This window comes from Euphorbia lathyris, chromosome 7 (genome assembly GCF_963576675.1).
Source record: "Euphorbia lathyris chromosome 7, ddEupLath1.1, whole genome shotgun sequence".
NCBI classification, from domain to species: domain Eukaryota; kingdom Viridiplantae; phylum Streptophyta; class Magnoliopsida; order Malpighiales; family Euphorbiaceae; genus Euphorbia; species Euphorbia lathyris.
In genome coordinates this window covers 31,804,516-31,876,604 of record NC_088916.1, presented here as the reverse complement: position 1 = coordinate 31,876,604, position 72,089 = coordinate 31,804,516, and the positions used below count along the sequence as shown (strand labels likewise).

Sequence of the window (72,089 nt, the reverse complement as noted above, 5' to 3'; positions counted from 1 at the left end):
CAATACTGTCATCCCTCGGCCCCCACTTTGCAAAACTTTTTGGCCACAAGGTAGACCTAGGAAGTAATTCAGGCGTCAGAAAATATGGTAACGATTTTGCTTCGTTGCTAACTCTAGAGCATGCTAGGTTCGATAGATGAGCAACGAGTCCAAGCATTCCATCAATGTGTTCGTCTGGAATGCTCAAGAGACCCCTGTTAAAAAAAAAAAAAACAACTCTCATAATATATCAGATGATAAAGAAAAAAAAATGCAGAGGACAGAAAATTAAAAAGTTTACGTCCAAATTGGTTGCTCTATCGGCTGTGCAGGAGCATAATTCTGTTCTACAACATCTGGGCTCTGAGTTATAACCATCTGATGGTTTTGGGTTTTCAAGAGTCTTGCCTCTGCATTCAAGCTTACTTCATCCAAATTGTTACATCTGTTATGATTCTGATGACACTTTCCAAGATCCAGCTGAGCGTTTTTACCCTCAAGAGATCCAACATCTTCATCAGTGCTGCATTTGTTATCCATTCTGATATGTCTTTCATACTCCTGATCTTTCTTAATATTCTCCGTATCAAGTTGAATTGAGGAGCTTTTTTCAAGGTCCGTAACCTTTGGTCTATTCAATGACCCACTACTGTCTTTTCTGTCGGATATCTTTTTCAATTTCCTGCCAGAATTCTTCTTCTTCACTTCGACACTCCCAGGGCTACACTTGTCAAGGAAGGACAATTTTCTGGCCTCAGGTTCACAATCCTCGCATAACCAGACTACATCATCAAAGTCTGTTGGTACTTCTGGCATGCAATATCTGGATACCACAGAAAACAATTTAAGTAAAAAAAAAAGGCACTAAGTTGTAATCAATATCAATGCTTAAATTCGTATTGTTAACATTAATGAGCAAGGCTATTATTTGTTGATTCACACCAATGTTAATCCTATATGGCTAACATCATGAACTTGTTAATGGCGTGGTATAAAAAATAGACTGGCCGAAGATACTACTTACAGATGCACAGAATAAACCTTGCATTTATTACAAAAGATTAAAGCATTGGAGAAGCCTTCATCACCACAAGTTAGGCAAATATTGACCTGATACATAAAGTAAATAGAGTTATTACAGTATGTTAATACAGGTTATGGAATATCCATCATCAATGTAATCAACAACCATGCAACACTGAGCCACTCACCACCTAAAGCACAATCTAAATTATTTCATTACACGACAATTAAGTAAATGATCTAATCGACAAATATCAGGTAAATCCATCAGACAATTATAATACTTGTAATGTTTACAACTAGGTGATCAAACAATAAATGTCACTGACCTGCTTTTTTATTGCTTGGATGGAAAATATAAATTGAGTGCATCCATCCATAACAGATTAAAAATATAGTAATAACCAATGGGTGAAGCACATGTGATGAGTAAACTCATAGAAATTTGAATAAAAGTAATTCTAGTGCAGGATTAGATTAAGCCTGCAGTTCCTAAATACCAATCAACAACTTGTCCATTCGAAAGGATATCATAAGAGGACCTACACTTTTAAGGGAACCAAATAATTGAAATTGGGAAAAAAAAGAAAAGGGAGAAATCAGATGCTGATTTGAACTCTTCTCAACTCAGCCAACTCATTATGAATTGGTAAAGAATACAACTCTAGCAATAGGCCTAGCTTCATAAATCTACATTAGTATTGGTCATTTTGTTCAATGGCTTGTCTCCCAACTCCAGAGTACAAAACTTAATAACTACGGACAAGAGCTTTATCACTGCTTAATGTAATCATAATAACATTAAACTTTCTTCATACTTCCAAATAAAGTCTCTGGTTCTTTCCCTTCAATTAACACATGTCAGAAATATTTATTTAACAGGGTATTCCAGCCATCGTCCAACAAACTGCAAGTGCATATAATGCAATTTCATTGGTACCATTGGACATAAATCACTAAGTCATATAATTGTCCATAGTTGTTAAAGGCGAGTCTCACTCAAGGCTCAAGGTCTTGGGCCTTGAGTGCAGAAAGTGAGGCGCTGTACAGAAGGCTATCGCCTTGTGCCCCTCAGAGCCTGGATCAAGGCGCTTCTTAGGGTTTTCACTAGGGTTTTGTGTTTTTTACTGTTTTTTGTAAAATAAGTGTTTGATTAATCTCAACTATTAATCTAATTTAAATAAGATCAATCTTAACCTTGATCTAAATGATGATTATTAGTTTTTTTTTTTTTTTGGTGTTATTTTTGATTGACAATTAGTAGCATTAGTTATAGTTAAGTACTTAGGTCAAAACCTCAATTGTATGTTAACGTTTCTAAAGTAAAGTATGAACTTAATTTGGTATTTTTGATGTTTATGATTTAGTACTATGTTTCATGTGGTCTTGTTTTGTTTGTCTGTGGTCACTTAAAATAACATTTTTTGCTGAAAACTTATATATTTTTCAAATCAAGTAGAGGCAGTAAACTGAAATTCACACTCCCAAGGTAAGATAATTTCATGTCAACACACTACAGAGTTGGTAAATGCAATTCATTCAATTATTTGCCCCAAATTTGGTCATGAGAAAAAGGTAGTCCTTAAAGAAAAAAGGAAAAAAACAATCATATAAAAACGATTTACTGAGAACCAGAATCATGTTATTATGTAGTAGGTATCAATGTCCTTTCTATTGAACAGATATCGATGTCCTCTCCACGAACCAATTAAAAAATATCGACAGTTTAACCTAAACATGAAATTGAATAAAACGTAGACATGCAGCGACTGGTCCCAGAAAGGCCCCAAAAATTTTGGGGGGGGGGGGGGGGGGGGGGGGGGGGGGGAAAGCAAGGGAAAAGTGAAAAGGGGACTCACCATAGTTAATGGGAAGTAAAGTGGGAAGCGAGATTCAAAGGAATGCAGAACCAGTCCAAGAAAAGAAGAACATCCCAAGGGGTTCCGTTTCAAAGAAGGAGAACGGAAACAAATTCATTCACATACAACGGCCGGGACTTTCCGAATTCACAGTTTACACATCATGTCTGCCGCAATCACACACCCGACCTTTTTTAACCGTTTTCCCCTTTCAAACGATGTCGTTTCCATCTATCACACGCCTTGTTTTTTTTGGAGTAATGACCTTAATGGAATATTGACCAAACTGTTTGGGGTAAAATCCAAACTATTTTTTATTTTAGTATTTTTTTATAACTGTTTTGGAAACAATATTTTATGGGGCCATTAGTTCTGCATATAAGCAGGGGCGGAGCCAGCCCAAAGTCCGGGGGGCCGAACACCGGCTCCGCTCTTGAGTATAATTAGTTTTATCACGTGTAGCTCCTCCTAATATTCGCATATATTTAATATATGTAGTATTATTTCAATAGTTTAAAGTGGTTATGTTGATTAAGAGTCTTGTTTTAAGATGAGAGGTTATGGGTTCAAACCACACGAAGCTCATTTTTTGTTTTATTTGAACTTTGTTTTTTCAATTGGACTCTTTATTGTTTTATTTGAACTTATTTTTAGTATATCTATTTTTTTTAAGAATTTATTATCTATAAAAAAATCAACTTCTTACTTTTAAGACTCAATTAACTTAATTTCTAAATTAAATTTTATGAAAAAATTAAACAATTTATAGATAAAAATAAAATAAAAAGTGTGAAAATATTATAATTTATAGCCAACATACCAAAAATAATAAAAGTTTTAGTGTACTCAAAGCTTAAAAATTTTTGCCCAGCTCTAACGGGCTGGATTTCGAAAAATTACTTTCATTAGTCAGACTAAAATTAGCCCCCCAACTGTCAATTTCTGGCTTCACTACTGCATATAAGCCTATGTAAAAATATTCTCCTCCATTCATTTTTTTTATAAGTCATTCTAATAGTAATTGAGTTTTTTTTTCCGAAATAGAAGTGTTTCTAATTTTCCAAGAATTTTTAATTTAGTTTTCCAATCCAATCATTAAATTATTGTGTGTTGTTATATTTAGCCACAAATTCCCACCCCTAGCCCCGTGAAAGGACGAAAATGCCCTTTCATTGATTTTGGGTGGAAAAAGCCTCTCTTTTTTGCCTTCCCGACACACGGGCATGTGGCTATCACGCCTCACCGTGTGGTCGGGCGTGATAGCCACACGCCTCACCTTGTGGTCGGGCGTGTAGCTATCACGCCTGACCACACGGTGTGGCGTGTGGCCATCACGTCCGACCACACGGTGAGGCGTGATAGCCACACGCCCGACCTCACGGTGGGGCGTAATAGCCACACGCCCGCGTGTCGGGAGGGCAAAAAAATTTAGTCCGCTATTCAATTAAACCCGTAAATACCTGTTACGTGTTCAAACTACACAATTTTAATTACAACTTGTAAATAACATACAATTTTAATTAAAACCCGTAACAATAATATAAGTTCATGAATAAATATTAACTAAAATTAACAAAATAAATTAGAAAAATAAAAAGTTCGTTAAAAAATTTAAAATTTACAACAACTAAACTTAAACAAATTAAATTTACAATATAAAAATTTAGTTAAACAATTAAAAATAACAAAAATTTATTTAAATTCAACTAAATTAAAAAAGAAAATTGCCCATACGCCACACGGGCGTATGGGCATCACGCTGTCACCAATGTGAGGGCATATGAACATCACGCCTCACCACAGGTGACGGCGTATGAATATCACGCCTTCACCTGTGGTGCGGCGTGATGTTCATACGCCGCACTAGAGGTGACGGCGTGATCTCCACACGCCCCATGTCCTGATTTCGATTTTGAATAACAGCAAAATCCGATGCAAAAACGTCCAAAAAACATCAAAATCAAACGGAAATACGTATCATAGGTCCCTTTCCTTTACTGATCCATGTTTTTATTGATAAATTAGTCCCGATTAGATTAAAGAGAGTTTAGGTTGTTTGAGAGGATTTGAGAATTCTAAAAATTGTCCAAAGGGTATTTCGGTCTTTTCACGGGACTAGGGGTAGGAATTTGAGGCTGGGTATAGTAATTCACTAAATTTTTTGTCTTGGTCCACGGGTTTTTCAAAATTACAAAACTTATTCACTAATCATTACATGAAAGAGAATTTTTTTTAGTTAACCAATATAAATTTATTAATTTCACTATATATTAATTGTATTTCTTAATTTGTCAAACCATCTAAAATGACTTATATTTTGGAATGGAGGGAGTATTTTTTATATTTTTAATATCTATATATTAAATATGAATTGAGTTTTTACATCAAAACTTATTAAAGTCAATGTATTAAGTACTCCTTTAAAATCAAGAAAATTTAACTCCTTTCATTTTAAGGATATTAAATACTTAATACATTTTTTTTTGGTAGGAAAGGAAAGGAAAACAAACAACCAAAACAAAAACCTAACCCGGGATCAGTCTAGGAAGGCTGACCCCAACCCTATCCTCTAGGAGAGTAGACAACAGAAAAGAAGGAGGAACAGAAAGGGTAGAAACACCTAACATCCCCCCATGCACAGCAGCTGCCAAGTGATCCGCCACGCGGTTTTGTTCCCTATAAATATGGGAGAAACTAAGAGTCTCAAAGGCAGGACGAAGCCTCAAAATAGTTTTGATGAGATTCTGGCTCTTAAGACAAACAGCCTGGCTATCCGAAATCCTGTTGATTGCCTCCAAATTATCAGACTCCACCGAAAGCCTTTTAACACCCATGCGAATGGCAAGTTTAATACCCGACAGAATACCCCAGAGCTCCGCAGAAAAGGAGGAGCCCATCCCCAAGTTATGAGTAAACCCAGCCAGCCAAGCGCCACCAGCATCCCGAAGAACTCCTCCAGCAGCAATTCTGCCATTGCTAAGGTAGGAGCCATCCGTATTCAACTTGACAACTCCTTCTCTAGGCTTACTCCAACCAACTAAATGGACCACTTTATCCGGGGAAGGGCGAACAAGGGGCTCTCCTTCAAAGCTTTTTGTAATAACATAGAGCTTTTTCGAGAAGTAAAACAGTAAGTTAGGAATAAGGACAACCTTCTCAGCAAATAACTCTTCATTCCTCCATTTCCAAATTTGGTGACATATAATAGCGAAGAAAATGTCACCGTGCTCCATATTGGCCAACAAATTCCCATTGGCTCCTTCAGAGAACCAGTCAACTTCAAAATGAGCCATGAAAGAAGGAAGGGTGTGGTGAGGGAGGATCCCCTCCCAAATCTTTTTACTATTCGGGCAATCCCTCAAAGCATGGCACAAGGTTTCCACATGGCCGCTGCATCTACTACAGGCACCAGACTCAGCCAAGTGTCTTCTGTGCCTATCCGCATTCGTGAGGAGCCTGTCTTTGACTCCCAGCCACATGAAACTTCTAATGCGATAAGGGATTTTGAGGGCCTAAATGGACTTCCAAATCTCCAAAGGAGGATCAGCCCTATTAGGGGTAAAAGCTTCATAGGCCGATTTACAAGAATAAGTACCATTATTAGTCAAGGCCCAGCAGTGTCTGCCCTTATCCTCCTCTTGATTGCTAATCTTCACTCCTCTAATGTTAAGGAGGGTCTCCAGGCTAAAGAAAAAGTCGAACTTAGACCAGATCCAATCTCCCTCCGAGTCCACCACATCAGCAACCTTCCAGGAAAGGAAATCACACGGCGGAGGGGCGCTACAAACGTCAATCAGCGGTTTATCACCAATCCAGGTGTCATACCAGAAACTGATGGATTTACCATTACCCACCTCCAGGCCAATCCCCGTACAGAACTCAGCAAACACAGCACTAAGCCCTTTCCAGAGGAAGGAACAGCTGACAACCCTCTCCTTCGGGCCACCAAAAATTTTGTCTTTCCGATACTTGCCGCACAAAAGACGAACCCAAAGAGAGGAGGGGCATTGCCACATTCTCCAAAGAAGCTTCATTAACAGGACTTTATTGTTGTCCTTAGCTTGCCTTATACCAAGACCCCCCCCTGCCTTTAGGCTGGCAGGCTTCCTTCCAAGGGACCAGGTGAACCTTTCTCCCATCTCCAGACTCTCCCCACAGGAAACGCCGATTAATCTTATCAAGGTCATTAAGAACAGGCTCAGGGAGCCTACAGGCTTGCATGATGTGGTTCGGAGCAGCGCAGTTGACAGACTGGATTAAAGTAAGGCGACCTGCAAGGGAAAGAGAATTAGCTTTCCAGCTAGCACACAAACCGTTAGTTTTGTCCAAAATGTCTTTAAAGGAGGCTTTGGAAACCCTGTCACTGTGAAGAGGGACCCTAAGATACTTCCCCAACGAGTGAGTCAGGGGGATGCCAGAGAGCTCACTCAGTCTTCTGCACAAGCTGTTGTCCATGTTCTTAGAACAAAGCATACGGGACTTTTGGATGTTAATCTTCTGGCCAGAAGCCTCACAAAAGCAGTTAAGGATATCCATCACCGCCTTAATTTGCTCCTCATTACCCTCCACGAATAGCATGACATCATCAGCAAAGAGTAAATGGGTAATAGGGGGCAATGTCTGTTGATGGAAACAGGGTGGAGAGTCCCCTTGCACACCGCCTCTTGGATCAGGTGAGACAGTCTTTCCATGGCAATAACAAAAAGGAAGGGGCTCATAGGATCCCCTTGACGAATTCCCCTGGAGGGAGAGAACTCATCAGACATGTCCCCATTGATCATAACCTGGAATACAGGAGAGGAGATGCACTTCTCAATCAAATTCCTCCAGTTTTCCGGGATACCAGCTTTGGCTAAACTATCCAGAAGAAAGCACCAGTTCAATCTATCATAGGCTTTCTCCAGATCCAGTTTGAGAGCCACGGTCCCTTTCTTGCCTTTCTTAATCTTCATAGAATGGACAACCTCCTGGGCAATAACAACGTTATCCATCAATTGTCTACCAGGAACAAAGCTCCATTGATTCTGGCTGATTATATCCGGAAGGATCTTTCGGATTCTATTAGCCACAATCTTAGTAATAGCTTTATACAAAACATTACAAAGACTGATGGGTCTCATCTGGAGAAAGGAAGAAGGCTTAACAACCTTAGGAATCAGGACGATGAGGGTTTTATTAACCAACCTGATATCGTTAGAACCACCAAAAACACCTAACACAAAGCTGTATATGCCATCTTTCACAGTGTCCCAGTGTTTATGATAGAAACTAGCGGGGATACCATCAATCCCAGGAGCCTCAGTGGAACCGATGCTGGAGAAGGCCAGATCAATTTCTTTAAGGTCAATAGGATGGAAAGCATCCTTAATAGCATCCTCCCCCAACCGAGGAAAGGAAATACCAGAGTGGGCACTCTCCAAGTCCACCGCTTCCTCTCTAAACAGGTCCTTGTAGAACTCAAGGGCAAGGCGTCGAATGTCTTCCTCCTCAAAAATCCACTCACCATTGGCGTCTTTGATAGCATCGATCCTATTCCTCTGTCTCCTAATGATCATTGAGAGGTGGAAAAACCTGGTATTCCGGTCCCCGTCTTGTATCCAAGCCTTCCTAGATTTCTGGAACCACAGAAGCTCTTCCTGTCTAAGCACTGCTTCCAACTCGTTCTGGAGAGCTCTTAGGTGACCATTCAGGCTATGGTCGAAGCGAACCTCCAAGCAACGTTGAACACCTTCCATCCTCCTCAAAAGTTTGTTTTTCCTCCTGATAATATGGCCAAAGATGTTTTTATTCCATCCAGCCACATTCCTCCTGAATTCCTCAGCAGCGAGGAGGACATCAGAGTGAGGATGGCAATTGTTTTTAACGAAATTCTTAAACTCGGGGTGAGAATCCCAAGCCACAAGATACCTAAAAGGTCTGTTACCTTTCAACCGGTTACCTTTGACCAACTTAATGAGGATAGGGCAATGGTCAGAGTGACGGAAAGGGAGATTAAGCACATTGACCTCAGGAAACCTACAGATCGCAGCAACATTAGCGTACACCTTATCCAACCTAACAAACACACTATTCCTTTTCCAGGTAAACTTGTGACCGGCAGCTCCCAGGTCCGAAAGCCCGCAAAGATCCATACTTTGCTTGTGATTTAGACACCGGTTCACATAATGATTACCCCCTCCTCTCTGATCACTCAAAAGGGCTATATCATTAAAATCCCCGGCCACCAACCAAGCATCCACCATGTTAGAGCTAATAGAATGAAGGATCTCCCACAACCTTCTTCGGTTAGTCAAAACAGGATCGGCATAAACAAAGGTAACAAAGAAAGGTTTATTACCAGGATAACACACCTTACTATGGATGAATTGACTGTCCATACTAATAATATCAATATTGACTTGACCTGGCTTCCAAAAGAGCCAAATCCCCCCTGCCCGGCCAGTAGCCTCCGATCTGACACAATTCCAATTCTTAAACTTTCTAACCACCTCATCTGCTTTGGCTCCACTGACCTTGGTCTCTAGAAGAACAAAGCAGGAAGGGTTAAACTGTTTAATAAGATCATTAACATGAATGCGGGTTGCCTTGCTCGCCGCACCTCTAACATTCCAAACAAAGAAGTCCATCAGAAAGGAAGACTACTGACACAAGCCCATACCCTAGATCAGGTATTTATTCGGGGCTCCGGAGAGCCTAGAGGAGGTCCCAGAAGGTCCCCTTTTATCCCAAGAGTCCAACCCATTAAGGTTCTTTTTAGGTTTCACTTTGGGTTTCTTCATGTTTAACTTACTCACTCATATAGCTTTTCCAATAGGAGCATCAACAGGAGGATTCAGAATACTAACCTCACTACTCAACCCTTTCCCTGCTGAGAGGAGAGACTGGGAGTTCCCTTTGGCTTTGGCATTAGTATTAGAAACAAAGAGAGGATTAATAGAGTTGCCCAGACTGGAGGCATGAGCCGATTCCAGACCAGGCATGCTTAAATCAATCTTCTTATAGGAAGGATCCGAGTCCTGATCTTCCTCCATAGACAAAACACCGAACCTTGACCCTGAACCAGAAGCTGAGTCCACTCCAGTCTCACCCCCCTTCTTAATATCCGGGGGTCTGACCTTGATCTCAGGAGCAATCTGGAGAGTAGTCATCTTTCTACTGATATCCGGTGAATGACTAGAATTAACATTAGCACGTGGCTTCCTTCTCACTGACCTCTTGGCAAGCATCCATGGGCCAAAACTCCTTTCTTCCCCCTGACTCTTCTCAGCTCCGCCTATGATAGGTTGCACCATCTCCTCCACCTCCTTCCTCTTCTTAGGACATCCCTCAAAGGTATGGCCAAACATACCACATTCATAGCATATATTGTGTATACCTTCATATTCAATATGAAAGACCTTATTCTGAATATAGAATTGAGAAAGAAGAGGCTTAGCGAGATCAATATCAATACAGACCCTGGCAAACTTGCCTCTTACTGCCCCAACGGTAGTCTTATCAACATGGTGGACTTTCCCAACAAGGCTACCAATCTTGTTCAGGAATCTATCACTGTAGTATTCAAGAGGTAGGCCTAGGAACCTAACCCAAGTAAGGATCCTGTTAACAGAGCAATCATGGGGATCGAAATTTGGGACCCAAGGTCTCAAAGCCAAAACATGATTGGAAATAATATACGGTCCACCATTAACAACAGCATTGAAATCCTCAGCCCTTGTGAATTTGATGACATAATAGTCATTTTCAAGGTCTGTGATGGTAACCTTTCCTTTCTTTGCCCATTGAGCCTGGATCCTCTGGGCAAAGTAATTGAAACTAATCCTTTTCCCCAGCACAGTGACAATTAACGCCAATTTCCACTTAGATCTCAGGACCAGCTTGTCTTCCGAGGAAAGACGAATCCTAGGACACAGCGGGTTCTCAGGCTCTCCATCCTCAGTATCGGAGTCGGATAGAAAATCCCCAGATCCGTTCTCGATAGTATCCTCCTCCATCATGGGTTCCTCCCCAACCACCCCTAACACCTTATCCCTCCAGGAGGAAACTCCCCCATCCTTCTGATAACCTTGGTCATGCTGGCCCTGGATAGCATTAGTGCCTGGGGATAAAGCCCCTTCCCTAATATGTCCTGTGTGCAACATACTCAATTCCCCGGACACAGCGGCCTGCGCGGCCGGCGCGGCTTGCGCGGCCTGCGAAAGCCGTAAAGCTTGCCCAGCTTGCGGGGGAGAGGCGGCAGGCATTCCCTGTGGCCCAAGCGCAGGACGCGGCCCCACCATACCGGAACCCTGCTTGCCCCCACACCCAGCAGCCGAATCCAGGGTCGCGGGATCTCTCCTTCCCCGCCCCCGATTGGCCGCCACAACCCCTGAACCAACCAGCGAAACCGCCGGATCTGCCTCCCCACCATCAACCCACTCCGATCTACTCCGATCCCTGGATCTATCCCTCGATCTCTCATTACTCCACCGCCTACCCCGAGGAGATCCTTCCGATCTCCCATCATCCGCCGCCCACGCCTCCTCCTGCACTAAATCGTTAACCAGCCCGCGCCCCGCCACCGGACTCGCCAGATCCATCACAGGCCGACCGCCCGCCTTCACCGACCAGTCCACCCTCTCCTTCGCGTTAACCTTCGCCTTTGTCATCGCCGCAAGAGAGTTAGGGCTTAAATATATAAGTTTTGATGTATTAAATACTTAATACATTAATATTAATAAGTTTTGATGTATTTAAAAGCTTGTAGATATTGGAAATATAAAAAAATATACTCTTACATTAAATGTCTATATACTGCTTTAAAGGTTGCATATATCAAGGTCCTGTTTGGTAAAGAGTTTTTTCGGATAAAATTAGAGGTTTGAGCCACTTTATGGGTTTTGACTAGTCAAATCTGTAATAATGGTGTTTGATGAAGCGATGTGGATACATGTACGCATTGATGTAGCTCAATCCAGGACTGGACCGATCCGTTCTAAAAAGATTCATGGTGGACTTATCATTGATCTTTCTAAATGTAGAACTCTATTATCTCTAGACATGATTTCGTTATAGTAAACGACGTGGAATCTCGTTCACTTTTATATACACCTAACATGTCCATAACAGGATGCCAAATATGGGTATATTGGGTGAATCGTTGTACATGTCGTTACGGATAAGTGAAGTGAAGGAATTACCACTCACCTAACAGTGAGTTGATATCACCGGCCACTTGGTAAGTAAAACTGAAGAAGTGTATGATCATACCCAGATAAGTAGTTTACTTATCCGAGTAATCAGTTCACTTTCGATCAAGAAATATACTCACTCTGTTTTCTATTATATGGTGTTTTGGCTTTTCAATTTGTTCCTTTTTATATGTCGTTTTGTATTATCAATGCATTTTTAAAAATATTTTCTCAATTGTACCCTTATTTATAATAAGAGAGAGAAGTTTAGCATTGATGCAAATAATCCTATTTAGGCCAAAACAATTAAGAAGAGAGAATTTTTTCATAGAAAATATAAATTTAGGAGAGAGGTATTAAAGGTAAATTATTCATTTTAATAGTATAATTAATGTTACATTGGTCTTGATGAAAAATCTTAAACGACTTATACAAAAGAACAGAGGGAGTAATAAATTGCACAGAAAATGACAACCACCATATCTCTGGTTTATAATATAGAGATGCAATTGGTAAGAGATTTTGAGAGATCATCTACTGGATTTCATGTATCTTCTTAAGACAGCTGAAATAATCCATATCAGTCGGGGGCTGTAATGGTTTGCTAGCACTTATGGACATTGGGCTTTAGGTCTATAACTGGCTGAGGACGGACCCTTAGGATCATGCACACACAATTGGTGGAACAGAATATAATCATAAATACATGTATTGTATTTAATTGGAATAGAACGGGTTAATTAGTTGTCAATTAAGTAACAGAAGGGACTAATTGGTTCTATGTTAAATAACAAGTTAATCAATTTAGTATTTAATTTGGTTATAGTTAATTAATTAAATTTCCTAATGTAATTAATTAATCAATTGATTAATTAGATTGCATATGATAAATTATCAATGGAACTATAATGCAATTTATTTTTTGGGGGGCTTAATAATAATTGTGGGATATTTAAATTAAATCTATTCTATAGGGTTATATTTATGATTAGGGATCACTATGGGGTTATTTTGATATTAATCATACTTAACCTAAACTGAGTTAATAAATGTATTTAAGGAGCCTATTAAAAGAATTAAGCAACCCTAGCCCCCTACACTTGAGAATTCGGTCACCACCCCTTGCTCCCATTCCCGAGTTTCGTTCTTCGTTCCTATTTTCGGCTAGCATCGATTATGTTCCTATACGGTTTGTGCACGAGATCTTCAGAGATTCTATCGACGTGTGAATTTCTTTATCTGTCTCTAGAAGAGACATTACCCGTAAGTCTCTAATCTTTGTTTCAAAATGTTTTTGAGATTTGATATGTGGCAGTCTAACACGGTCTACGATTATAGAAAATTTTAACGATAGCTTTTCCGTGGCGCTTCGTTAGTTTTCCGTGATTAATCCCCAATAAAAGTAGAGATGATAGACAAAAATGGAAAGATTGAGCATGCGCCTAATGGATGTAGTTACAACCAATGTTATGAAAACCGAACCGGACCGATCGGTTCAACCGGTTCAACCATGAACTGGTCACGTTTTCGGTCCGGTTGATGCTAGTTCTTAATATGTTCAATGAACCGGACTGAACCGCTTGAACCAGCTGGGTCAACTGTGAACCGGCCGGTTTAGTCCGGTTAGCTAGTCACACATGTTTAACTTATAAAAAATATGTTGTAGGTAGGATTTGAACCTAGGCTCTTAAGAACCACTAAATACATCTTATCACTAAGCTAACTTTCAACTTGTGATTAAAAACAACACTATATACTTGTATATTATACGGATACTTAAAATTTAAAATTTTATTTAGTATTAATTTTTTTATATATTTTGATAAATATTATTAAAAACTTAATTAATCTTTGAAATATAAACAAAGTTAATTTAGCATTTAAATTTTAAATATACATAAAATAAAATTTTAAACTCTTAATATATTTTATAATTTAAATGAAATTAAAAAATCTATATATTATTCATGATGTCATATGGTTTAACCAATCCGAGTCCATCGGTTGAACCAATTGACCATTGACCCAGTTGTCAATCTGGTTCGATGTCCGGTCCGATTTTTTAAATATTGGTTACAACTTATCAATATGGCACACTCCATAATAATATCTATATGAAAATCCCTGAAAGATTTAAACTGTGAGAAAATGTGGAAAACGAGAACTTTATTTGATAAAGTTACAGAGGTCTTTGTATGGACTTGAAACAATTTGGGCGCATGTGGTATAATCATCTTAATGAATATTTGCTGAAAAAAATGGTTATAAGAATGATTAAAATTGTCCATTTGTTTTCATAAAGAGATTTCTATTTATGTAGATGATTTGAATATTATTGGAACTCCTGAAGAGATTCCAAAAGGAGTTGATTATTTGAAAAAGGAATTTGAGATGAAAGATCGTAGAAAGACAAAATTTTATCTTGCGTTACAAATTGATCACCTAGAAGAGAGAGTTTTTATCCACCAATCGACTTACACAGAAAAGATCATTAAAAGATTTTACATGGACAAAGCACAACCATTGAGTAGCCTAATGGTTGTTCGATCACTTGATGTAAATAAAGATCATTTCTGACCTCAGGAACATAGGGAAGAGATTGTTGGTCCTGAAGTATCATATCTTAGTGCAATAGGTGCACTAATATATCTTGTTAACAATACGAGGGTCGATATTGCTTTTTCTGTCAATTTGTTATCCACATATAGCTATGCACCTACACGAAAACATTGGAATGGAATTAAGCATATATTTCGCTATCTTCAAGGAACTATTGATTTGGGTTTATTTGATACATATGAATCTAAACCTAAATTAATTAGCTATGCAGATGCGGGTTACTTATCTGATCCCACGAAACTCGATCACAAACAAGTTATTTATTCACATATGGAAGCACAGCTATATTTTGGCGCTCTATAAAGCAAACTATTATAGCTATCTTCAAATCATATTGAGTTAATAGATATTCATGAAGCAAGCCGAGAATGTGTTTGGCTAAGATCATTAATCAAGTATATACGAGAATCAAGTGGTAGATCATCAGATAAAGGAACCCCGACTACAATATATGAAGATAATGCAACTTGCATTGCTCAACTGAAGGAAGACTATATTAAAGGAGACACAATAAAACACATTTCACCAAAAGATTTCTTTACTCACGATTTTCAAAAGAACGGTGAAATCAATATTCAGCAAATTTGATCAAGTGATAATCTGGCAGGTTTGTTCACAAAGGCATTACTTTCTACAACTTTTAAAAAGTTCGTTTATAGTATTGGAATGCGTCTCAGAGATCTTGAGTAATATTGTGAAAAGACAAGTAAACACTGTACTCTTTTTCCCTTAACGAATGATTTTGTTCCACTGGGTTTTACTTGGTAAGGCTTTTAATGAGGCAATGCGCTATTCGCATTGATGGACATCCAATAGGGAGTGTTATGAAATAATTAAGTCAATAATTATTTAGTGGATGTCCATCATATTAAATTGATGTCCACCAACATATAAACATGTATTAATTATGTACATGTGATGGTTAAACATAAGTACAATTAGAACCAGTTATCATGTAAGTCTACTACTGTACATATGTTTATCTCCCCTTTATAATACACACCAAGATTAAAGTTTTTATACACTTTATTATTTTCTCCTAGTCTAAGTTCTTCATTATAATTTATTAATCTCCATATATATATTTATTTACACATATAGTAAAACCTCTATAAATTAATAATGTTGGGACCAGAGAATTTTATTAATTTAGAGAGTTATTAATTAATCGATAAATTATTAATTATTAATTTATAGAGTAATTTTAATTTTTTTTTTAAATAAAGTTTAAATTACTAATTTAAATAAAGTTTTTGTCTAAAATCAATAAACAAATAAGATTAAATGTGCATTATATAAGTTAATTGAACTTGGAAGTTCATTGTATCTATGTTAAAAATATTCAATGTATCATAGTTAATGAATTACTATATAAATTTATATGGAATGTTGTTTCAAATTATACCAAAAATAGACTTCTTATGAATCTGCCACAACGAATTTAGAGGAAGCAACCACTAAAGACATTCATGAACTTGAGGGAATGATTGGTCAGCTTGGTTACCGCAATCCAATGGATGTCAGTCAAATATTGGATTATCCAGGTGAAAATAATGAATGTTCAAGTTTAGAAGAAATTGTGTCGAGCGTTAAGCAAAATTCAATTGAGGATGAAGCTGAGGATGATTCGGTACATTTGAAACCAGTTACAAGAAAGGAAGTAATTATAGCATCATCAACTCTTTATAAAAAATTTCTACAATTTGACAAGGATATGCCGGCACTTTTGAATGCACTGAGAATAATTAGAGATGAAATTCAACTAGATTTAAATTTCAAGAAAAAACAAAATACTATAGATTCATATTTTTGCTAAATTATCCTAGGTATGTATATCTATATATATTTCGCATATGTATTTGAGAAATTATTAATTTATATAGGTAATAATATAATGTATTTATAAAAGGTTGTTCCAGAAAATTATTATCTTATTAATTTATTAAAATTGATCATTTTTTAAACTGGTCCAAGTCAGGACCAGAAGAAATTATTATTTTAAAAAGTATATTAATTTATCGAGTATTTTTTTTTGTAGAAACGGGAAAGGAAAGAACAAACAAAGAACAAACTAACCTGGGATCAGCCTAGGAAAGCTAACCCCAATCCTATCCTCTAAAAGAAGAGAAGAAAGAAAGGTAGGAGGATCATAAAGGGTAGTAACACCTAACATCCCCTCATGACCAGCCGCCGCCAAGCGATCCGCAACCCGGTTCTGCTCTCTAAAGATGTGGCTGAACTTTAAGAACTCAAAGGAAGAGCCAAGCCTTTTAATAGCTTTGATAAGGTTTCGGCTATTAAGACAAATATCATGATTATCAGAAATCATATTGATGGCCTCCATATTATCAGACTCCACAGATAGCCTCTTAACACCCAGACTTCTGGCAAGCTTGACACTAGAGAGAATACCCCAAAGCTCCGTAGAAAAGGACGAGCCCAACCCTAGGTTCTGGGTGAACCCAGACATCCAGGCGCCCCCCGCATCTCTAAGAACACCTCCGGCCGCAATCCTACCATTGTTGAGACAGGAGCCATCCGTATTCAACTTCACCACCCCATCTTTCGGCCTGCTCCAACCAACGAGTTGAACCTCTTTATTCTGGGTAGACCTGGCAAGGGAATCCCCTTTGAAGCTCTCAGTAATAATAAAGAGCTTTTTCGAGAAGAACTCAGGTAAGTTCTGAATAAAAACAGTTTTATCACCAAAAATCTCCTCGTTCCTCCACTTCCAGATTTGGTGACAGATAATAGCAAAGAAAATGTCACCATGCTCCATGTTAGCCATTAACTTCCCACTAACCCCATTAGAGAACCAGTCATACTCAGAGTGGGCTAGGAAGGAAGGAAGAATGTGGTGTGGGAGAACTTTCTTCCACACCTCTTTACTTTTAGAGCAGTCCCTAAGAGCATGGCACAAAGTTTCATCATGGCCTCTGCATCTACTGCAAGCTCCGGAATCCGCCAAATGCCGTCTGTGCCTATCCGAATTAGTAAGCAACCTGTCCTTAACCCCCCAGCCACAGGAAGCTTCTAATACGGTAAGAGATTTTAAGGGCCCAAATGGATTTCCAAGTATCCGAGAGAGGATCGGATCTGTTGAGGGTAAAAGCTTCAAAAGGCTGATTTGCAAGAATAAGCTCCATTGTTAGTCAGGGCCCAGCAATGCCTATCCTTTTCTTCCTCAATCTTAACTCCCCTGATTCTAAGGAGAGTATCCAGGCTAAAGAAGGTATCAAACTTTGACCAAATCCAGTCCCCCTCAGAGTCCACTACATCAGCAATCCTCCAGTTGCGGATATTACTAGGCGGGGGGGGGGGGGGGGGGGGGGGTGCTACACACATCTAATAACGGTTTGTCTCCAATCCAGGTATCATTCCAGAAGCTGATGGACTTGCTATTACCCACATCCAGGCCAACCCCCGAGCAGAACTCTGCAAACACAGCGCTAAGCCCTTTCCAGAGGAAAGAACAATTGACAACTCTCTCCTTAGGACCCCCAAAGATTTTGTCTTTCCGATACTTACCACAGAGCAGACGAACCCAAAGAGAAGAGGGGCATTTCCACATTCTCCAGAGAAGCTTTATTAATAAAACTTTGTTGTTGTCCTTAGCTTGTCTAATGCCAAGACCCCCCGTGCTTTTAGGCTGGCAGACCTCCTTCTAAGGGACCAGGTGAATCTTTTTTCCCTCTCCAGACTCTCCCCAAAGGAAACACCGGTTAATTTTGTCAAGCTCATTGAGAACCGGCTCAGGCAATTTACAGGCTTGCATGATATGATTGGGAGCCGTGCAATTGACAGATTGAATTAAAGTTAGACGGCCTGCCAGGGAAAGAGAATTAGCTTTCCAACTAGCACACAACCCATTAGTTTTATCCAGAGTCTCTTTAAAAGAGGCTTTGGAAACTCTGTCGCTGTGGAGGGGAACCCCAAGATACTTACCCAAAGAGTGAGTAAGAGGAATGTCGGATAGATCACTAAGCCTTTTACAAACGCTTTTATCCATGTTCTTAGAGCAAAGCATCTGAGATTTTTGGATATTAATCTTCTGGCCAGAAGCAGCGCAGAAGCAATTAAGGATATCCATAACCACACCAACTTGCTCCTCATTCCCTTCCACAAAGATCATCACATCGTCAGCGAAGAACAAATGGGTAATAGGAGGGCAAAACTTGTTGATGGACATAGGATGGAGATTCCCCTTGCTCACAGCCTCTTGAATTAGGTGAGACAGCCTCTCCATAGCAATAACAAAAAGGAAGGGGCTCATAGGATCCCCTTGACGGATACCCCTGGAGGGAGAGAACGCATCAGACATATCACCATTGATCAAAACCTGGAAAACAGGAGAAGAAATGCAATCCTCAATCAATCTCCTCCAGTTCTCCGGGATACCAGCTCTCTTTAAACTATCTAGAAGAAAACTCCAATTTAAGCGGTCATAAGCTTTCTCCAGATCCAGTTTGAGCGCCACGATCCCTTTCTTACCTTTCTTCATCTTCATGGAGTGAACCAACTCCTGGGAAATAACCACATTGTCCATCATTTGCCTGCCAGGAACAAAACTACCTTGATTTTGGCTAATAATCTCAGGAAGGATACGCCGGAGCCTATTAGCCACAATCTTAGTGATAGCTTTATATAACACGTTGCGCAGACTGATCGGCCTCATTTGTAAAAAGGAGGAAGGTTTTTCAACTTTTGGGATCAGAACCAGGAGGGTTTTATTCACCAGCCTAATATCGTTGGATCCGCCGAAAACACCTATAACAAAACTGTAAATGCCTTCCTTCACCGTATCCCAGTGTTTATGGTAAAAACTAGCAGGAATACCATCGATCCCCGGAGCCTTAGTAGCTCCAATACTGGCGAAAGCCAGATCAATTTCTTTCTGGTCAATAGGATGGAAAGCTTCCTTAATAGCATCCTCCTCCAGCCTAGGAAAGGAGATCCCAGAGTGGGCTTTATCCAGATCCACCTCTTCCTCTTTAAAGAGATCTTTATAGAAATCAAGGGCAATGCGATGAATATCTTCATCCTCATAGACCCAATCTCCATTGGAGTCTTTAATAGCATCAATCTGATTCCTCTGCCTCCTGATAATAGTAGAAAGGTGGAAAAACCTGGTATTCCGGTCACCGTCCTTAATCCAAGCCTTTCTAGATTTCTGGAACCAAAGAAGCTCTTCCTGTCTAAGCACAGCTTCCAACTCGTTCTGGAGAGATCTAAGACGACAATTCAGACTGTGATCGAAACGGATCTCCAAACAACGTTGAATGCCATCAATTCTTCTTAATAGTTTATTTTTCCTCCTGATAATATGGCCAAAGATGTTTTTATTCCATCCCACCACATTCCTTCTGAACCCCTCAGCGGCAAGGAGAACATTAGAATGAGGCTGCCAATTGTTTTTCACAAAATTTTTAAACTCAGGATGGGAATTCCAAGCAACAAGATACCTAAAAGGTCTATTCCCTTTAAGCCTATGACCTTTAACCAGCTTAAAGAGGATAGGACAATGGTCAAAATGACGGAAAGGGAGATTCAGCACGTTCACCTCAGGAAATCTATAAATCGCAGCAACATTTGCGTAAACTTTATCCAACCGAACAAATACGCTATTCCTTTTCCAAGTAAACTTGTGACCAGCGGCTCCCAGGTCCGACAGCCCGCATAAATCCATATCCTGCTTGTGATTAAGGCACCGGTTCACATAATGATTACCCCCCCTTTCTGATCACTCATAAGGGCAATATCATTAAAGTCCCCGGCAACCAACCAAGCATCCACCATGCTTATACTCATAGAGTACAGGATCTCCCATAACCTTTTCCGGTTAGTCAAAACAGGATCGGCATAAACAAAGGTGACAAAGAAAGGTTTATTACCAGGGTAACACACCTTACTATGAATGAATTGATTATCCATACTATTAATGTCAATATTAACACGACCTAGCTTCCAAAAAAGCCAAATCCCCCCTGCCCGACCAGTAGCCTCCGATCTAACACAACTCCAATTCTTAAACTTTCTAACCACTTCATCTGCTTTGGAACCACTAACCTTTGTTTCCAGAAGAGCAAAACAATGATTAAATTGCTTAATTAGATCATTAACATGGATGCGGGTCGCCTTGCTAGTCGCACCTCTAATATTCCAAACAAAAAAGTCCATCAGAAAGGAAGACTACTGACACAGGCCCACACCCTAGATCAGGTATTTATTCGGGGCTCCTGAGAGCCTAGAAGAGGTGCCAAAAGGCCCCCTTTTATCCCAAGAATCCAAAGAACTATGGTTTTTTTTAGGGTTAGCCTTTGGTTTCTTCATATTCAACTTATTGACTCCCATAGACTTTCCAATTGGGCCATCAAAAATAGTTTTCGAATTACTAACCTCATTGGTTCCTGTCACTCCTCAATAGTCAGGACTCCGAACCTTGATCCTGAACCGGATGCAGAATCAATGCCAGCACCGCTCTTGATGTCAGGGGGCTTGACCTTGATCTCGGGAGCAATTTGGAGAGAGGTCATCTCCTTACTGATATCTAGAGAGTGATTCCTAGCAGCAGTTACCCGTGGCTTCCTTCTGACCGACCTTTTGGCAAGCATCCATGGGCCAAAATTCCTCCCTTCACCTTGACTCTCCTCAGCTCTACCTATGTTAGGCGCCACCACTTCCTCAACCACCTTCCTTCTTTTAGGACATCCATAATAAGTATGGCCAAACATGCCACACTCATAGCAGATATTGTGAATACCTTCGTATTCAATATGAAAGACCTTATTCTGAACGCAGAATTTAGACAGAAGAGGCTTAGCAAGATCAATGTCAATACAAACCCTGGCAAACTTGCCCCTCACTGCCCCAACGGTAGTTTTGTCTACATGGTGAACTTTCCCAACAAGGCCACCAATCTTATTCAGAAATCTTTCGTTATAGTATTCAATAGGAAGACATGGGAATCTGACCCAAGTAAGGATCCTATTTACAGAGCAGTCATGAGGATTAAAATTTGGGACCCATGGCCTCAGTGCCAATACATGATTGGAAATAATATAAGGTCCACCATTAACAACTGCATTAAAATCTTCTGCCCTTGTAAATTTAATGACATAATAGTCATTCTCAAGGTCCGTAATGGTAACCTTCCCTTTCTTCGCCCATTGTGCCTGGATCCTCTGCGCAAAGTAATTAAAGCTAATCCTTTTCCCAAGCACAGTGACAATTAGGGATAATTTCCACTTCGATCTGAGGATTCGCTTATCTTCAGAGGAAAGACGGATCACATGACACAGAGGGTCCTCTTGCTCGCCATCCTCCACATCAGAGTCGGAAAAGGCTTCCTCAGACTCATCCTCGATAATGTCATCCTCCAACATGGGCTCCTCCTCGACCACCCCTAACACCTTATCTCTCCAGGAAGATTTCCCCATTCCATTCTCCAAAGTGAAATTTTTTACCGTATCCGCAGATTTCCAAGAACCTGGATTATCATTAGGATATATGGGATTTTGACCCGCAACCCCCTGGGCCAACGGTCCGCCCATCGGGACAGCTTCCGCCTCAAAAACTGCCCTAGAGCAAGGGGCCACTGCCAGAATCCCTGTCTGGGCAGCGGCCATCGCTGCCGGCACAACTGCGGCCGGGCTACCCGTAGCCGCACAGCCCTTCGGGCCATATCCCTGCGAGGCGCGGGCTAAATCCCCAACAGAATCCGAGCACCGGTCACAAGCCCCAGCGTCCGCGCCCCTTACCAGCCCTCCCTCGGCACCCATCGGCCCCCCGCACTCCTCATCCTTCTCGTCCTCGTCAGATCCAACCTCTACCGATACATCCCACCACTCCTTTGCCTTCTCCGCCCTCCATACTCCTATGCCTACCGTGCCAGACCCCGGATCTGGCCCCTCACCACCATTGCGAGCCGGCCGCTCCCGTGAGCGATCCCGAACACGCTCTCCGCTAGCCCGCCGATCGCCAACAGACGAAGCCGAGCACCCATCGCCCCCGTCAACCCCCCATCCGGCCCAAGATCCGCTCCCTGCGCCGTCCCGGCCGCCCGAATCCCCAGCCCCTGCGTCGACTGGCCGCCCGCACCGTCGCTCTCCTTCGCCCTAGCTCTGTTTTTTTCACGCTCCTTCGCCATATCCAATAAAATTTTCTAATATAATATTATTAATTTATCGAGTATTAATTTATAGAGGTTTTACTGTATATATATTAATCTATATATAAATGTGGTTATAATCACATTATAGTTATAATTCGATAATTTTATAACACGAACATTTTTTCCCATACAAATTTACTCCTTACAATTTTATACGAAGTCTTATCATTAGATAAGATTTCTTTTCATTGAAATATCTCCCAAAAGTGAGAAATTTTGTTGGAAAATTGGTGTTTTTTCATAAAAAAAAAAAAAAAAAAAATCTTGAAACGTTTGTATTGTACTTTCGGCAATAACACATCCATAAAGAGAAACCCTGTAAATATAAACGGTTCACATGCAGCTAAACTGTAACATTAATTTTGCAGTAAACCATAAACATGAATTTGATAATAAAAGTGTATACTAAAATAAACTGTTTTTTAGCTATTGAAACAAATTGGAAACCATATTCAATATCCAAATTGGCTTTTAGGTGTCAACCAGGTAAGGTCATCAGTACCAGAACTACTGTCTCCACCAACAGTTGCTGCTGCTGTTGCTGTTCTTTCCTGTGAATATTCAGGCAAACTATACTGAAAACCGACCTTTGGTTTCCTGCAAGGCAAAATAGGAAGTGGTGCTTCACCTTTGAGAATCTTAGCTGCTTCCTTCATTGTTGGCCTTTCTTCATGATTTGGATGCACACAAGATAGTCCTATCAGCAACATTCTCTCCATCTCTACTCCATTATATTTCCCTTTTAGCTTTGAATCAGTAGCCTTAATCAATTGCCCTTGCTCCCATAAGTTCCATACCCAATCAACAACCACTATTCCATTATCATCTACTGGCCTTCTTCCTGTTGCCACCTCTAGCACCACCACACCAAAGCTGTATACATCTGTTTTAGCTGATGGAATACCTGAATATACATACTCTGGAGCAAGATAACCCATTGTCCCTGCTGGTATTGTTGCTTCTCTTGTTAATGTACTATGTTCATACACTTCTGCCAAACCAAAGTCTCCAACTTTCGGATTATATTCTTCATCAAGCATTATGTTACAGGTCTTCACATCTCTGTGGATTATCTGCCTTTCACATTCTTCGTGTAGGTAAGAAAGAGCTGCAGCAACACCAAGAACAATGTTTACCCTTTGTTTCCAGGACAGGAATATCACTGAGCTGCTGCTGTTATCATGGAGCTTTTTGTCAAGAGTACCATTGGGTAAAAACTCATAAACTAAGACTAACTCTGCTTTCTCACAGCACCATCCTTGAAGTTGAACCAAGTTTTTGTGCTTTAAGCACCCTACAATTGTAGCAAACTCGGTGATGAAAGGATTCCGGCTGCAATCTATCTGTGCCTTGTTGAATCTCTTAATAGCTACTGCTCCTACTGATGGAAGGAACCCTTTATACACTGTCGCTGAAGCTCCTTCTCCGATCACTCGACTTCGATGGAACCCCAATGTAGCTGCCTTTATCTCTGCAATTGACAACCTTGTTGGTCCTGATCCGTCTCCCTTACAGATTCTGCTATTACCATTGTTCTTCTTTGTTAGAAAGAAGATGATTATGGAAATAATTGCAACAATAGAAACGAGAAATGCAGATAATCCACCTAGCCCCAAACCCACTTCCCTAATCTTTGTTCTCCTTTCTTGAAATTTATGATTTGGGTTTTCGATTTCATCAGAATCCTGAAGATAGCACATGAAACAATTCTCTTCTCCAGTTGGATTAACGGAAGGCGGAGACCAGAATGTTCTGAATTGCCAGTGATCAACAATGTGAACAGCCGAACCCTGTCCATTCCCGGCGGTGAAACCCACATTCATATACTCCTTAAAGTGCTCAGAAAGATCGATCCTAGCCTCAAGAATGGGGATTTTAGGCTTGGTATGTGAATAACTTGCCCAAACCCTAACTAATTTAGCAACATCAATGTACTCAATCCACGCTGTAATCTGCCTTCTACTTCTAAGATCAAGCCCATTGGACATAGCATCAACAGAAGCAAAAGATACAATGGTGTTTACATCAATCCCAATGTGATTATCGTTGATATCGGAAAAGGAAGCATCAGAATGAGTGTCGAATTCCACAGCAATGAAAGAATCTTGAGGGTTTAAAGCCGGTCCAGGAAGGCCAATATAGCCATTAGAGAAACTGAAAGAATCGGCACTAGAAGTAATCAAGAAAGCCATGCCATCCCCAAAAGGACAGCCTGGAGATTGAATGATGGTGAAAGAGAATCGGCAAGAGAAAGATGCAGGGGTATTGGTTGTAGGATCAATGAACTGAATTGGGTATAGATAGATAGCTCTTCCGACGCCGGTAGAGGTAAAAGAAGCAGGGAAGGAGGAGGAGGAGGATGGCTGAGAGCATTTGTGTTCTTGAGTGAGACTAATGGCGTCATGTCTAAGGTGTGCGTCGCCATAGAAAGTGACATTACTAGCAGCCAAGATGGAACCGGAAAGCGGGAGAAATTTGAAGGCGAAAAAGAAAAAAAGAGAGACCCAAATGGGAAGAAAAGCACTGAATCGCATTGCAACAATTGTTAAGGGAGGAAATTGAAATTTTGGGTTTATTTAAGGTTTCGAGGAAGAAGGAATGGGACGGGGTTCAAGGATACATACAGCATCCTTGAAGATGAAAATATGGACTTGTTACTGAAGATGATGGAGGGAATCATAACTGGCCTTCACAAATCATACAGTTGGACTTTTAGCCTTGTTTTCGGCAAATGCAAATTCATACAATTGTTTTCTATCGTTTCTGAAGCTGCAAAACTAAAATTTTACTTCTAATTTTTTAAACAAAATTAATTTTGTTTGTATCTAATACAAAATTTGAATTACTAGTTTTACTGTTTTTTTAATAGTAGTATTACTGTTATCTGTACAATATACAAAGTGATGAGGTGTCATTCTCACAATAGAATATTGCTTATGTGTCATTTTACAGTATTGCTAATTAAATAGTATCACATCTATCTAATTCATAAATGGCAAAAAGCATCCTAAGGCCCTTTATCTTTCATTGTTTGATGCATTAAGCCCTCGATCTTTTATTTAGACACATTGAGCCCCTGATCTTTCACCATTTGGTGCATTAAGCCTTCGATCTTTCATTTAGACACATTGAGCCCTTTATCTTTCATATATGGGTGTATTATATCCTTCCATAAATCAATTAATATATAGGTTTATTAAAGGCATGTTTGGTGTGACAACAAATGATGTTCTAAAAATGACAAATTCTAAAATAAAAAATATATTATACAAATTAATAAAAATAATTTAAATAAAAAATAAAAAATTTATTGAACACAATAAAACCTTGTTTTTCGATAATTATGTTCTAAAAATAAAAAAAATGTTAAAATTGAAGCACATTTTGTGGAAATAAGAAGGGTAATTTTATCAATAACAAGTAACTACAAACAACTGTTTATGAAAAGAGCTTTTCGTGAAAAGCTCCAAAATATTGCAGTGTCCAGAGAAAATGCGAAACGCTGCAGTTATATAAACCTAACCAAACATTATTTAAAATTATTGATAAAATTACCCTTCTTATTTCCACAAAATGTGCTTCAATTTTAACATTATTTTTATTTTTAGAACATAATTATCGAAAAACAAGGTTTTATTATGTTCAATAATTTTTTTATTTTTTATTTAAATTATTTTTATTGATTTGTATAATATATTTTTTATTTTAGAATTTGTTATTTTTAGAACATTATTTGTTGTCACACCAAACATGTCCTTAATAAACCTATATATTAATTGATTTATGGAAGGGCCTAATATACCAATATATGAAAGATCAAGGGCTCAATGTGTCTAAATGAAAGATCGAGGGCTTAATGCACCAAATGATGAAAGATCAGGGGCTTAATGTGTCTAAATAAAAGATCGAGGGCTTAATGACCCAAATAATGAAAGATCAGGGGCCTCAGGATGCTTTTTGCCTTCATAAATCAATATCCACTTTTAAGAAACAAACTACCACCCACGTTTTCTACCACTTCTTCTTTTCCTGCGGCTCCCTTCTCCATTTCTAAAATCCTAACTGAATATGCCCCCTCTCAAATATCAAACCATTAGTCGTTCAACCATTAGTCCAACGGGCCGAACGGATGAACATTTCGTTCGGCCCGTGGGATGGACAGCGTGCGTCATCCGTTCCGCCCGTGGGACGGGCAGCACAAGCCACCTGTTCCACCCGTGGGACGGGCATCGTGAGCCACCCGTTCCGCCCGTGGAACGAGCAGCGTGCGCCGCTGATAGGGATCAAAAACCCATATCTTTAGCTACGGTTTTAGAACGTTTTTAGTTTACTTTTTCGTCAATAACCGAGCAATTCTCGCATTTATATGTATATGTATGTGTTAGTTAGATTTTGTATATGTTTTATTTACTTTTGTGGTTTAAGTCCGTTTTTGGGCAAATATGGCCAAACTAGCATGTATGTTAACATTCAATTATCTATTATGGCTAATTGATCCACCAAAAGTCGCACCAAACGGAGTGTTTACTCAAAACAAGCGATTGGTGGGTCAATTTAACCTCGGAACTAATATCGTTTAGAGTTTACGTGTGTGTGCAGGTTAAAACAGGAACGAGTTCAGGCGAAAATCACATCTCGGGGACATCCGACAGTCACGCGGGGCATTTGGGCATGTTTTGCTCGTCGAAACTGGCCTTTTTAGGCCAGCTCGGCGAGCTGGCCCTCAGGGGCAAGCTTGGTCGAGCTGGCTATGGCCAGCTCGGCGAGCTGACCTGTTTGACTGATTTCCGACGCCACGATCGGCCCCCACTCTTCCCACCTGCAAAAGGAAACGAATTAGGTCATATTTGGGGCCCGAACCACAACTATAAATAGGACTTTTATCTTGTAATTTAGATATCTTTCATTATTGTAAAAAACCCTAGTTTTCCCCCTTGAAGAATCCTCTCCACCTCCCCCATCTCCTTCAACCTCCATTGAAGAACCTTCGAAGCTCCGCTCACCGAGGATTGTTCAAGGTTCCTCCTTAAGTCTTAGGAAGATGTCTACAGTGGTAAACAGGTTCCCTGAAAGGGATTTTCTTACCCTTTTTATAATTTGTTTAGCTCTTGATACAGTCTATGAATCCTAGGCTAATTGTATGTTCGTGACAATATTTCTCCATCTTTAATAATAATACAGTTTTTGTTTGTTCAATTGGTTTATTTATTTAATCTTTGTCTTACGCTTTGTTTGATTGGTTTAACTCATTTATTAAGCCAAAAATTAAGTTGTCACATATTGCAAGCTGAATATGACCTAGTCAGTGCCTATAGGATTGACGATCCTATAAATGATTAAGCCCAAATTGTTGAGCCTTAGAGCTAGTTTCGGCCTTACAAGGGAATCAGGAACTAGGAACCTCAGAAGGATAAGTAGGGTTAATCGTCTCGGACACAAGTGACTTAGATTAGGTTTTTAAATCAGTTGTATGATCATCCCATATTCATCATTATCGTATCATTCCATATCCCTTCGGGTAATTACTTTAGTGAAAGATCACTTAGACAACCTGTGATCTGCCCGCAGTCTTCTCTACTAACAATACCTAAATGACGATATAGATATGCTAGTGCAGCCGAGCCCCATGAGAATCCAAACGCTCCAGCTGCCTAGTCCTGCACCTCCAGCAGGCAGGAAGGTCGGATACGGTCACCACTTTTGTCTATGAACAAGGTGGAACCGAGCATCAGCTACGTCCAAGCTCTAGCCTGGGTATCGAGAATCCGATCTCCTCGACATAACTCCATGACAGAAGTCGCACGTATACCGTCGGAAAAGTAGTGACCAACCATCAACTCTGCCCGAGTCAGCCCAAACAAGTCCATCACGTATGACTGCAGCTTATCCGGACCCAGCTCAGCGGTCACCATGGCCCCATCTAAAGGGATACACAAAATCTATCACACGTCATGCAACAGAATGCTCATCTCACCGAACGGCATGTGAAATGATGACGTGTCTGGCTTCCACCGCTCCGCAAAAACCGTAATCAGAGGTGCATCGATATGGCCGTACATGATAGCTAGAAGATGGGCCAACCCAGATGACTCGATACGCGACTGGATCTCCTCAGAAGCACCACTGTGCCATAACACCGGCCTCCCGCAATAAACTGATCTTGTATGGCACCTGAGGATGCCCCTATCCTGCCCGCTTTAGATAGCACATGCAATATGTCCTACAAAGCTCGGGACCGGGGCCTTCACGACCTAGTCGTCCTCTACATCACTCCTCGAGTGTTTGCTGCTACCTAAAATTACAGTACATCAATTACAGAATATTCTTGTATTTCCTACTAATCACGAGTAAATCACATAATAGTAACTAAATTTAGCTAATACAAGAATAAATATATAATGTAATTTTAAATTTCTTACTAGAAGACAATCCTGCTACAGTAGAAAAATGTCTGTTTCGACCCATCGTCACTACGCCAAGGGGTACTGGGACAATATTAGCACTCAGAGGAGGCATAGAGTCATTTGCGTCCATCTCTACATCATCAGCCTCCTCTTGACGTCTAACACGCGCATCGTGTGCAGTGTGTGCCCTCTAGGCATCCTCCATCAATCTCTACTCGGTCTGAATCCTCCGAGTAGACGTAGTAACAACACGTGTGGATGTATGTCGGTGTCGAGAACCACCGTCAGTAATGTCAGCCTGTAAATTAACAAACAAACCAATTAACTACATTTTTTATTTCTAATATTCAATTTTACGTTTTCGATTTTTTTACTATTTCGGGTCCACTAACGGGCGTCCCGAAATAAATTTAAAAAAAAATAAAAATACCCGATTTTGGCCTGGTCGGGTGACTCACACCCCTCGACCCAGGTCCAACGGGTGCGCCACAAACGTTCTGTCCTAGGACAGAACAGGTGCGCCACCGTTTCTCCACCTTAGAGGGAACGGGTAGCAATCCGTTCCACTTAAGGGGGAAACGCATGCATCATGCGTTTGCCCTATGGTGGGAACGGGTGCGCCGCACCGTTCTGCCTTGGACAAAACGATGCAACGATCCCGTTCGGCCCTTAGGTGGAACGCATTGTTCATGTGTTCCATCCAGGGGCCGAACGGGATCGGCACCCGTTTAGGCTTAATATTCGAGTTCCGTCTCCGATTTTGGAGACGGAACTCGTGTTTTCGAAAAAAAATTAAAAATTAAAACTTACCAGAATGCCCATGAAACCTTTTCCCTTTTCGAGTTTTGGTGCCATGACGTTTTAGGTCGGTTTTTGAAAATCAATAAAAGGTTGAGATGATTTGAGAGGTTTGGGTATTTTGGGTTGAAATTATGAGAAGGGTAAAAATGTCAAAAGGAGGCAGTGATAAATAATTTAGGGACGGTAAATAGCAGTTCACTACATTTATTGATGAAGACTTCTTTTCAACTATAATTTGTTGCCTTATCTTTTTAATTTGTAATATAGTAATTGGCATATGGAAAAAATGTAATAATATTATAATTTTGAAACAATCAATTATCTCTTAAGCTTTTTTATTTAAATTAAAATTACAGCATTAGGTGAATTAATAATATTCATATATTTATAAGTTATAAATAAAATTACATTATTTGAGCAACTGCTCAACCTATATTCATTAGTTCTTTTAGGCCAAATTCGTTATTCTCGATAGTCAAATATTTCCATTAGAAAAAGTTCATATCAATGCTCACGTTTGAAGTGTAATTTGTAATAATGATTATTAAAGTTTTAGGTATATTTAAAAATATATATATTTAATATTCACTGAATTATTCATCATTTTTCAATAATTTAGTGTACCATAAATTAAAAAATTATTATACTAAATTTTAATATTTTTCTAAACAAATATTTTATATATTCATTAAAATTTAACATGTAAATTTGTAGGTACTTACACAACAGTGACGAAACCAAATAAAAAAAAACTTGCAAAGCACAAATCTAAAACTAGTTTGAATAATATTGGTAGATGTTATGCTTACTTTGTTTTTGACAAAGTAAGTATTACTTTGTTTGTTTTTGACAAAATAACCATAGAATGGTCCTTAAATATTATATTGAACTTTTTAAATAAGTTCATATAAATGGAAATAATTTTATATAGGGTAAATTCTAAAAAAAACCCATGTGGTTTCATGGATTTCAAAAAAAAAACCCATGTGGTTTGTTTTTACAAAAAAAAAAGGACTGTGGTATACGCCGTTACACGAATTACAGAAAATGACTTAACATCATTAGATTTGATGACGTGACAAAGGGTAAAATTGTCCGAATTCTTCTTCTTCTTCCTCCTATTCTTCTTAACGCAGAAGAATATCAAAGAACGATGCCTTCGATTCGCATAAGAAGAAAAAAACAAAGAGAGGAACATATGATAAACGCAGAAGAACATCAAAAAACGATGCCTTTGATTCGCATAAGAAGAAAAAAACAAAGAGAGGAAGAACAAACAAGAAGATGAAAAACCATGCTTTTGATTCACATAAGAACAGAGAGACAAAGAGAGGAAGAAGAGGCATGATGATATATGTAATGGCTTCCGTTCGCACAATAAAAAGCAAAGAAGAGAGGAAGATGAAACGATGGAAAGGAAATGGGAAGTCACAAATAAATAGTCTAGATATATAATGTATTGGGTAATTGATTTAAATATGTAAGTGGGTCTCCAATTTGACCTAATTTTATAATTTTCCCTTATTTCTGAAATTGATCTAATTTGATAATGTTAGGGATAAAATTGATATTGGCTGCCAACGTTAGGAGTAAAATTATACAATTTTAGATGTAGAGGTTAAATTACTCCTGGTTGTAAATCTTGGTGGTATTTTTGCACTTTATACCTTTATAATAAACATAAATGGTAGTATAATGTAAACTTTAAAGTTTGTAAATTGAACCAATTTATTCCTCACTATAGAGATACTTTGGGTAAATTACACCTATGGCCATTGAACTTTATCTATTTTCACATTGTGACCATTAATTTCAATTCTTCATATTATACCCATTGGATATTACACTTTGTTACACTGGTAGCCATTTCACCGTTGACTCGCCTTTTTCAACCGTTGACTCCTCTTTTTACATGTTATCTCTCCCCTTCACTCCTTCTAAACTCTAAAACATCCATTTTGCGCTTATTCGCCTTCTCATTCATCTACCTAGATCCTTTCTCTCTCTAACTCTCTTTTCTCTCTCAATGGCATTAGCAAACTCTATTACCAAAATCGCAATTTTTTTTATCAAAAACAAACGAAAAAGAAGAAACTATCAAAATAAGAAAATCTCAATCCGAACAACATTTCATAGATACAAAAGGAATCAACACAAGAAATCGGAAAAGGGATAACTAACCAATGTTAGGCTTTTTCGATCGATGTTCTGATTCTTTTAACGGCGGCGGATCCACGGTGAGTTCTTGCCTCCTCTTCCTCTCATATATTTCCTTTCTTCTCTTCTTGGCTTTTAGTCCGATTTTCTTGGGTCTAAAATGGAGCACCACCGCAGACAGTAAGGTCACGGTTTAAAATGACTTCCTGCTGCAAGGTACCTTGATTCGGTGTTCTTAAACCCATGAATTTTCTGTTTTAGCATGTCGCCAATTCATGTTCTGAATATTTAATTCCTGAAGTGTTTGCTTAGACACAAAGATGAGAGAGAGAAAGTCACAGAAAAATAGAAAGAATGGAAGGGTAAAATGGGAATTTTACCTTTTTGGAAGGGTGAACGGAGAGTGATAACCAGTAAAAAGAGAAGTTAACGGTTGAAAAAGGCTGGTTTGTAAATTTCAATAGCTATACCGTGAAGAATTGAAGTTCAATGGTCATAGTGTGAAAACGGATAAAGTTCAGTGGCCATGAATGTAATCTACCCGAGATGCTTTTGTAAGTCGGTCAACCTGACAAATCTAACGCAGCGTTTTGAGCCTCAATATGTTAACGTCCACAATCGAAACACGAAGGCTATGTCTCCTTCATCGGCGTCCAAAACCTGCCTTTAGATGAAGCAGCAGCGACGGAGATAGCAAAATAAGATCTAATTCAGCAATGGAGGTCAATCTCTGCGCCTCTCTTGGCCTCCCATCTCCACACCCACTTAATCAATACAACCCTGAAATTCAGTCTGACTTCGCCAATCTCTTCACTCACTTCTCTATCTTATCCACCCAATCCCCCCAAATTCCCATAAAAAACCATAACAAACCCATCATCAAATCTCTTCCTTTTGCGTCCAATTCTATCTCCTCTAATCCCAAAACATCGCCCAATTTCTCAAAATGGCTCAAACCCACTTCAAAAAATAGCCCCAAAGTTCAATCCTTGATGAAGAACCTCTCAGTCCTGGAGCGTGCCCTTATAGGAGCTGGTGGCGGCGGCATTGCTGGAGCTTTTACCTATGTGTGCCTTCACCCACTTGATACGATCAAAACAAAATTGCAAACGAAGGGCGCATCTCAGATTTATAGCAGCACATTTGATGCTGTAGTCAAAACCTTCCAAGACAAGGGGATTTGGGGGTTTTATAGCGGCATATCTGCTGTAATTGTGGGTTCAACTGCGTCTTCAGCTGTGTATTTTGGGACCTGTGAATTTGGGAAATCAATTTTGTCCAAATTTGAAAATTACCCATCTGTTCTTATCCCTCCTACTGCTGGTGCCATGGGAAATATAGTGTCATCAGCAATTATGGTACCCAAAGAATTGATCACTCAAAGAATGCAAGCTGGAGCAAAGGGAAGATCATGGGAGGTGTTATTGAAAATTTTGGAGAAAGATGGAATCTTGGGTCTATATGCTGGATATTCTGCTACTTTATTGAGAAATTTACCTGCTGGTGTTTTGAGTTATTCTTCATTTGAATATTTGAAGGCTGCGGTTATGCGTAAGACTAAGAAGAGTCACTTGGAACCTGTGGAGAGTGTGATTTGTGGAGCTTTGGCAGGGTCAATTTCTGCATCAATAACAACTCCACTTGATGTGATAAAGACGAGATTGATGACCCAGGTTAACAAGGAGGTATCAGCTGCAATGTATGGTGGGGTTTCTGAAACTGTGAAGCAGATATTGAAAGAGGAAGGATGGGTTGGGTTTCGCAGAGGAATGGGTCCTAGAGTTCTGCACAGTGCATGTTTTTCAGCGTTGGGTTACTTTGCATTTGAGACTGCTAGACTTGCCATTTTGAATCACTATTTGCACCATAAAGAGTCGTCTGAATTGGATGTTGCTCCTACTTGACTGTAGTGATGCTGTCAATTCAATTCTAATCCTTTTTTATTTGAAGTTTTGCAACTTAGAACTGGTTGTTGTTCGTTTATTTGTACACTTTTTTATTTTTAACCAATCATAAATGTCGTCTCGTCTGAATTGGCCTTTCATTTTTGTTTTGCAAGCTAGAATTAGAATTGGTTATTGTTTGTTTATCTGTACACATTTTGATGTTGTTGTGACATACTCATATGGATTGTTACAATCAAAGTGGTTTTTTACATTACTCTAATCATGTGATTGGATAGGTGAATGTGATTGGATAGGTGATGTTGAGTGGAAAGGTTGAAGATAGGAGTTTGAAGTGCTGTAATTGATACTATTATGTCATTCAAGCGTTGATGTCCATACCTTTCTGCTTATGGAGATTATAGAGAGACACTCTGAAGAATGTAAACTTCTGATGAATTCTCACACCAGAAATGAGTTTGTAGACAAGGAAGGAACTGCTTCTACCCTAAACTTAACTCATTCCAACTAGAGTTAAATAACTATATTGGCATTCAAGAGCAGTTTGACATACTCTACAGATTCCCTTCTAATAAACTACTGACTATATTATCTTGCATTAAAGAATAGGGGAACGCCCCAATTTGGTTTTGGAGTGTTACTACAAATATGAGGTATTTAATTCATCAATACCATGTCCATGCCTACCATTTTACAATTCAAACCAAAAACCTATTGTGAGCCGCCTATTTCTCCACATCCCGAATCCGAGGGTCATCTTACTTTCGAGGGCCAAATTTCTTTCGAGGAACATGTTTCTTTTGAGGGATATTTTGAAGAGTCTAACAACTAAATCACGTAGTTCGATATTATCGATACGTTGGGGGTGTTTTGGTACTACTTTTTCTCATCTTGTTTGCCTTTTCAGTTTAAAATGGAAAGCTTTAGCTGTTTGGTTAGAGGCATCTTGTTTGCCTTTATAGCTAAAAAGTACCTTTTTTTTTATAAAAAACATAGAATTCCTGGTTTTTGGAAAAGAATCATTTCCTAACAGCAAGCCGTAACAGCAACAACAGATGAACCAAACAGACTCTTTGAGAACACTTTGTTTTTAAAAGATATAGTTGCCACTTGGTTCCAGTCAAACCGGAAAAATTTGATAAAGCGGATTACAGAAGAATTCTTTACCTTTCAAAAACTAATTTCGCGGATATTGGCCCAATAAATAAATTTTATTTATTTATATAAATAATAACTTGTAGTTAATTTTTACAATAAGGTTGTAAATAATAATTATACTGAAAAAATTAAAAAAGAGAGCAAAAGAATAAAAAAATTACATTTTCGCACAAACTGACCTCCAGCTCGGCGAGCTAGAGGCCAGTCCTTGCCTAAAACCCGTTTGGATCCACCCGACTTCTCCAAACGCACCCAAACGGAACCACGAGCTAACCGACAAAGCCTAACCCCTCCCCACATTTATGTCTAGCCTTAAAAGTCTCTCTAACCACAAGGTAATAGGGTGATGTGGCATGGAAGTTGACCGAAGTTAAGAGGAAGTTAGGTGGTTAGTGCAGGTTGAGGAAGTTAGTAAGGTGGCAAGGTAGTGGGAAAAATTTGAGAGAAAAATAAGGATAGTTGGTTGATTAATTACTCAAAATACCCTCTAAAAATACTATAAATAGACTCTTCATTCTTCATAGTTAATCACCAATTCAATACATCAAAATCCCCCTCCTAACTTCCGATGCTTAGTTCTTAAATTCTTCCTTTTGTTCTTCAAGTTCTTAGTTCTAAATTCTCTTTTCTAGTTCTTCTAAGCTTCAATTCAAGTCTTTAATAGCCTCTTTTCAAGTTCCTTTCATTCAATTTAGCATCTCGAAGTCTAAAGTTTTCAATTCGTTAGCTAGAATGACTTTCTAAATTAATTTTTTCAAATTCGTCCAGTTATTTTCCAAGCCCAATTTCATCTATTTAGAGTCTGCTTTTTGTTGAAACACATTTCCACACTAATTTTGATTTGAAAAACCTATTTAAATTAGAATTAAATCCCTAAGATAAAATTCAAACACATTAAATTTAATTGCTTTGATTTATTTGTTACTAATGTGTTTGTTCAAGTATTGCTTGGAGTATTTAAATATACAAGTATAAGACATTAAGATAAATCCCAAAGCCCAATAAGCAAGGTCAATGCCCAAGTAAGTCAAACAGATCAAAGGCTTGTGATTCAGCTCAACCCCGCAAGTAGAAGGATCCAGAATATTGCTAACTCCTTCACAACGAAGCCGCTGAGTTCAACGACAATGCAGATAATGCAAGAGTTGACTCAATAAACTTGGGGACAAAGTTAATCCAAATGAGGAAAGGATCAGACGCAACAGAAAAGATGTCTAGGAATCTTTGCCTAAAATAGAGAGACAACCTGACGCTTACTGAACAAAAGCAACTGAAGCACTGATCAAAAAAAAAAAAGACTACGTTCTCATTGGCCGCGACACTAAGCATTGAGGAACGAAAAGGACAACAGAGCCGTTTTCCTCCAACGGTTATTTCGAAATTTGAAATGACCGATGGCTCAAGTGTCACTATAAATAGGCCTCTCATTTGCTTCAATCGATGCAGTACTTCAACAAGTCGAAACGCTGACCAAATTCTTCCTTGAAGTTCTGTACAAAAGCAAAGCAAAGAAATCTTATACCAACTCTCATTTTTGTGTAAAAGATTAATTTTTAGATTATTCAAAGTGTTCTTTTTTATTAGAGCAAAACCCTTATCAATTCTAAAATTGTCAGGAGACTCTGACTTGCTCGGTATTTAGCACTCAAAGGTAAATAGTGTTAAGTATAGGATATAGATGACAGTACTCTGTATAGTCGCTGACTATTGTAAGGGGTTTGTGCTCACCCAAAAGAGCTCAGTAGTGGATTAAAGGTCGGAAGGATTCCGGGGACAGGATGTAGGCAGGAGGCCGAACCAGGATAAAACTGCTGAGTAACATTTTCTAACCCTTAACTCCTTTATCTGCTTGCTTTTTATTTCGTCTAGTAAACGCTTAACTGAACATGTACTGCGTTGTATGTTTTCATGCTGAATTCAGGCATAGACTCTCGAGTGCTACTTCATGACTCAACGTTGGAAACAACCTTAGTTGTTGATCAACTAAAGCTTCCTCTGACTTTACCCAATATCATTGTGCTAAGAACAAAGTGAAAATCTTTAACTCATAACTCAAACAAGTCAGCATAATCAAGAAATTTTTTAAATAGTTCCTTAACCCCCCCCCCCCCCCCCTTTAGGAACTTATTCTTGTAACACAAGGAACCAACACTTTTGCTTTCGATTCTTTCAACATATTTGTTCTTGACTTCCTGAAGTTAAATCTAGTCTTTTGATTCGCCCAATTCCGTGTTCAGAAACTCCGTTTACAAGCCAATATTTGCACCCCAAATTGTTTTAGACTTTCTGTTTCCAGCTTTTACCATGATTCATCCAGTAATTTTCTAAGCTCGTTTTAGTCTATTTAAATTTCGTTTCAGCCTTCAGTCCCTTCTAAATATTTGTTCTTGAATTTTTGAAGTTCAATTTAGCCTTTTACGTTTCTTGATTGCGTATTCGTAAGCATTCATACGGTCCCTCCGAAGTTGGAGGTCAGATCCGCCTCTTAGGAATAAATAGAGTAAACGGGCCCTGGCCTATTTACCGATCCATTTATGGCCCGTCCATAACCTAATCAGTTTAGGGTTAGAGTTTAGGTTTAGCCTAGCTATAAATAGATATCTATAGAGGCTAAACCTAAGAGCCAATACATAAGAGACTAAGAACACTATAATCAGAGATACTACAAAAGGAAATAATACACTCCGTCTCCTACACCCTAAGTCATCGTCCCCTCTATCTGAGCTTGGTGTGTGCTCTTAGTTCGTGGAACAATGGAGATTGCTCCTCTAGTGTAGCAACCTCCTAGATCTGTGATACAGAGCCAAGGTTGATTACTTCTGCTGATGTTCAACAGATCTGCACTACAACAGATAAGCCTAAATTTATTGATTTATTTATTGATAGATCCGGGTTCATTACCCATCATTTTGATGCTAGAGAAATCCATTATGGCCATTAGAGCTTTCAAATGATTTTAAACAATAATTATATAGATTATTTTTAATAATTTATTGATTGATTTAAAATATGTCTATATCCGTCATTTTATATAGTAATATCAATTGTTCATAATTTACTAAAAACTAATATATAAATCGTCTAACAACAAACGGCTAACATTAACATCAAACAACCAATAACAACATCAAATAATAAACAATAAATAGAAATAACTAAGCCAAACAGAGTATAAGACTATGAGTCTCCACTTCTATATGTATATAAAAGGATGTGACTCCTTAGGTAAAGGTAATTTAACTCATTTTACCGTTATTCTGCTACATTCTTTCTTTATATTAAAACCAACTTGAGTGACCGAGTATCTTTCACCGGGATCCGAACAAGTTTTATTTTACAGGATCAATAAGCACGACCAATCTCAATCCGGCAATACTATCCGGAATTCCCCATCCTAGTATTTGGATCGTTAATGGCAAAAAAATTCTCGTGATGTTATCAAAATATTTAAAAGTCTTTTAAAATATACCATTAATTTAAGTCTTAAAAGTATTAATTAACTAAATAATAATAATAAGGGAAAATTACAAATTGGGTCAAATAGGAGGCTCATTTATATTTTCAACTCACTTACTTAACATACTACATATTTAGACTATGTTTATGTGACTTTCCTAAAATACCCGCACCCTTTCATCTTCCCCCTTCTATTCGTTACGCGAACGGTTGCTCTCCCAAATATTTGATCTTCCTCTCTTCCTTTAAATTTCGCAAAATCTTCACCATTTCTCCACATCACCATGTATTTCGCTTCTTCCTCTCTTCATCTCTTGATTCTTCATCTTCCTAATCCTAGAAAACGAAGCCATGGTTCTTCATCTTCCTGTTCCTGCTTGTTTCTTAGTTTCTTTCTTCTTGCGACCATTGAAGAAATAGTTATTCTACGTTATTTTCATCGTTTTTCCCAGTTTATCATATTGTTATTGTCGATTTTAATGGTGAAAGGCGCGAAAAATGTAAGTATATACTATTTTCTCTGCGTTTTTCTAGAAAATCACTTCGCGTAATCTGGTTTCGCAAAGATATGAGATGAGAAAGAGTGTGAAACGTGACGATCTACTTCGTGAATCGATGATTTCGCGAAGTCTGCGAGAAGAAAAGTTCATGATTTTTCTAATGGGACACATCCATCCCAATCTTGTTGTATACCATGGGACACATCCATCCCAAAAGGTCTGGACTTCCAATTCAGGGAGAAATTTCCGTCCAGATTCGTCACGTTCGCTTAAAAATAATTTTAATGTTGTTATTGTGGCAATCTTGTTGTAAATTTTGATAATGTTATGATTTTAATGTTGGAATCCCTTGTTATTGTGCCTTTTTATTGTTATATACCACTTCGCAAAAACACGTTCGAACTTCGCATATTGAGACATCTACGAATTGAAATCATCTAATAACCCAAACATTATCTTCACATACTTCACATATCGTAAAATCTGTGAAGTCAGACGGGAGGGAGACAGGCGCGACGTAAAATTACAAACATATTAAGGGTATTTTGGAAAAGTCACACAAACATAGTCTAGATATGTAATAGGTTGAATAAATGTATTAAAAATGTAAATGTATCTTCCATTTAATCCAATTTTATAATTTCACCTAATAATAATAATAATAATAATAATAATAATAATAATAATAATAATAATAATAATAATAATAATAACTGGGCTCAAAAGAAATTCCTTCTGCACTTGTTATTCTAAAAGTTCATCAAGAGTTCATTCAATCCTGTATCCTTAGAGCATCTCCACCCTATCCCCAATTCTCTATATTTCTATCCTCAATCCCTATTTTTTCTTCAACCCATTTATATATTTTCTTCCCTATAAAGTATATTCCATAATTTATTCTACTTTATCTACTTTTTATCTCTAATTTATTATTTTATTTATTCCCCAAATTAATGGGGAAACATAGATTCTTCCCCAATTGTAGGGAAGAATTGATTTCTTCCCTACAATTAGGGAAGACAATGGGGAGGATTGGACTGCCAACTCTCCCCAATTCCTCATTTCCAACCCTCCATATGGGGAGAGGGTTGAAGATGCCCTTAGGAGTCCACTCAATCAAGAATAATAATGAGGTGTCAACAAAACTTTATTATTTAGCCCATATTTGGAAACCTTCATTTTAATTTTTTTTTTTTTAGGGAATCCAATTTATTTGAATTCTGTTTTTCAAATATTTTATTTGGAAACCTTCATTTTAATTTTTTTTAAGGAATCAAATTTATTTGAATTCTATTTATTGAAATGAAACAAATGAATAATGGAACTACTCAATCATTTTCTTAGATACCAATCTAATTTAATAGGGGGATTTAATGGTAAGGATGTGATGTGATGCACTCTCAAATTCAAGAGTTTGATTCCGTGTTGAGCCTCCGCTCCAAAATAAAAATAGAGCCACAACTATAAATCATTTTGGAAATGTTCTAATTTATATCATCGATGTTTAATTAGAATTAGGATAATTATACATTTCAATTCATCTTAATTACATTTTAATTTATTTAAAGATAAAAACAAAGGAACTCTCGTATTTAAAGCATTTTAAGTGTGACATTGTTAAAATTCCCGAGCTTATTTGAAGTAACAAAAAAAAAAAAAGTGAATAATATGAAAATCTATCTTTGAGAATTTATGTAATGTAAAAAACATTTTGAGTGTCTTGACTATTTTGATTTTAATGGAATTGGATACTTAGATTTTTTAACACATTAATTTCTTTTAATCATGTGAGCTCTTAAAAAAAAAATCAGTTTTAAACATAAAATTCAAGTACTATTTATGTTACTAGTAGAAATGTTATTCGTGAAATAAAATCTGATGTTTCCATTTCAGCGTCTCCTTCCATGTTACTCTCACAAAAAGTAATTCTCACTTAGTTAAAATAATAGTCCTGTTTGGCAAAAAGCTACTGGCTGTTAGCTGATTACCTTTTTTGTTAGATGATTTGATTAGCTGATTGTGTAAATTTGTTTGGTAAAACTTAGCTTATTGTTAATAGCTATTTGAGTAAATGAAAAATAAGGACATAATAAAACATTTATTTGGAGTTAAAGGATAATAATTAGGAGTAAAAATGTCCCTCAAAAGAGATCTAGCAATAAACTAATTGAAAAAGCTACTAAAATGAGTTTTTTCAAAATTAACTTTTTGGACATAATAAGTTTTTTCAAACATCTCTTCACCAAACACGACTATTAGGAGTGTCACTAGTCAAAATCTTTAAAGTAACACAAACTTTTAATTTTATCTCAAAAAGCTTTTTACCAAACAGAGCCAATATATTTTATAAGCAAGGAGACCCACATAATAAAAAGTGATCACTTTTTGTGAGAGGAACATGAAAAGAGACACCAAAAGGAAGACAACAGATTTTCTTCCATTATTTGTTTCATTTACATTTTGAATTTATATATTTAAAAGTAAATTTTTTTTATGTTTGATTTATCTAAAAAAGAATAGTAACAAAATATAATTTTTTTTTTGATAGTGTAACAAAATATAATTTGGATACAAATTAAATGAGTAATTCTTTTTAACTATATTCAGAAATTAATTTAGTAAACACATAGTTTAATATAATAATAAAAAAATATCAGAGTTTGATGGGTAGAAATAAAAAATCAAAGTTTGAATCCACCAAAATAATAACGATAAACTGATGCATTCTTGCCTTCACTTGAAAAGGTCAGAAATTGGTGAAAGAAAAGAATAAATAATAAAAAAAGGGATGCTTTGCAAATTGCTTAATGTTAGTGCTTTCATCACCGAATTTTGACATTTTCAATTAAGATCCCCTTTCCCATTCATATTACTGTTACTAGTATATTCTTCTTTTTCTTTTGTCTTTTACCTAATACCAATATGCACTTGAATTGCTATTTTTCTTCTTTTATTATTCCTATTTCTAAAGTCTAACAATACATGTCTACTTATCACGTTATGGTTTTTGCTTCTATTTTCAGGAATCTGGAATGGAATGATTCACCAATTTCAATCCTTGCTTGGTTGGTGGCAACTCGAATAAACAAAGAAAAAAAAAAAAAAGAGTATCATCGTCTTCATTTCATCATCTTTCACTTGGTTAATAGAAACATTAATTCGAGTTACAATACAAGATCAATTTCTAAACTAAAAGAAGAAACAGATGAACAATCTGGAAAGAATTTCCTTTATGATTTTGTGTGTGTATAAGGTTAAAATTGTGAAATTAGAAAAATGAATCTAACAAGGCATGATATGGGTAGTTTTGGTGTCATAACTCATAACAGTGCTACCATCTTTCCACCCAGCACTCAATGTCAATACCTTAACCAATTCTGAACACATCATCTTTACATTACCTTCTCCTTCACTCTGCATCACCAACAATACCTTCGTCAAACCATTCCTCTTCACCACCATTTCCTGCACTTTCTTATCCCTCAACAAACAGCACATACTCCATAGCACCATTACCGCATCCTCCGTCGCTCTTTTTGACACTTTCATTACTCTCTCTACTATACCGATTACACAATTCGGCTCCTCGCTTATAGCCGCCTGTCCATCCCTGCATCTCGACACCGCTGATAACAGCTTTAACGACTTCTCTATGCTTGAAACGCTCGCCTTCTCGCTCCACATCATTTTTGTTAGGACTTCAACCACCCCGAGTTTAACCATTTCAATCTTGATTTTCCGACTTATGGTCAGGCATGTCAACAACGATAATACCGCGTCGGATAGTGCCGGCGTGTTTTCTGTTTGGAGGAGGCGGAGGAGAACCGGACTCAGATTATGTGTTTCTGCGATGAACCGTTTGGATTCGTTATTGAGTAAAATTGACTCCATAACTCTAATGCCTTCGGTTTTGGATTTTGAATTTCCATTTCTGATAATCGAAACCAACGAAGATAAGCAGTTTTCATTACTGTTGGAGATTAATCTTTGCAATTTCTCTTTCATTCCTTTTTGAAGCGAAATCAAATCCAATATTCCAACCGTCAATTCTAAAAACTGAATCTCGACTCCCTCGCTGCTCAATACACCAACAATTGCCTCCATAAATCCCTCAAATTTCACCAAAAATCTTCTGTTCTCCTCAGAAAACTTTAAAAACTCCAAAATCTTTCTCATCGATTCCACTCTCCGATTCTTAATATCCTCAATCCAAAGTCGAACTTCCTGCTCGGATATACTCGTTGAAGCCGGAGAAGAGAATCCGGAATCGAGCCGACGAGTGGAAGACTGATCCCAGAGGTTGATTAGACGGTGGAGAGTAAGGTTGGGAATAAAATCCTTGGTGGAGAGAACCTGCATCGTGGCGGGACAGGTGTCGTGACCGGACTCAAGCCAGTGCTGAATACTGGAGCGATCGTATGTGACGCCGGTGCAGAGACTGACCGGAGATTTCATAACGTCGAGAGAAATCGGGCACCGGAAAAGATTAGGGATGGTTATGAACAGCTCGTTTCTTCCCATGGTTTAGTTTTGTTTGATTGGTCTGGCCTTTGGGAGAGCAAAACAGAGAGGAGAGATACGGGTTGGGCTTTGTAGCAGCAGAGTCAATGGAGATGACGTCGTTTTGAACGGGCAAAACAAGGCTGGTAAGGTCAATGGTCAAACGCGGGGTTTTTTTCTCTTTTAGAACATAAAAAATTAAAATTAAAATAGAATGAAGCTGTAGGCATACTGTATCGAATAGGATCGGATCCATCGAAACGTGGAACATGGGAAGCATCAGTGGACCTTCGCGTAATTTGTGGAAAGCCTTATTGTTATAGAAGATAGCATAATATTTGAATGGTCCCCTACCTCAATTACTCACTATACGCCAAGTCCAACCCCTTAACTTCAATTCTCCTCTTTTTTAATAACATTAATTATTATTCAAAATAACATCACATTAGTACACTCAATACCACCCCTTTTAGATTGACCATCACGTACAAAGGAACATATCCAAAGGTATCGATGAAAGCTTCGGCTTCCTCGTATGGATGAATTTTCAAGAATCCTACATGATATTTCTCTTAGGACTTAAATTGCTAGAGGTACACGAATATCCTAAACTCATAAGGATTTCTAATCAAGTGAAGAGCTTAACCTAAAAAACATAACAAGTATAGACAGAAGATACGATATGTTAACTGCTATCACAACTAGTTCATATTCTTCAATCTGGTCAAAAGCACAAACTGACTTAGGTATCAGAATGGGTTCGCCGGACTTTGGTCCTGTCTGACCTCCATTTTCTGTTTTACAGGTTAATACGACGACGGATTGCCAAGGCGAATTGGACACGTAGGCAAAAATCAGATATACAGTTATGATTGGTGTGGTGAGCATGGATCGAACACAAGACTTTCAGATCATTCAAAAATGGTTGCATTTGTTCGAGTTCAATCAGAAATTCAACGGAATTATGAGGAAGAGGTTAATCAATAGGCAGAGCGCCAACCCCAACTTGACCCCAATACCAACTTTTGGCGGAAGAGGTATCTCGGAGGTTTAGCCATAATTTAGTAGTGATGCAGAATGAGATGGACGACGCAAGGGAGGCTTATGAACAGGAGATGGTCGACCTCAAAAGTCAAGTAAAGGTAAAGGAGGATCTCCGAAATAAGCTTGTTCATACAGCAGAGTCCAGTCGGAAATCCACTAAGACCTCGAAGGAGCGTTCCCGTATGCCTTCTCCCATAAAAAGATACTCTCGATCGAGAACTCCTTGGTGTCATGAAAAAACAAAAAATCCGAAGGGGTCGATCCCCTCAAAACCCTCAATAATCGACGTAAATGTTCGGAAACATATAAGTTAAAGGCGAAGGACAACACACCACTCATCAAGCGAGATATACTCGAGCTCCTTAGAAAGTTGGCGATAAGCAGACCTGACTCACGGGATGGATATTCAGCCTTATCTGAGACGTGTACACGTCTGTCTAAGGAAATTAAACGTCAGCCGATGCCTCGTGGATTTTGGATTCTTAATTTTAGTAACATAGCGGCACTAGAGATCCCGTTACGCACGTTAAAAATTTCTGAAGGATCATGAAGGCTACCACGTAAACAGATATGGTACTTTGCCGCCTTTTCCCGACAACACTAAAGGAATCCACTACCTTCTAGTATGAGCAACTTCTTCTGGAATCTATTTCCAATCAAATGGCTGAATCATTTGTAGATCACTTCATCACATTAAATACCGGAAGGGAAAACCATACAAGACCTCAACCGAAAAGTTCAGATCGAGGGAGAATCTTTTGCCCAATTCATAGAAATTTTCCAGATGCTGGTGATCCGAATCAATTAATTGAGTGTGGAAGGAACTATTGACGCAATGGCCAGTAATTGTCGAAACCGAGCGCTTCAGCAAAGCATTATTACGTCTAGACCGAGAGATTTCCAAAGCGCATAAACCGGACCTGAAGCTATACTGGGTGGGATGATCACAAGCCGAACCATCTACTTAGGAAAGATTCAGCCCCCGATCTTGACAAGCCATCTAGAGACAAAGACTAGAGAGACCAAAGTTCACAAAAACCTCGGGAGCAAAGGGATAAGCCACAACTCGCCTTTAACACCCCCAAGAAGGAGATGCTATTTTGAGTAGAGGATAACAAGATGAGAATCAAGTATCCACACAAGCTTAAAAAGGATCGAAGTAGTAATTAATAATTATAATTATAATCACATTAGAATTCATATTTTCATTTAGGATTATAATTTAATTAATTAGTATTCTAATCACATTATATTTACATAATTAAATAAAAAATACAATTACTAATTCTATATATATATATATATATATATATAATAATTCTAATTCTAATCGCATTAAAATTCACATTTCCTTTTAGAATTATAATCAATTTAATTAATTATTTTATAATCATAATCTAATTATAATTACATTATAAATCAATTAAACAACTTATCACACACCATATAATATTTCAGCCCCTCTCTAACTTTCTTTCTTAAGTACTATTTCATCCTTCCATCTTAATTCTTAGTATGTGACTCATTAGGTTCTTACCGCAACTAGTTGTATACGTCTATTACAATTAACTTAAACAAATCAATTCAATAAAAACGTATAACATAATGAAAGCATATAGTGTTTTATTAGAATCGTCACACTCTTCTAGAGCCATAAGAAGTCAAGTTGATTATAACTTTTTACCATTCCGAAGTACAACACGATCCTTCGTCAACTATATCCTTAAACGAATTGTAACTATGGAAATTGTCAAGTGATATATACAGAGACATGTGTTTACTTGTCCATGTAGAATTAACTCTGAATAGATAAGTTAAGTGAAATCTCTATTTCATATCTTAACTTTATCACCTTGCAAGGATTTCATGTCAATTCTCCATAAGAGGCCATGGATATATCTCCCATCTATCGAGAGTGATGAATGATCAATCTATCATTAACTATTTTGAAATTACTTCATGTGATACCCAATCTCTGCCCGAGGCACACCCCACGTGTTCGACGTGTTGGATTGTGCTAGATAATAGAGTCAAAATATCACACTACATAATCCATAACCACTATTAATGATTGTTTGAGTCTGAGGATTAGTTATACCTACTAATATAATTGAGATAAGGCAGGTGGAATTAGATAGATCCATTCATCCTATTATGTTAAGTCGGGTCTCAATCTTAATGGACTCTTTCATTGGATCCACGTAACTGTCTAGATATCCTCATATCTAAAGCTTATGAGATCAGCTTTTTGTTTAAGAACAGAAGACATTGTTACATGCAAGTCTCTGCGGTATTATGTTAATACCAGAACACGATACTTGACTTGGGTTTATTTAAGTTTATCAATTAATTAGAATTAATTATAATCATAAAATATGGTCTTGCTTCATCTTGTATGAAGACTTTATGATTACTTTTATAAACTAGGGATTACGTCTATCTAACTTGTTTAGTTGTGACAAAAGATAATATGCGTTTATATAGTTAAACTTACTATACCAAATAAATCAAATAACTCAATAATGAATAATTTATTTACTAATAAATCATGTACTCAAACAATTGTCTATAGCACACTAAATCAACAATAATTGATTTCGATCCAGCCGACATTATAATAAATAGAACTACATTTGTAATTTTTATTGCACAAGTCAATTGAAAGTTCAAATATCAATATACATAATTCTCTATGCAACTTATATCTAACTAATGAAGCTTTTACACTAGATTTTAATTCGAAAAAGTGACCTAAAAGAAAGGCTTTAATCACCCTTTAATGTTTAATGTTCAGCTTTACTAAATGGATATACATGCATAGAGAACTAAGATTTATATATAATACTATAACTTGCAGTGCATACGAGAGGATTATTAATTCAGTAGGTTGTTCTTAGTTCATCAACCTTAGCTATAATCTATTCCCATAAATAACATTCAATAACTAAGCAATAAAATATTTTCATAAGTAAATTATCATTTAAAAGATAAACTTTATTCAATATATCTCAAATATTAAAGAACAATAATAATTAATAATCTTACCCATAAAACAATTAGAAACTATCTCAAAGCTTTCAAAAAAAAAAAGGAAAGAAATCTAACCAACTAAACTAAAACTAATGTAGTTCAAAATATTCTCATAAACATATTTTCTTGACCGGGATATTGTTCTTGACTTTCCTATATAGATGAAATAGAATTTGACCAAAATATCTTTTGTAACACAAAATTGAAATACATCTCCTAGTTCTTAGTTCCATGCAAGAATTAACCTCAAGAATAGTTACACCCTCAAGGTTCAAATATTCCAAGAAAGTCAATACAGTTGGAAGGTAACGCCTTCTGCTAACTTTCCGACTTTCTGTCAACAAACATCCAAGATTTGGAGCTGAAAATGATTTCTTCAAGGTTTCAAAAAGTAGCTAATTATGGTCTAACCATGAGCTAAACCTCCAGCCATAGTAGTTTCTTGCATCAAATTCTGCATCTTTGCAATATGAGATGATATTTCATGTATATTATCTCTTATGGAAAGCCGACTTATTTCGCAACGCTTGATTTCCTTTCTCAAATTATTTATTCTCATAATCTGATTAGGATAACCATTGATAACTGGAACACGAACGAGAATAGTCATAACTACTAAAAGAACAGAAACAAATTAAAGTTTACTTAACTCTTACCATCGTTTTAATAAAAAAAAACAAATTTTGATCTGTTATATTTGGTTTCAAATATTTTATGGAGTTTCTGGAATTAGTCTAAAATATTCTGTAATTTTTGAGATTTTAAAACTATTTTCTGTAATTTTAAAACAATTTTTGAATAATTAATAAATCAAAATATTTCGTTCGTCCAAAAATTAAATAAAAATTCTAGTAAATAAAAAGATTGCAAAAACATGCTCTATTCGAAAATGGAGGCAAAAAACCTCATGTACTATGCCACAGTGCCGATACATGCCACCTAGACCATCAACGCGTGTGAGGGAAGTGGTGTCAGATGACAAAATCTCATCTGTTACACATGTGTCATATTTTTTTTTGGTAGAAAAGGAAAAGAAAAACGAATAACAACAAACTACCCAGGAATTAGCCTAGGGAAGCTAACCCCAATCCTATCTTCTAAGAGAAGATGAGAGATGAAACTAGGGGAAACAGGAAGGGTAGTAACGCCTAACGTCCCTTCATGGCCCGCCGCCGCCAAGCGATCAGCAACACGATTCTGCTCTCTAAAAATGTGTCTGAACTCTACGAACTCAAAGGAGGAGCAAAGCCTTATAATAGCTTTGATGAGGTTGCGACTGTTAAGACCCATAGAATGATTCTCAGAAATCATTTTGATTGCTTCCAAATTATCAGACTCCACAGAGAGCCTCTTAACACATGTGTCATATTGCTTCAACTAAAAACCCGCTAATCGAATTAACAAGTGATTTTAATTTGAAATTAAAATTAAAATGATTTGAAATTTTAATATAAAACCTGGTTATACCAATTCAATAAAAATATAAAACTCTTTGTTCGTCATTGCTTGCTGGTGGATATGGCGTTGGCAGAATGAGGTGGTTTTCGCAATGTGTGATTTGAACACAAGACGCCGGATTGAGCTCATAATTAATCAGGCTAGAGAGTATACAAGCAACGGTATGGCATTGGGACCGAGCATGGGTGGTTATCGTGAAATCCTTGTTGCTTGGAAACCTCCATTTGAGGGCTGGGTTAAAATAAATTGTGATGGCACAAGTAAGGGCAACCCGGGACTTGCAGCGACGGGAAGATTGATGAGGAATGAACATGGAATTTGGGAGGGGGCTTTGTGTGCAATCTTGGCTACTGTATGGTAGGTCTTGTAGAATTATAGGGACTGTACTATGGACTTGTCATGGCGTGGCACAAGGGTTTTAAGAAGGTTATTGTCGAATTGGATTCTCTCATGGTAGTCCATATGCAGACCGCACCACTTCAAATCACCATTTTTTTCTGGATCATTGAGAGATGCAAACAAATGTTGAATCAAGTTTGGGATGTCAAAGTGACTCATACCTTCCGAGAAGGTAATCGAGCCGTGGATTGAATGGAGAACTTCGCGGGAACTTTTCCTTTAGGTCATAACGAGTGTGCTATGCCGCCTGCAGACCTCCGGGATATCTTACTGGCTGATCGAATTCGAACAAGCCTGCCGCGCCGAACGAGGAGCTAGCTTTCTTTTCATTTCTAGTTGTTTTGAATTTTGTTTCTTTTTTCTAGTTTTTTCTTTTTTCTCTGGGGTTTTTTTTAGCCCTTCCTCTGTTCACCAAAAAAATAAAACTGAAACAATTTCAGTTTTAAATTATGCATCAACGTAACAACTATGCTGTCTAAATGTACCAATATCCAAATGCAACAGTTTCATAACTAGTTTTCTAACTTCCTTATTAGATTAGTATATGCTAAAACTTTCTTATTTCATAAGGATTAGATAATATTAATGATAAGTCAACACGTTTTCTAACTTTTTTGTTAGATTAATATTCGGTTAAATAATTATTTATTAGATAGGATTAATTCAACTAAGATTTATAATTGAACAGACGCTATAATCACACAATTTAACATTAATAGCCGAACCAAAACGAGACTCTGAATTAAAAAATGTTGGTCTAGTTGATAATTATTATGAGCATATACGTATCTCTAACAGCAATTGAACATTTTTCCAAGCTGGAGCATCCACATTCCACGCTCAAATCCATTTATGTATAAAAGAAATTAGATATCACATCAGAAAATAAAATATAAAATATAAAATATTGGAGCATGTTTCATGGGAAGGTTTTAAGAATTAGAACACAATCCAAACGTGATTCTTCAAAATTAATATTCAATCTAGCCAACAACTAGCAATGTCAAATATGAATTATCAAAAGAGAATTCTACTTTTCTGATATTAAGTAGCTTTCAACTTCAAAAACTTTATTACTAAACCAAAGTTTTATGATTTTAGATGAACTCAATATATATATATATATATATATATATATATATAACACTAGTTTCTCCTTTCAAAACAAACAAAACAATAGTTCCTTGGAAACGACAGACATGGATTAGAACTCTACATTAACATTTAGAAAATGTGAAATGGGTATGCATGACTTGGCATTACTTATATTATTACTACAATTAAATGACGAACATGATTCCATATCAAATATAAAAAGCAGTTTCAAAGTGCGTGAAACTTTCAATTAAATATAAAAACAAACTTTGACTAATTCAATTTGCCTACTAGGCTACAATTTGGGTAAATACATTATATATGTGCTATAGATCTACACGTCTCTTAATAAGCATAAAGATGTAAACAAGCTGAGCTCGAACCTACATAGGCTCATTATTCACTTGTTAATATAATGAGCAGGGGCGGAACTAGGGGGATTGGCCGGGGCTCGAGCCCCGGCTGGCCGCCCGAGAATTGAGAAAATTTTTTTTTTAGTAAGGTGTCTCGTAATATTTTGGAAAGAATTATATTGACTCTATGTAGTATTATTTCAATATATAAAGATAGATGAGATGGTTAAGTATGTTTGCTTTTGTTTAAGAGATCATGTGTTTGATTCCTTTCAGTCTCATTTTTTTATTTATTTTAATTTTATTTTTCAATAATTATAAAAACATGTTATCATTATTAATTTAAATGAACTCTTTATTTTTATTTTTATTTTCATAACACTTTTGAATTCATTTTTAATATGTCTTTACAAAAAAAAATAAACATATTTAATATTCATTTTTATTATGTCATTACCATTAAAAAAAGTAAACATGTTTAATTTTCTATTAGTTCAATGCTAATTTCAAAAAAAAATGATAACATTTTTACAGTTTTAATGCGTTGGAGGCTAAAAAAATTTTACCGAGCCCTAATGGGCTGAACTTTGAAAATTTACGGTCAATTGCACAGTTAATTTTGATTTTTTTTTTACGTTTTGAAATTTTTTTTATTGATATGTTTGAGCCTCGGGTCATCCGGGGTCCTGGTTCCGCCACTGATAATGAGCTAAGTCCTTTCGAACCGATCTTTGATCGAGCCGAGTTTTTAAGTTTAACTACCTCTCCTAACTCCTTATTGGTGATCTGGGTTGTGAAAATGTCCCAACTCTCATACTCCTCATTGGTTAATGTATTGTACCACAAGAGGGCACCACCTCTCAAATACACCGAGAAAAAACTCAAGAGCTATCTATGAGATAGCCCTGCAGCTTGTATGACCCTCATATATTGGTTAACATAAGCCACAGGCGTCCGACCCTAGAGTAAGTGTGGATGTGGGGCATTTGGAACCCAACTGTTGTGAGCGGCCGCGGAACCCGATTACCCTTTTTCGATGGATTTCGGCAAATGAGATTCCGTTTTTACATAACACAATCACTTACCATTTTGAAGGACGATACTTAGCGTGTCCCTTCCGATGTATGCATTCAATTTATTTACTAAGCCGTTTGTCATGTTTTTGGGCTACCTTAATTATTTCAGAGTCGCCACTCGAGTTTTAATATTCGGGAACATGTGAAATATTAGATGGCACACGAGCTCACAACATGCCATCTCTTCAAAGTTAGGTTCATGACTTAAACATTTAAAAGGTCTGATTAATGAACGCGTAGACTTGTCTTTTATTAAAATATCATTAATATTCTAATCAATTTCCGTTTAATTATCGATTCACGTTTGAAAACCATAAATAAATACTGAAATGATAAAAATATATTTACATCATAACACAAATGGCATAAGTAGAACCATTACATCAGTTCTAGTCCTATAAAATAAAGCTATTAAACCTGCAAAACAATAAGTGCTAGCCGAGGGACAGTGGGACCCGTCTTTCGGATTTAAATACGACGTCGGACTCGATCAAATAGGACTCAACATAGTCTAAAGTTCTAACACATAGCATGCAATGTAATCCACAACCTAGTTTAATGTTCTATCTGGTTTAATATATTTAAAAGGCTAAAATACCCCTATTACCCCCGAGTTCGTTTTATTCCATTTAAAAAATACAATAAAACATACAAATATACAATAATAATAAATTTACCGAAACAAATAGATTCCTAAACTACAGGAATCAAGACAGAATTATGTCTGTCTGTCTTTTGTCATCGATCTAACACAGGGTGTCCGATAGGGGACATGGTCTCCAATCGGGGACATATTACAGGCAGCAAATTTCCTTCTTTGGTAGAAAATCCAATGACATGAAATAAATTTAAGCAGATTTCAAATTAAGGGAAAAGGCTTTTAAAACCCTTCAGAAGTTACCTTTTGAGTTCTTTCCAAGTTTGTTGTGCGTGGTAGGCTGGCAAACACGAAACAAGAACTTAAATCAACAACCCGAACCCGAATATCAGTGACTCTAAAAGGCCAAAAAAGTTCTCCAAATAAGTTTAGAATCGATTTGCAATGATAATGAAAGGTTTGGACCCGAAATAACGATTCTTGGAAGTTTAGTGACTTCAATAATCAAAATATAGTGAAATGGACTGTGGGAAACCCGATTTCGCCTATAACTAAAAATATTGTTTGATTTGGGTGTTCATACTCTCAAAATGCCATTGAATTGGCAAAAGACTTGGGTTTTCACTCTTTTTCACTCACTTTCACTTAGTTTTCATTAACTTTCACTAAAAATCTCTTCCTTTTCAATAAAAAATGTCTTATATAATCTCCCTCCGTTTTTTTGGCAATTTCTGCCAATTAAATACCGTTTTTGGTAGAAAACTACCCAAATTTGAGTTAAAAATTGCCTGAAAACCGTCCATAGTTGCTGATAGGTGATCCCCAATCGAGGACCATGTACCCGATCAGATACTGATGTGGCCGTGATGAAATTTTTATATTCAGAAATAAAACCAACTTGACAGTTTTTATAAAGAAATAAGCTTGAAACAAGAAGACGGAGTCTGAATCTTAGCTTGTGTTCCCATACAACGTGACGTGAAGCCCACTATATAAAACGCAAGCAAGTAACATAGACTTATCATTAGGGTCGGAAAAAGTATGTGCTTATAATTGTCTAGAAAATCACTTTCATTTGAGTTAAAGCTCACGTCCGAATCAATGCTTTCAACTATTACACCTTCCTTTGATGTCACACTCAAATTTTAAGCTAAGCGGCCTGAACTTTGCACTTTCTTCCAACGACCGCTTTTCCGACCAATTTCTGAGGAAATAGAACAAACAGTTAACATGCCCCTAAATCCTCTATGGAAAATTGTTTGTTTCGAGTGATGAATGGGATGGCATATTGTGCTACTGACACAAACAACCAAAACGAGCACATACATAGGACGATATGTAGGTATTACGACAACATGCCTATACACCTAATGAGTGATGCTTAAGACATATGGACATTATGGTGGTGTATGCCTATGCCAATCAAAAAGCGACTCAGATGTGCAAGGCTATATGATGACGATGTAATGACGTGTTGGACATGTTAAATAAGTAATGAATGAATGAATGGCACATATGTATAATGGTATATAAGAGGAGGCTCACCGTATATGATACGTCTAACATAGGTTCAACATATTTGATACGTTTAAAGGACGACATACATATATTATGGTATACGGATGGACGTTCGACATGTTTGGTACAATGAACAGAGGTTCGACATATTTGATGCGTCTAAAGGACGACATAATGTGGTATATATGCGGAGGTTTGACGTATTTGATATGACGGACATAGGTTCGACGCATTTGATATGTCTAAAGGACGATATAGATATATTGTGATATACAGATGGAGGTTCGACGTATTTGGTAAGATGGACAAAGGTTTGACATATTTAATACGTCTAAAGGATGACATATGTATAATATGGTATACAAATGGAGGTTTGGCATATTTGGTACGACGGACATAGGTTCGACATATTTGATATGTCTAAAGGAAGATATACATATACTGTGGTATACCGATGGAGGTTTGGCATATTTGGTATGATGAAAAGAGGTTCAATGTATTTGATACGTATAAAGGATGACATACATATACTATGGTATACATATGGATATTTGACGTATTTGGTAAGACAGATAGAGGTTCGACATATTTAATACATGGTGTGTGTCTGATTGTGCTTATAAAAGAGTCGAAACAACTGGTGCTTACTATTTTAATGGACTAAAATGATTCAAAAATATGGGCTTATTATGTTTATTCTACATTTGCAGTCCCATGTATAATGAATGCCAAATTCACCATGAGGGAGAGCTTTCTAGAGTGTGAGATGGTCGTGTATAGAGGAATGCACAAGGGGGGCAATGGACAAAAATTCATGATGTAATAGGATTGGTGACACCGTTTTATTGGTTCCAGTTAGAGAACAATTCTGCTAAGATCTATAATGCAGCGGTTTTTATGCTGCCTGTTTTAATTTCCTAAAATACATCACGACCCTTTTGCTTAACGTCAAAAGTAATTTTGGCCTTCCAATGAGGGGGCTATTTAAGAGGCACTTTTTTCCTATTAGGGATATAGATTATTCTGGGGTGCCTCCCTAATTAGGAATATATAATATTAATTATTTTCCATTTCTCTTTATATATTACTTCTTCTCCATTTATGTCTTCTTCATTAGAGATGTAACCTCCTTTATTACTGTTCTGGTATAAAGTTATGCGGTCTACTAGTTTTTATGATCTTTGCATCAAGAAGAGTGAGTAGACCCATTGCATGTGACAGACATTCACGGCAGGGCAGTTAAACTTTACATTTAACTAAGGGTACTTATCTTAAGAAGTATCCTTAGGTTGTGCTTATTGTTATATCGATTGACCGTTAATATTGTATGTTTTTAGGTGTTACTTCGAGGAGAATAACTCATTTAGAACTAAGCCTAGGATGTTTAGCGGAAGATTCAACAGAGATGTTAATCTATAAGCTAAATAGATAATGAGTAGAATAAGAGATTATTTACTTGTTGATTCATTGTGTTGTTTCATTTGGCTAAATATTAGAGTGTATAGAGATAGAACTTTGGTATAACATGAATGTTCTTTGACTATAGAGATGTGGGGAGAATACTTTTCTCAATCTTGCTTATGTGCCTATTAAGTACCCAGTTGAATGCATATATTGCCATGTGCCCTGACTATATAGACTATCTCATGCGTTTTACCATATTAGTAGTATCTCATCTAGTCTGTTTATCATTATGTGTGTTTATTACTGTTTTTATTTCATTTAACTTGTATTCATAAATCAAGCCCTCTACAAATATTGCTTAGTTACTATTTCCTCTTAGAAGTCAAATAGAATTCAAATACTCGTTAAAATCTTTGAGGATCTATACTCATTTTATATACTGTAGTTGATGACCATGTGTAGTAGCATTATAACTACCCTATGATGAAAATCGCGCATCAATACGTCTGACAATGAATGAACGAAATTGTTTATATGGATGAGACAATGGATGTATGTATAAAAGAATGAATGTAATAATTGAAAACACAACACAACACCCAAAACACATCAGCCTGAGCATGCAGTATGCAAAAACACTCACTCCATTCTAACCTTATCTCTCCATGTTTGGCCAAACTTTGAAATTCTCTTATAAGTATTCATGTTAATCCATCATCATCATGGGATAACAAATTCCTTCTCTCAAGGAACAATGCAACATTCTAGTAACCTAAGGGAAAATTACTATGGTTTTCTTAATCATGAGGTATGGACACGGATAAGGTTACCATCAAGGTTCCTCATAGCAAGATATACCATCAGTACGAGGCTATGGGTGATGAACACACTTCTGTACCCTGGGGATTAATAAGCATCATGAATACAAAGTGTGTTGGTCAAGTGTAAAGGGACCACGAGATCGTGTATAAATGCCGTGAAATACGAAGAAATAAATCAAGTATTAATTTAAGCCTTTAATCATTCGATTTTTCATGTTGTCCTATCAATTTTCCCCTGTAAAATCGCCATTATGGGCGCACGATACTTTCGAGAAGGAAACATCACCTAGGGCCACTCGAAAAAGAAGTGTAATCACATCATGAGTGGGAAGCACACATTTTAGTGATCCTATGGTTAAACGTGACATCGCCACCCGATCTACCAGACTAAGAAATTTAGTATAGTAGATAGAGCACTCGACGGTTACACCTTTCAGAGATAGGTTTGTGACACTCACTTACTCATCTCCAATGTTAAATTAAATTAAAATTTTATACTTGATTTACTTCGAATGATACTACGGTTGATTGATTAATGTGAATGTGAGTATAATGGAAAACAACAAAATAAATAAATAAATTACATATTTACATCAAATGGGATACAAAATACCAAATTTGGGTATACAATATGGGAATAATCCTAAATATATACAACTATTAAACCTGCAAAACAATAATAGTTAGGATTATGGGACTTTGGGCCCATCTTCAGTGCTTTCGGGACACCAGACTCGACATATACAAAACTCAGAGATGGACTCAAGGACGACATATATGGAATATACATAGTGGCGAGTGCTATGGCGAATGCCATGTAATGTGACAATTTCTAATTTGATAACCGATTAATCTTTAGAACTATATTTGTGGTGTCATAATATCAATCAACTTATTTTGCATATAAAATATTTGAAATAGCTAATTAACATTTACTATGAGAAATGTATCCCTAATTTCAACAATCGACTGATTATTAATAATTTACAATTTATCGATTGTTAGAAATATCTTCGAAATGTCATAACGTATGCCAATCAATTAATTTTGAGTATAAAATACTCAAAATAGTTAATCAAACTTTATTATGAAAATTCGATCCCTAATTTCAATAATCAATTTATCGGTAACCCAATTTATCAAATGATGATTAAAATCGTTTATTGTACTTGTATTTTATCCATTTTGGTAAGAATACTAAAGTGAGCAATAAAGTAAGACACGAATCAATCTCAGCATTTCATCAAATCGCTTGTTTACTCATTACAATTCATATGTTCTTTTTATTTTAGGAAAATGTTTTTTTTAAAGTCTTGCTCTTTTTAAGGTTCATTCTATATTTTCATTAACCTTAATGCATCTTGAAGGAAAATAGGCAAACGTTTGGTAGCGGAAATATAAAATTTTAACTTATTTCCTTAAACCAAGATTTGTTAATCGTTATTTCATATAAGGAATGATAGAAGGAAATACCTTTTAGAAGAACTATCTACTGTTGCTAGCGAAGTGCCCTCAACTCTAGTTCCGAGTTCACGAGCACAAACCAAAAGACAAGATCAAACAAGTTAGAATCTCAACCATTGAATAGCAACCAAAATAGATTGCCTCTAACAAATCAACACAAGATCAAGGATAAAGAGAAAGAGATGAAATCAATTGAATGGAAGCAAGCGGTGGAAATTCAGTCCTCTACGGTAGGGGTCGAATTTCTCTCTCTATTAGGGGTTGGCCTCAATTCAACTATAAGGGGGGATATAAATAGCCTCTTGTATCTAAACCCTAGTTAGATAGAATTAGGTTACTTCTTTAGAGTTTTATTCTAAATAAATACTCCATAAATATTATCTACAGTTATTAGATAACTTCTTTAGAGTTTTATTCTAAATAAATACTCCATAAATATTATCTATAGTTTTTAGATAACTTCTTTAGAGTTTTATTCTAAATATGAAGATAACATTAAGTTGCTTGATAGAAGCAATTTAACCACTTTAAACCTTCTAACTTAATTATCCCATAATTAATTTAACCATAATTATAATCTAATCATAATTGTCTAAAATAAATTAATTCCCACATGTATATATATAATACATGTATTTCGCCCCCCCCCCCCCCTTCATTATTTGGGCTTTATGGACTATATTGGGCTTCCATCTATTAATTAACATCCATTCCTCTTTTTTGGTTCCAAGTCTTATGTGTGACCCATTAGGTTCTTATTACTACTAGTCGTACACAACCATTAAATTAATTTCCCAAAATTACATTTAATCTTTGTATAACGGAATGAGTGCGAGGACTGTGATAGGCAGAACCGTAAACATTCGCCCAGAGTTATAAGAAGAGAGGTTGATTCCATCGTTGACCTTTTCATATTAGTTACAGTATAATTTGATCGTTCTACATCCTTGAACAAAATCTTATGACTATGGATTATGTCAAGTCACATATAGCGAGACGTTCGTTTTACTTGTACAGGCCGAGTTAACTCCGAATAGATAGGTTAAGTGAAATCTCTATTTCAAGTCTTAAGCTATCACCTTGCAAGGATTTAGAGTCAAATCTTCCACAAGCGATCCTTGGACGTATCTCCCATTTATCAGGAGTGACAAATGCTCAATCCAATGTTAACTATCCTACAATTACTTCCTGTGATACCCAACGCCTGCCCGCACACACCCCAGAGTCATCTCTGTTATGGATCGTGTTTGAACAGAGTCAAAGTATCACATTCCATAATCCAGAATCACTAATTAACAATCCTTTGAGTCTAATGATTACTTATACCTATTAATACCAATGTGATAAACAGGTGACAAGGATAAATCCATCCATCCTGTTATCTCAAGTCGGGTCCCCAATCCTAATGAACTCCTTCACTGGATTCATGTAACTGTCAAGATATCTGCATATCTAAAGCTTGTGAGATCAGCTCTCTGTCTCGACAGAAAACATTGTTACATGCAAGTCTCTACAGTATTATGTCAATACCTATTCAAAGCATATTACTTGACTTGGGGTGGTTTTAAGTTTATTAGTTTATTATAATGTTTTGTCTCACTTTATGCTTGTATGAACACTTTATAATTGATGGAAAATAGGCTAACGTATGGCAGCGGAAATATAAAAATTTTAACCTTTTTCCATTAACCCAAGATCCGTTAATCGTTATTTCATATAAAGAGGGATGGAAGGAAATACCTTTTGAAGTTCTATCTGCCGTTGCAATCGAAGTGCCTACAACTCTTACTCCGAGTTCCCGAGCACAAGACAAAAACACAATCCAAAATCAAGTTAGATATCAACCGTGTAAAAACAATCAAGAATAGATTGCCTCTAATAAATCAACACAAGATCAAGGAATAAGAGAAAGAGATGAAAATCAATTGAATCGGGAGGAAGCGGTGAGTGATCTCGTCCTCAACTATGGGGTCGAAATTCTCTCTCTACGGCAGACTAGGGTTGGTCGAAATTTACATATAGGGGGGTATATATACTCTCTTGTATCTAAACCCTAGTTAGATAGAATTAGGTTACTGAATAAGAATTTAATTCGGAATATAATTCTTATTTATTATCTATAATTATATCTAAATATAAAGATAATAATAATAACCTTTTAGGATAATAATAGGAGCAATTTAATCTCATTAAACCTCCTAACTTATTTATCTTTTAATTAATTTAATTCACAATCATAATCTAATTAGGATTGCTTAAAAAATCAAATTAATTTCTTTATGCATTTAATACATAAAAATCGCCCCCTCTATTTACTGGGCCTTGGTGGACTCAGTTGGGCTTCCATCAATTAATTAACATATGTTTCTCTTTTGGGCTCCAAGTCTTATGTGTGACCCATTAGGTTCTTATTGCTTCTAGCCGTATGCAACTATCAAATTAATTTTCTCAGAATTATATTTAATCTTTGCATAATGGAATGAATACGTGAAATGTGATTAGCAAATCCGAAACATTCCCCCAGAGCTATAAGAAGACAGGTTGATTTTGTCGTTGACCTTTCCGTATTAGTTACAGTATAATTCGATCCTTTATCAACTACATCCTTGAACTGAATCTTATGACTATGGATAATGTCAAGTCACATATAGCGAGACGTTCGTTTTACTTGTACAGACCGAGTTAACTCCAATTAGATAGGTTAAGTGAAATCTGCATTTCAAGTCTTAAGCTATCACCTTGCAGGGATTTAGAGTCAAGTCTTCCACAAGCGATCCTTGGACGTATCTCTCATTTATCGGGAGTGACAAATGCTCAATCCAATGTATAATTATCCTGCAATTACTTCCTGTGATACCCAACGTCTGTCGTTCACACCCCAGAGTCATCTCTGTTATGGATCGTGTTACAACAAGATCAAAGCATCACATTCCATAATTCAGAATCACTAATTAACATTCCTTTGAGTCTGAGGATTACTTATACCTATTAATACCAATGAGATGAACAGGTGACAAGGATGAATCTACCCATCCTGTTATCTCAAGTTGGGTCCCCAATCCTAATGAACTCCCTTTCATTGGATCCACGTAACTGTCCAGATATCTGCATATCCGAAGCTTGTGAGATCAGCTTTCTGTCTCGATAGAAGACATTGTTACATGCAAGTCTCAGCTGTGATATGTCAACAATCCTAAACATATTACTTGACTTGTGGTGGTTTTAAGTTTGTTAGTTTATTATAAAGTTTCGTCTCACTTCATGCTTGTATGAACACTTTATAATCACTTTAAACAAACTTAGGGATTTCCTTTTATTAGACTTTATTTAGTTCTTAAAAGAGGTTGCCTTTATATAGTTATGAAACCACATCTCATTAAAACAAATGATATAAAGAACACTTCATTTACATTAAGTTTATATCCTAGAACAATTGTCTATAGGACACTAAACCCCAACAATAATCACTTTAAATAAACTTAGGGATTTCCTTTTATTTAGACTTATTTAGTTCTTAAAAGTAATTGTCTTTATATAGTTTGAAAACCATATCTTATTAAAACAAATGATATAAAGAACAATTGATTTACAGGTGGTTTATTGATGCTCGTAAAATATATAGCAGTTAATAGGACAAGTGTATCCTGTCGCAACAAGTAATATTGTGCTAAGCACGAGATCAAACCACAAAGACTATTTGTTATAATTAGTAAATCTACCTAGGCTGATCTAATCATTTAGAGGGGTTGAATAATAATTGGTGTTTGTTTAATTAACTAATTAAATGAAATAACAAAATAAGCAATAAAGCGAACAATTAACAGGGTAGAAGGTGAATTAATGGAAGGTACAATCCAGGATGAGGAATCCTTTGATTAAATCCTATGTATGAGTTTAGGGAGTTCAGCTTTATGTTTTTACCAGTGATTGACGGTAATTGCCCTAATAAGAAAGACAAATGTGATCAAGATTTATCTAACCTATTCACATGCATTCAGCTAACGGCTTGATTAGGCATATAACTTAGGGCATGCAAAGCTGTAGGTTCTTTGACAACTAAGATTAAAGCCGTAGCCCAGTCACGAAGCCGCACTCCTAGTGGTCTCTAGCGAGATCAGGTTTACACAGGTTCAGCATAGATAATTCCATGGTCAGGTTCTTATCTATCTATAATCCTATCTTTGTCAGGTTTATAGGCATTAGGCATAATCATATATACAAAGCAGGCTAGTTGATCGTCATCGAGTCTCATTCTAGCAATAATCCTATTCCTGACAATTTCAAGGCATTAAGCATGCATAAACTGATCAATCAAAGGTCCTAGATCCCTAATCATACATATTCATACAATCAATTTTATCCCCATCTCAGATTGGATGGGGATCAGTTCATAGACAAACTAATCATAGTAATTGGACAATAGGAATAATGGAAAAAGCTTCAATTAAATATAAAGGTAAAAGATAAAAGGGAAAGAGAGAAATCTAGAACCCGTTTGTCTGATCCGATTACAAAAATAGAAGATGAAGTGCTTCTCCCATCAATTGTTCTTCAATAAAAAAAATAAAAACTGAAATAAATCTAACCTAGAAAGCTGGAAATCTAATCTAAAAAACTTAAATTAATTGTCTACATTGTGAAAGATGAAGGAAGAAAAAGATGGAACTAGCTCTCTATTTAGTCTTTTGGTATTTTTGAAAAATAGGGCATGCGTGTCCTGCCTATCTACTATCTATTGTAATTTCTCCTCTCATCTAATTCTCTTCAAATTAGTTGAAGTTTTCTTTAGTAGTATAGAAATTAATATTGATGTAATTTCAAGGCGCCATGGAGAAGACGGGGGACCTAAAGAGAAATATGTAATAGTTAGTATCTCCCTAGGTTTGACCTTTTATTCCGTTTCTGGCTCAACAGAATAATTTAGATAATATGTCCATAACTACCAATGTAAAGTGTATGTGTCTGATGTATGCTAAAGCAAATCAAGACTAGGTTAGATTATGAGACTAATTAAAATAAAAATCCCTCACTAATTAAAAGTTAAGTCAATAAGTTATAAAATAGTTGCCTCCCTCATATTATAATTCAGCCGGTAGTACTGGGGGTCTTTGGGTTGTTGAGTCACTCAAGCCCGGGGTCTTATGGTAACACCTGAATTATCGAAAATCATTTTCATGAATATAAGGTTACGACTTAAACTAGCCTAGAATAATTGGATGAGTCACTCATGTTGTTCAAAGCTAGTAGGCAATATGGTTGGGATTAATAACAAAGATGTATTAGTTACTAATGTGGTTAATAACCCAATAACCTAGGAGTCATATTGTTGATATGATTGGTTACACGAATCTACCTATCGAATGGGGCTGGGCTAGCTTGTTGAGTCACTCAAGGCGAAACTTCACTAGATAAGATCCTAGCCCATTAAAGAATTTGTGAAATTTTTCGGATTAATATTGAGGGCTATTAATTTGGCAAAATAGTGGGAGCAATTTAAGATAAAATATAAAGCCCCATATTAAAGCAAGTGAATAACATACGTTTACTCTTTCTCACTCTAAGGTTAAATTAAAACACACTCCTAAAATCATAACTAAAACCAATCTGCAAAATATATTTACTGATAACAAGTTGAACGGTTCAAACTTCACCGACTGGTATCGCAACCTCAAAATCGTTTTGAAGTTCGATAAGATAGGGTCTGTACTTGATACATCGATACCCCCTACCCCAGCTGATGATGCTCCCATCTAAGAGATCGATGCTTACCAGAAGCATAAGTCTGATGACGATCACGCGGGATGCATCATACTTGCATCAATGACACAGAAATTGCAAAGGCAACATGAGGAGATGGATGCCTATTCCATTGTCGCGCACTTGAAAGAGTTGTTTGGGAAACAGACTCGGTGCGAACGCTACGAGATATCGAAGCTGTTGTATCGATGCAGGATGCAAGAGGGCACATCTGTGATGACACATTGTGTCAAGATGATTGGCTATATTACGAAGCTTTCTAATATTGGATTCGTGATGGATCACGAACTAAGTGTAGACTTACTTCTTCAATCCCTCCCAGAGAGTTACAATAATGAATCATTTCGGGATTAAGGCTTTGTTGTTGTTGTTGTTGTAAGTCTCTGGGAGGGATTGAAGAAGTAAGTCTACACTTAGTTCATGATCCATCATGAATCCAATATTAGAAAGCTTCGTAATATAGCAAATCATCTTGACACAATGTGTCATCACAGATGTGCCCTCTTGCATCCTGCATCGATACAACAGCTTCGATATCTCGTAGCGTTCGCACCGAGTCTGTTTCCCAAACAACTCTTTCAAGTGCGCGACAATGGAATAGGCATCCATCTCCTCATGTTGCCTTTGCAATTTCTGTGTCATTGATGCAAGTATGATGCATCCCGCGTGATCGTCATCAGACTTATGCTTCTGGTAAGCATCGATCTCTTAGATGGGAGCATCATCAGCTGGGGTAGGGGGTATCGATGTATTAAGTACAGACCCTATCTTATCGAACTTCAAAACGATTTTGAGGTTGCGATACCAGTCGGTGAAGTTTGAACCGTTCAACTTGTTATCGGTAAGTATATTTTGCAGATTGGTTTTAGTCATGATTTTAGGAGTGTGTTTTAATTTAAACTTAGAGTGAGAAAGAGTAAACGTGTGTTATTCATTTGCTTTAAAGTATATCAATTTAAAATTATAGGACTTTATATTTTTTCTTAAATTGCTTCCACTATTTTGCCAAATTAATAGCCCTCAATATTAATCCGAAGAATTTCACAAATTCTTTAATGGGCTAGGATCCTATCTAGTGAAGTTTCGCCTTGAGTGACTCAACAAGCTAGCCCCATTCGACAGGTAGATTCGTGTAATCAATCATATCAACAATATGACTCCTAGGTTATTGGGTTACTAACCACATTATTAACTAATACATCTTTGTTATTAATCCCAACCATATTGCCTACTAGCTTTGAACAACATGAGTGACTCATCCAATTATTCTAGGCTAGTTTAAGTCGTAACCTTATATTTATGAAAATGATTTTCGATAATTCAGGTGTTTCCATAAGACCCCGAGTTTGAGTGACTCAAGAATCCAAAGACCCCCAGAACTGTCGGCTGAATTATAATATTAGGGAGGCAACTATTTTATAACTTGCTTATTGACTTAACTTTTAATTAGTGAGGGATTTTTATTTTAATTAGTCTCATAATCTAACATAGTCTTGATTTGCTTTAGCATACATCAGACACATACAATTTACATTGGTAGTTATGGACATATTATCTAAATTATTCCGTTGAGCCAGAAACGCAATAAAATGTCAAACCTAGGGAGATACTAATATTACATATTTCTTTTTAGGTCATCTGTCTTCTCCATGGCGCCTTGAAATTACATGAATATTAATATCTATACTACTAAAGAAAACTTCAACTAATTTGAAGGGAATTAGATGAGAGGAAAAATTACAATAGATAATAGATAGACAGGACACGCAGACTCTATTTTCCAAAAACACCAAAATACTAAATAGAGGGTCCAAATATGTACATAACTCCAAACATGCATAGACTCAATTAAATAAATTTAATTGGTTGATTACATAAATTATTTAGGTTAATCACATTAACTTGTCAAATTAACTTTCATCCAATTTTAATTCCATTAATTTTGTATCTCTTATATCTAATCTAATCAAACTGTAACAATTACATATTAGATTAATATAACTATACAAAAAGTACATTATGCATATCCCAATTAATTTGTATAATTCATTTGACACTTTGATTTACATATATCAAATATTAAGTAAAACAAACTTTTAAATAAATTCATTTTGTTTGATAATCAAAACAGAAAACTACTTATTTCTGAAAACATATAAATATATTTGTTTCAAAACGATTTTAAAACAATTTTCAGAACATCAGAAAACTTTCAAAGATTTTCTGTTTTATCTTTTAGATTCGATAAAACAAGCTTTTATTAATCTAACCATAAAACTATTAGTTTTTGTTATAATGATTATCAACCAAATTAATCAGGAACTTTTGCATAATCAGTTTTAATTATCAGGTAATCAAAACTCTTTTATCTTTAGATTAATTAATCAAAACAATTTTATTAATTAACCTAACAATAAATATTTATTCAATCTGATTGAAAAACCTTTTATTTTCATATATGAAATAACGGATTTAATGCAGGCTCTGATACTATTGTAGGAAAATAGGCAAACGTTTGGTAGCGGAAATATAAAATTTTAACTTATTTCCTTAAACCAAGATTTGTTAATCGTTATTTCATATAAGGAATGATAGAAGGAAATACCTTTTAGAAGAACTATCTACTGTTGCTAGCGAAGTGCCCTCAACTCTAGTTCCGAGTTCACGAGCACAAACCAAAAGACAAGATCAAACAAGTTAGAATCTCAACCATTGAATAGCAACCAAAATAGATTGCCTCTAACAAATCAACACAAGATCAAGGATAAAGAGAAAGAGATGAAATCAATTGAATGGAAGCAAGCGGTGGAAATTCAGTCCTCTACGGTAGGGGTCGAATTTCTCTCTCTATTAGGGGTTGGCCTCAATTCAACTATAAGGGGGGATATAAATAGCCTCTTGTATCTAAACCCTAGTTAGATAGAATTAGGTTACTTCTTTAGAGTTTTATTCTAAATAAATACTCCATAAATATTATCTACAGTTATTAGATAACTTCTTTAGAGTTTTATTCTAAATAAATACTCCATAAATATTATCTGTAGTTTTTAGATAACTTCTTTAGAGTTTTATTCTAAATATGAAGATAACATTAAATTGCTTGATAGAAGCAATTTAACCACTTTAAACCTTCTAACTTAATTATCCCATAATTAATTTAACCATAATTATAATCTAATCATAATTGTCTAAAATAAATTAATTCCCACATGTATATATATAATACATGTATTTGCCCCCCCCCCCCTTCATTATTTGGGCCTTTATGGACTATATTGGGCTTCCATCTATTAATTAACATCCATTCCTCTTTTTTGGTTCCAAGTCTTATGTGTGACCCATTAGGTTCTTATTACTACTAGTCGTACACAACCATTAAATTAATTTCCCAAAATTACATTTAATCTTTGTATAACGGAATGAGTGCGAGGACTGTGATAGGCAGAACCGTAAACATTCCCCCAGAGTTATAAGAAGACATGTTGATTCCGTCGTTGACCTTTCCGTATTAGGTACAGTATAATTCGATCCTTTATCAACTACATCCTTGAACAGAATCTTATGACTATGGATTATGTCAAGTCACATATAGCGAGACGTTCGTTTTACTTGTACAGGTTGAGTTAACTCCAAATAGATAGGTTAAATGAAATCTCTATTTCAAGTCTTAAGCTATCACCTTGCAAGAATTTAGAGTCATGTCTTCCATAAGCGATCCTTGGACGTATCTCCCATTTATCAGGAGGGACAAATGCTCAATCTAATGTTAAATATCCTACAATTACTTCTTGTGATACCCAACGCCTGCCCGCACACACCCTAGAGTCATCTCTGTCAGAGTCAAAGTATCACATTCTATAATCCAGAATCACTAATTAACAATCCTTTGAGTCTGAGGATTACTTATACCTATCAATACCAATGTGATGAATAAGTGACAAGGATAAATCCATCCATCCTGTTATCTCAAGTCGGGTCCCTAATCCTAATGAACTCCTTCACTGGATTCATGTAACTGTGCAGATATCTGCATATCTGAAGCTTGTAAGATCAGCTCTCTATCTCGACAGAAAACATTGTTACATGCAAGTCTCTACAGTATTATGTCAATCCTTATTCAAAACATATTACTTGAGTTGGGGTGGTTTTAAGTTTATTAGTTTATTATAATGTTTTGTCTCACTTCATGCTTGTATGAACACTTTATAATCACTTTAAATAAACTTAGGGATTTCTTTTTATTTAGACTTATTTAGCTCTTAAAAGTAATTGCCTTTATATAGTTTGAAAAGCATATCTTATTAAAACAAATGATATAAAGAACAATTCATTTACAGCTGGTTTATATCCTAGAACAATTGACTATAGTACACTAAACCCCAACACATCTGGATGTGCTTCTAAGACGAATGAGAGTATATACATTAACCCTAGGCTCGAACAAACACATAACAGAAGAACAAAACATAAGCGGGCAGCTCAAAAACCCAAAGAATCGAAGTTCTAAAGCAACGGCTCATCGCCTATAGTGCATAAATGATCAGATGTTGTCCTTTATAACAGCCATATCCTTGGTTTTCGAGGACATTTGCCACTACGACACCATTTTTAATACTCCAGCAAGTTCAAACACGCATTTGGTCATCCTCTATACACTTGTCTCATTTATTTCAACCTCGGTTACTTATTTTTGACATCAACTAGTTTGAAAATGGCTTTTAAGAATGTGAAAGCCTTAAAGGTAGCTACTTTATCAAACTTTAATGTCGAACACTACTGAGAACAATATCTAAACCATTGTTAATCATTAAAACACAATAAATATTGATGTTTTAGACCTTTGAAGCCATAAATATACCGAAAGTAGATAAAAATGATATTTTTGGTGAGTAAATGACTTATATCTGTGCCTTTTACTTACTAAAACACACTATAAAAACCCTGAGATCCACTCTTTTCCACTAAAGCTCGTAAATATTGCTTGTTTAGAAGGCTTTAGATAGTAAAGCGGAGAAAACTAAATAAAGTGTAACAAAGTGGCTGATCTCATGTGGCTGACAGGATATCAGCCGTGGTTTTCCAGGATGAACTATTGATCGCCTATAGTCCAGGCAATTGACTATTCTTCCTAGAAAGCCACAAAATTATTAAAATAATAGAATTAAATCATAATAAAACACGAGATTTTTATATCCCACTCATTTTATTACCTTTGAAGTGTGTCTCTAGAGTGTATACAAGTCTGATGAAGTAACTTTCCACCCGAAACACGTGTCAAAGCCCATTAAACACCAATCCAAAAGCCTTAAACCAAGTTGCTTTCTTTGTATTTCTTCATAAATCTAACCCAAATCAACTTCCCAGACGATTTATGTGTGTTACAACTAATGTTATCAGAATTGGACCAGATTTATAACTAGGTCATGGGTCACTTGGTCGGACTGGATGACTCAGATTGATCAAATCGGATGACGTAATAAATAAATAAATGGTATTTATATATATTAAATATATATAATTATTTTAAAATTATTTTTATAAATTATATATATCCAAAACAAATTATAAACAATTTTTGGTTTGTTTTTTTTATCAATTTGAGGCTTAAATATAAAATGGGTAAATGGAGTTTAGAATAACTTGAAATATGTCAAAGTAATCTATGCCACAAGATCTTTTTAACGGTATATTATAAATTCAAAACGGATAAGTGGAATGAGAAATTGATGCTCAAAGTGAACCACTTGAAATAGTTTGGAAGAAGATAAAAAGAAATTAAGCATTCTCATCCCACATAGGAAAGAAATGAGAATCTTAACTAGTTTATAAGTAAATGGCCTTTACAAGCCTTTAACCAATTACTAAGGAAAAGACTCTCTCACGTGCAGGGGGTACAGTCGAGGCACCATCGGGTTAGGGACGCACTCGTACGATGTGGTTCGACCTCCGATTGTCGGTTCAAACCATGTTCTCACCGTTTTTTTGCACATCTATCAACCCAGTCAAGCTTGGATTGGACTCCTCACTGGTTCCCTATCGAACCAGTCCGACCGGCCGATCTGGTCCGAGCTTGATAAAATTGGTTACAACACTTACTAAACCTTCATAACTATCTGTCTTAAGCTTTTAAATATGGTATTTCACTTAAAAACCCAAGCTTTAAGCTTTCTCTCCCTAAGAACCTCATTAGACCTACCTACAAGGTTAATATATGCACATCATGGGGATCGAAAAATCTGCGCTCACACTCGCATTTTGTAAATACACAAAAGTCAACCTAAAACTTTGAATATTACTTATATCATTATATGAAAAAGGAAAAAAAAATTACCTCCATAAAAAATCTCAACCTAAAAATGATGGTAATGAGTCCTTGATACACCATTAAGGAGACTTCATGCCTGATCTGTAATAATAATATCTTCCATATTAGGCACTTCAATTTCATTTGCTGAATAAAATTGACAAACATCTTTGTGTAACTGATCACATCCATTCTCCCTGTAAAGTTTCAAATTGTGTTTCATCAATCTAATAATTCGTATATCGTTAGCAATATTTTGATGCTTTATTTAAAGAGATTGTGATAGTGCATTTGTTATTCCTTATATTTGTTTTAGTAAATAAGCAATGAATGCAAATTAAAAATTGCACATTCTGATGCACAAACCTCATACAGTTCTACTACTGAACTCCACATATTAAGAAGTCGTGAAACTGTAGTATGATGAGAACCCCATCGTGTATCTCCTGGTTGAGCTAAACTTGTTTCTTGCTATTTGCCTTTTCGTGTAGAAATTTCTCCATTTTCTAAACAATGCACTACTTTATCATACTGTGATTAACCAATAACATCTTTTCTTTTACATGAAGCGCCAACATTGTTCATAATCATATTAAGTAAAAAAATCACATATCATTCTATTATAATCGGCAACAGCAACAACCATAATTGATCGGTCGACCCTCTGTTACCCTCCCTAACTCCGCCCGCGGCAGTTATTAGAAGTATAGTTATGATAATTTGTTCATGAAAAATAGATTAGTTGCAGTATATATAGCAACTTCATTTCCATAACATAGAGGAATAGGTTGATGCATATCTCAAAGTTGAAACGCATATGAAGAAGATAACTCAATCACTTTAACTCATAAAAAGTAGCAGCTATGGCCTTGTATTCAAATTCAACTAAAGATTTACTAAGAGTTGACTGTTTCTTATTTTTCCATCAAACTAAGCTATGACCAATAAAAACATAACACCCACCAACAGACCTTCTTGTTTTTTTGCATCTCCTCCAATTTGGTTGAGATATTGAAAACATTTTGTGTTTAGTAAAATAATTCTAAGGAAATTATCCCATTAAGGTGTCGGAGGTCATGAATTTCAGCACTCAATTTCATTTTACGTCTCGTAAACAGAAAATTCATTTTTCAAGTGTCTGGTAAATAAACAATTATCATGAATATACTTGTAAACCTCAGCGCATGTACGTTGCAATAAACCCCTTATACCATAGCATACCAACTTGCTTGAGGCCATAACGAGACCTAATACGTTTGGAAATTTGTCCAACCTCAGCTTTTTAATAACTTGCGAGTGGTAAGATATGTATCTCCTTGTCCATATAACCTAAAGATATCCAGTTTTTTATTGCCCACTTGATGAATGAGCATATTTCGAGTTGTTACTTGTTCAAGCAATAATCTCACTATAATAGGGAGAAACATTCAGTATAATCTACATCAAAATTAGGTTAAGATTGAATTTCTCCACTATAAATAAAAGATATTGTTGGTTAGAAAAACAGATGCACGGTCTAACTGCTAGCTAAATTTTCCATTTCTAAACTCCTTCACAATTGCCTTTAGTTTTTGGAATTTTTGTATCTCCCAAATTGGTGTAGAATTATGTGACCGGTATATATGATTATGATTTGATTTTTCCCCTATAAACCTCGTGAGTAACTCGTGGGTAATTTTTTCCCCTATATTTGGATTTTATGTGTATAAATCCTCAATTATATATATATATATGGGTGAGATCCAGCGTGACAAAGGCTTAAGTTGTGACATGAGCTTATTGTGTGACATAACAAAACTACGTCGTTTTGGCAATAAAATTCAAACAAAAATACACGCGTCAATTCTCCTCTATTCCTCACAGGAAAAACGCGCGAATCAAACATCATTCTTCAACATTCTTGATCGATTTTCTTCTCTCACAATCATCGATCGATTTCTAATCTGTATTGAGATTAAACTCTGATTTTCTTCTCCGTTGAATTATCGATCAATTTTCTACTCTCAACATTACTGATCGATTCTCTTGACATCAACATTATCGATCGATTTCTCATCTGTATTCATAT

The 72,089-nt window shown here is 36.6% G+C and overlaps 4 protein-coding genes across 5 annotated transcripts in view; 1 reads left to right on the top strand and 3 right to left on the bottom strand.

Annotated features, from left to right (window-relative positions):
- LOC136234841 (PHD finger-containing protein 1-like) overlaps positions 1–3,018 on the bottom strand; it is a 3,592-nt gene extending 574 nt beyond the window's left edge. Inside the window, exons 1-4 of one of the 2 annotated variants that reach the window (XM_066024327.1) lie at positions 2,862–3,018; positions 1,004–1,089; positions 281–802; positions 1–194 (exon numbers count right to left, since the gene is read on the bottom strand). The exon at positions 1–194 is cut by the window's left edge and continues 28 nt beyond it. In XM_066024327.1, coding sequence (XP_065880399.1) covers positions 1–194; positions 281–802; positions 1,004–1,089; positions 2,862–2,864 — 805 coding nt within the window. In that variant the 5' untranslated portion in view covers positions 2,865–3,018. Of the gene's footprint in view, positions 195–280; positions 803–1,003; positions 1,090–1,331; positions 1,483–2,861 lie in introns of those variants that run through there. The other variant, XM_066024325.1, reaches the window with a different exon arrangement.
- Positions 3,019–23,082: 20,064 nt separating this feature from the next.
- LOC136236026 (L-type lectin-domain containing receptor kinase S.6) lies at positions 23,083–25,755 on the bottom strand. The gene has a single exon (XM_066026145.1). It carries the CDS (start codon positions 25,352–25,354, stop codon positions 23,273–23,275), a length of 2,082 nt encoding a protein of 693 aa, XP_065882217.1. The 5' UTR covers positions 25,355–25,755; the 3' UTR covers positions 23,083–23,272.
- A 6,881-nt stretch (positions 25,756–32,636) lies between these two features.
- Positions 32,637–34,342, top strand: LOC136200893 (protein MITOFERRINLIKE 1, chloroplastic). The gene has a single exon (XM_065991398.1). The coding sequence runs from the start codon at positions 32,899–32,901 to the stop codon at positions 34,084–34,086; it is 1,188 nt and encodes a 395-aa protein (XP_065847470.1). The 5' UTR covers positions 32,637–32,898; the 3' UTR covers positions 34,087–34,342.
- Positions 34,343–42,295: 7,953 nt separating this feature from the next.
- LOC136201139 (U-box domain-containing protein 28-like) lies at positions 42,296–43,802 on the bottom strand. The gene has a single exon (XM_065991725.1). It carries the CDS (start codon positions 43,719–43,721, stop codon positions 42,483–42,485), a length of 1,239 nt encoding a protein of 412 aa, XP_065847797.1. The 5' UTR covers positions 43,722–43,802; the 3' UTR covers positions 42,296–42,482.
- Positions 43,803–72,089: the final 28,287 nt, after the last annotated feature.

Coding starts and splice junctions, on each gene's coding strand:
- LOC136200893 (XM_065991398.1), top strand. CDS start 32,899: ATGGAGGTCAATCTCTGCGCCTCTCTTGGCCTCCCATCTCCACACCCA.
- LOC136236026 (XM_066026145.1), bottom strand. CDS start 25,354: ATGCGATTCAGTGCTTTTCTTCCCATTTGGGTCTCTCTTTTTTTCTTT.
- LOC136201139 (XM_065991725.1), bottom strand. CDS start 43,721: ATGGGAAGAAACGAGCTGTTCATAACCATCCCTAATCTTTTCCGGTGC.